This window comes from Nicotiana attenuata, unplaced genomic scaffold (assembly GCF_001879085.1).
Source record: "Nicotiana attenuata strain UT unplaced genomic scaffold, NIATTr2, whole genome shotgun sequence".
Taxonomy (NCBI): Eukaryota; Viridiplantae; Streptophyta; class Magnoliopsida; order Solanales; family Solanaceae; genus Nicotiana; species Nicotiana attenuata.
In genome coordinates this window covers 27,627-99,715 of record NW_017670550.1, presented here as the reverse complement: position 1 = coordinate 99,715, position 72,089 = coordinate 27,627, and the positions used below count along the sequence as shown (strand labels likewise).

The 72,089-nt window shown below is 38.4% G+C and overlaps 3 protein-coding genes across 3 annotated transcripts; 1 reads left to right on the top strand and 2 right to left on the bottom strand.

The window, feature by feature from the left end:
• Positions 1-14,137: 14,137 nt before the first annotated feature.
• Positions 14,138-15,868, top strand: LOC109240848 (probable indole-3-pyruvate monooxygenase YUCCA10). The gene is made up of 4 exons (XM_019407531.1): positions 14,138-14,782; positions 14,886-15,128; positions 15,236-15,361; positions 15,490-15,868. The coding sequence occupies exons 1-4, from the start codon at positions 14,162-14,164 to the stop codon at positions 15,655-15,657; spliced, it is 1,158 nt and encodes a 385-aa protein (XP_019263076.1). The 5' UTR covers positions 14,138-14,161; the 3' UTR covers positions 15,658-15,868.
• Positions 15,869-26,860: 10,992 nt separating this feature from the next.
• Positions 26,861-49,386, bottom strand: LOC109240849 (protease Do-like 2, chloroplastic). The gene is made up of 21 exons (XM_019407532.1): positions 49,059-49,386; positions 46,181-46,360; positions 45,566-45,616; positions 44,798-44,871; positions 44,453-44,516; positions 43,223-43,267; positions 41,673-41,780; positions 40,997-41,074; positions 40,099-40,165; positions 39,829-39,887; positions 39,136-39,235; positions 31,815-31,894; positions 30,456-30,512; positions 29,036-29,139; positions 28,549-28,636; positions 28,377-28,462; positions 28,230-28,254; positions 28,072-28,143; positions 27,836-27,886; positions 27,640-27,700; positions 26,861-27,554 (listed from the first exon to the last, which is right to left on the bottom strand). Exons 1-21 carry the CDS (start codon positions 49,233-49,235, stop codon positions 27,307-27,309), a joined length of 1,875 nt encoding a protein of 624 aa, XP_019263077.1. The 5' UTR covers positions 49,236-49,386; the 3' UTR covers positions 26,861-27,306.
• On the bottom strand, positions 37,281-39,129 carry LOC109240850 (60S ribosomal protein L44-like). The gene has a single exon (XM_019407533.1). It carries the CDS (start codon positions 38,323-38,325, stop codon positions 38,011-38,013), a length of 315 nt encoding a protein of 104 aa, XP_019263078.1. The 5' UTR covers positions 38,326-39,129; the 3' UTR covers positions 37,281-38,010.
• Positions 49,387-72,089: the final 22,703 nt, after the last annotated feature.

Below are 72,089 nucleotides of genomic sequence, written 5' to 3'. Positions count from 1 at the left end.
TAGTGTTGGGCCATAAAATTTCAAAGCATGGGATTGAAGTAGACAAAGCCAAGATAGAGGTGATTTCAAGGCTTCCTCCCCCCACTTCTGTCAAGGGGGTGAGGAGTTTTCTTGGGCATGCAGGGTTCTACCGACGATTTATTAAGGATTTTTCGAAGGTAATGAATCCTCTTTGCAAGTTTCTAGAGAAAGATGCTAAGTTTGTGTTTGATGAGAAATGCATGGAGGCCTTTGAACTCCTTAATCATAAGTTCACCACCACCCCGATCATTACCGCACCCAATTGGAGTTTGCCTTTTGAGCTCATGTGCGATGCAAGTGATGTTGCGGTTGGGGCTGTGTTGGGTCAAAGAGTGAACAAAATGTTTCATCCCGTGTACTATGCAGGTAAGACTATGAATGAAGATCAAAGGAACTACACGGTGCCGGAGAAGGAATTGTTGGCTATTGTGTTCGCCATGGAAAAATTTTGGCCATATCTTATGGGAGCCAAAATCATAGCGCACACCGATCATACCACCCTTAGGTATTTGATGACAAAGAAAGACTCCAAGGCAAGGTTGATGCGATGGGTGTTACTTCTTCAAGAGTTTGATTTGGAGATAGTGGACCGGAAAGGTAGTGAAAACCAAGTGGCGGATCATTTGTCCTGCTTGGAGGAGGAATGTAGGCCGTGTGATGGCCTAGAGATCAATGATACATTCCCCGATGAGTAACTACTTTCTGTGTCGATGTGTGCTATGCCATGGTTTACGGATATTGCTAATTTCTTTGTGACTGGCATCATCCCGTGTGAGCTCTCTTCTAACCAAAGGAAGAAGCTAAAACGGGATAGTTTGGACTTTTATTGGGAGCCATACTTGTTCAAGATTTGCACCGACGGAGTCATCCGGAGGTGTGTACCTGAGGAGGAGCAATTTAGCATTCTAGAGGCTTGTCATTCCTCCCCCTATGGTGGCCATCATGGAGGGGCGAGGACGGCTTCGAAAGTTCTTAGTTGTGGTTTTTATTGGCCAACCTTGTTCAAAGATGCAAGTGATCTAGTAAAAAGATATGATCAATGTCAACAAGCGGGCGGGATTTCCAAGAAAGATGAGATGCCTCTAAACACAATTCTTGAAGTTGATATCTTTGATGAATGGGGTATCGATTTTATGGGCCCTTTTGTAAGCTCGTGTGGAAACACTTACATTCTTGTAGCAGTTGATTATATGTCAAAATGGGTGGAGGCCGTGGCCTTGCCCAACAATAAAGCTAGGAGTGTGGTGGAATTTCTGAAGAAGAGCATTTTCACAAGGTTTGGTACACCTTGGGCAATTATTAGTGATGGAGGATCGCATTTTTGCAATAGAGCTTTTGATGCCTTGCTTTCCAAGTATGGTGTCAACTACAAAGTGTCTACGCCTTATCATCGTCAAGCAAGTGGCCAGGTTGAAGTGTCTAACAGGGAGATCAAGAACATTTTGTCCAAAACTGTCAATGCCAATAGGACCGATTGGTCTAAAAGTTAGATGATGCTCTATGGGCTTACCAGACCGCTTACAAGACCCCAATTAGTATGTCTCCGTACCGGTTGGTGTTTGGGAAAGCATGTCATTTACCAGTGGAGTTGGAGCATAAGGCCATGTGGGCTTTGAGGAAGCTTAATCTTGAGTAGGATGTTGCGGCCAATCTTCATGTTGAACAACTCAATGAACTTGATGAATTCCGGTTCCATGCCTACTCTAGTTCATCCTTGTATAAGGACAAGATGAAGTACCTTCATGATAAATATGCTCGTGGAAAGGAGTTCAAAGTTGGTGATTTGGTTCTCTTGTTCAATTCCCGGTTACATCTGTTTCCAGGAAAGCTTAAATCAAAATGGAGTGGACCGTTTAAAGTTGTGTTGGTGACCCCCTTTGGTGCTCTTGATTTGAAGAACAAAAATGGTGAAGTTTTTAGAGTGAATGGGCATTGTGTCAAGCATTATCTTGGGAAAATTGATGACAGCCACGTGGTGGCACCTATCCATTTCAAATGATGTGATGGTAACCCGCTTCGTGCCGCGACGTTAAATCAGGCGCTTCTTGGGAGGCAACCCATATGTTTTTCTTTTTGTTTCTTTGATTTTCTTTGTAGTATAGGATTGATTTTTAGGCTAACTGGTTATGAGATGTTGCAGGGTTGAGTTGATGCAGTGCAGGACATAATTGACAAATTGCACAGGTCTCTGAAGTTTCCAGTGCGGTCGCACTACCATTTTGTGCGGTCCGCACTGGTAAAGGGTGACAAGAATTGCTCTCTGAAGTTTGCCACCACCACCGCAGTTGATTTGGTGCGGTCCGCGGTGGACCACCGCGGTCGCGGTACATTTTGTGCGGACCGTGGTGGGTTACTGAGTTGAGCTGGAATAAAATAGCCCAGTGCGGACCGCGGTCCATTTTGTGCGGTCCGCACTGGTAGGTGAGAATGGGCCCCAAGGCTTTTTCTATAAATAGACCCTGAGGACCTCCTTTTACCTTTTTCGCAAAATTGAACCTCAGAGACTCTAAACACTGTTCATCTTTTTCTTCGATCGTAATTGCTTGTTTGCATTGCTTTGATTCGATTCATCTCACTATCTGGTACATTAATCTTCCTTTTCACTTGTTTAATTTTGTCAATTTCAGTTAATTTTTATTTTTCTTAGCTTTTATTTCTTCCCTCTCCTGTAATTTCTTGAATTGTTAGGTTAGAATACTTAGACTTTTGGTTCCTGTACACCTAGTTGGCGTAATGGACTGAGTAATCAATTAGGGACTCTAATTAGGCAAAAATTTGAACTTAAAAGCAAAATTTGGAAACCCTAGTTTAGTGCCAAATCTGGGCACCCTGTGCGGACCGCGGCCAATTCAGTGCGGTCCGCGGTGCCCCAGTGCGGCCGCAGTTGCTTTTGTGCGGACCGCACTGATGAGAATTAGAGGCTATGTTTTGGAACCCCCCCCCCCTCTCCCCACTTGTGCGGACTGCGGTCGATTCTCTGCGGTCCGCAGTGGTCCCTGTGCGGCCGTACTACAATTTTGTGCGGTCCGCACTGCGCTATTTTTGCAGCTCTCTGCAACACTGTGACTCTGTTCTGCAATTTGTTCTGCTGCAATAACTTGAACTGCCTTGATTTATACTAACAAATACATTGAATGATGTTTGCGGACAATGGTGAGACAACAAGGAAAAGGCTCAAAACAACCGGGAAAAGGAGAACCCTCCCGGGGAGGGAAGAAGAAGATGATAAAACTCACTCCCCAAGCTCGGGAAAACATAAAGAAGACCAGAAAACTAATCAAAGCTGCAGACAGAGCTGCTTCCCATTCCTCGGGGAGTGAGTACCAGCCATCAAGGGAAATTTCTTCAGACTCTGTGCCAGAATATGTTGAAGATTGGCCAGAGAGATTCAGGCTAAGAGATACCCCTCCACCATCACCCACTGCCCAAGCACCAGAGCATGTTCCCACTGAGACGCCTGAGGGCTCAGCAGCCGGCAGTGGTGAATACTCCACCTCCCCCACAGCTTCATTATCCGGGGAGAGTGCAGACAGAGTTGAGGAGGAGGTACAAGGGGATGAGGATGTAGTTGAAGGTGGTGAGCCTCAGGTGGGATGCATTGCCCGAACTAAAAAGCTCGATGTTTGGGAGGATAGGTTTGTGAGCCAGGTGGCGTACCACAAGTTTAGGGAGTGGTGGCCGGTGAGAAAGTTGATACGGAGCGGTCCAGGATACAAGGAGGATAGCTGAAGGTGGTCAGCCACAGGATGTACCAGTTCCAGAGCTTGTCCAGGTCCAGGCCCAGGTCCTAGTAGCAGCAGAGCAGACCACCGGGAACAAGTCTGAGGTTCCCGAGCACACAGAGGACCCAGGGACCACCCATGATCCTATGCAAACAGACACGGCTTAGGGAGTCTTCTATATCCTTTTTCTATATCGTTTGGTGCTTATTTAGACTAGTTGGCATTGGGGACAATGCCAACTTTCATTTGAGGGGGTGAGCCCTACATTTTGGATGATTGTATATGTTGATACATTTTTATGCTTTATTGATTTTTCATCTTTGGTCTGTATATAATTTGATATTTATTTACATTTATCGCATTTTCATCTTACTTTGGGTCTGTATATAAAGTTACATTTCATTGTATATATTCATCCCGTCTATTGTATATTCAAATCCCCTCTTGTATATATTTATTCTATTTTCCGCAAAATTTTTCGTTTTTAGCTTCTTATTTGTGATTCATAGCTTTTTGCTTTTGGAGTTTGCAATAAGCCTTTGGTTTTCTTAATGCCACGGTTCTTTCCAAAGGTGAAGTGTTGTGTGAACCTGGTGGCTCTTCCCAATGATGGATGGCGTGACAACCTTCTTAAGGGTTTGAGTCTGTTTTTCTTTTGTTTTTTTTGGTTTTTAGTAGTTAGTAGTTAAGGGTGCTTCAAGCAAAGATTCACTTGGGCCTAGCACATTTGCCTTTGATCTTATGGTCAAAAATAAATTGTTGTGTTTAGGATGGTGAAAGTTGTGACCTTGAGACTCTTGCGTTGGCCGATAATCATCAAGTAGTTTTTCGGGACCATTGTGTGCTCAAATCGTATCTAAGGTCGTTGTGGGCCCCCAACTCTATGTCTTTATCAATCCCTTAGCTTGTGTGGTGAGTAATTGAATTGCAAGTCCAAGTCCCGAGCCATTGGTCTAGAACTTGCCCTGAATGTTTGTTGAGGGGAAATCCTAGGTGAATTTTGACTTGAGATGTGATTATAGGCTCTCCTTGATCCAAATGATAGTTTTAACAATTTCATAGCCTACCAATGATAAGATCCCTAGTTAACCCTTTTGAGCCTTAGACCTTTTTCTTTCAAGAACCATGATACAAGCCTATACCCGTTCTAAAAGATACCCTATCTTGGCACCCGATCTTTCCTTTAGCACATGGCAAAAGTATAAGTTTGGGGGGGAGAGACGAGGATTGCAACAAAGTGGCAAAAAGGCACAAAAATGAAGAAAAGGAAAGGCAATGAAAAACAAAGAAAGTCAAAAAGACAAAAAGAATGATCAATGTGAAAAAGAATAAAAAGGGATTCAAGAAAATCAAAGAATGAAAGGTGTGAAAACTTGAAAAAAGGAGAAAAGATTTGAAATGCATAAGAAAGAGTGACAATGTGTCTCTCTAACCCCTTAGAAAGAAGTGAAAATGACTCAAAGAGTCAAGTGAATTGTGCCAAATGAATCAAAAGAAGTGCTTAAGGGAAGATGGAACCCACTTGAACAAACCAAAAGCCTTTATAATGACTCCACAAAAGTCCTATATGATCTTGAGTCGAATAAAGCTTACATTAGTGGATACTTACATAAGGGGCAAGCATATGGTACTTAGAGCCGGACTTGTGACCTTTCCTTGAGAGAGATGAGTGAATTTCCAATAACCTCGTTTTGTGTGCCAATATTCTAAAGGTGAGGTTTGCTTAGGGAGAGTTGAGGATGTGTGAGTTTGGGTTCCACAATGACCAAAGTAATTGAAAGAGTTCTTTGATGTGTTGAATCAACTCTTGATGCTCTTGTGTCGCACTTGATCCGTGGTTTGTCAAATGTTAAATGTTGTTAATGACTCATGTGTGTCAAGGGAAATTGTTAGTCCCAATTGATGCTAGTTGAGGTTGCTTTAGGAAAGCTGAAAATTTCTTGGATTGTCCCTTAAGGGGTGGGTCTTATTTTGTTTGCTTGAGGACAAGCAAAAGCTCAAGTTTGGGGGAGTTGATAACTAGGGATTTTGACGCATTTTATACCCCTTTGTGCTTATGCTTTGATTATAAATTCATACAAAATAGTCCAAAAAGGCTCATAAGTTGTGCTTGATTGCAGGTTTGATCAACAAAGTGACAAGATGTCAAAGAGCGGCTCAAAAGGAGTGAAACCTGCACAAGTACCAAAGACATGACAAACTCAGGAAAAATAGGCCTAGTGCGGCCACACTACACTTTGTGCGGTCCGCACTAGAGAGGTTCAGAGACTCAGCATTTCAGGCTTCGGAGAAATGCGGCCGCACTAAAATTTGTGCGGTCCGCGGTGGACCTCCGCGGCCGCACTACCACTCTTTGCGGTCCACAGAGGCAAGGTTCAGAGAGATGCCAAGTGGAAAGATTCAAGCCTGTGCGGTCCGCAGTCGACTTTGTGCGGACCGCGCTAGAAGCCTCCGCGGCCGCAGACCATTCTGTGCGGTCCGCGGAGCCTGGGTTCAGAGAGTCGAAATTTCAAGTTCAAGAGCCTAGTGCGGCCGCACACCATTTTGTGCGGTCCGCACTGACCCCGCAGGGGAAATTTTATCCAGTTTTTCCAGCTTAGTATAAATAGATTCTTTTTCAATTTTTAGGGCATCAGATTTTATCAGACTTTAGTTGCGCTCGTGAGAAGACATTTATTAGCCATTTTGGGCACTCTTACTTAGTTTTAATCGCTGAATCTTTGTATTTACATTAGTAATTAATTAATATGTCTTTCTCTTCATCTATTTCTCTGATTTTATCTTCAAGCATGAGTAGCTAGACCCATTAGCTAGGGTTTTGGCTCAACCCTAGTATGGGTAATTGATGGGTGTTGTGATTTAAGGTTAGATTGATTATGGGTGTTTGTTATTTGGGTCAATTTTATGGTTTAATTTATGAATTAGTGGTTGCAAACACTAGTTGTGCTATGTTGACCTAGGCTCTTCTTGAGAAAGAGAACCTAAGTCTCCAAAATTGACTCAACAAGGAATTGGGATGGACTCAAGAGATTTGATAGTCCCAATTAAAGGGTTAAACCTCGAGAGAGTAATTACCCGACTTGAACCCTAGTTGCTTGGGCATATATGCATACCTAATTGGTCTTGAGAGAGTCAATTGGGCAAAACCACTTTTTCTACCGAGAGGTGTAGAGTGGGTAGTATCGAGCAACGGTTATAACATATTTCCCCAATCATGTCAATCGTGCCTTAGATGCAATTACCCGTTAATTAGCCACCTAGGTGAAAGTCATTACCCTAGTGCCTTATAAACCATTAGATACAACCTGTAGCAATTTACTCTTAGTCTAATTTAGTTGCAATTATAATTTGTAGTTAGATCAGAGTAGAATATAAAGAAAAACCAAAAATGAATAGAAGACCAATTAAGAACACATACGCAATCCTAAACTAGATAGATACTCGATTCCAATCCTACCTCTCTGTGGATTCGATCCCGATCCAAAATCGGGTAAAAGCTATTGGGACCCTCTCTTGCTACTTATTAGTAGTGCGGAGTTGGCTGCGATCACACCTCATGGTAGCAGTCAAGATAATCCTGTGGGTCCTTAGAAGGTGCACAACTAAAGTGAAGTGGAAAGAGCTTAGTAAACTTGTCCAATCTCAATGAAGCCTCAGAAGACATAGTGGGCCTATCACCGGCCTGTACCGCAACAACTGGCTGAACTACCCCAATTGGCGGGGCTGCTGGACTCTGATACTGGGGAGCCATCTGCTCCGGAGTGTCAGTAGCCGGAGTCTGTGCTCCGCCCCCAGCCCGAGAGATGGCTGGTGCCACCGAAAATGTACCGGCCTGGGCCATACTCTCCATAAGTCCCACCAAATGGACTAGAGCGTCCTGAAGTACTAGAGTGGCTATGAACCCCTCCGGGACCTGAGCTAGTCCAACAGGTACAGTCTGAGCTGGAAAATCCTCATCAAAATCTACCTGACGCTCCACTGTTGGTGTTGCTGCTCGAGCTCTAGGCTGAGCTCTGCCTCTGTCTCTGCCTCGGCCTCGACCTCTGCCCTAGTAGGAGCTGCCGCTCGGGGCTCCGCCTGCGGTCCATCTGTAGATATAGTACGTGTTCTCGCCATCTGTGAGAGAACAAGAATAGAAGAGTTCAATAATCAATGATAGAATAAAATCGTACGATACAGAAGAATAGAAGTGAAATTGTTCCTAAACTTCATAACCTCTGGAAGGTAAGTACAGACGTCTCCGTACCGATCCTCCAAACTCTACTAAGCGAGCTCGTGACTCGTGAGACCTAGGCAGCCTAGGGTTGTGATAACAACTTGTCACGATCCGGAATTACCACTTTTGGGACCGTGATGGCGCCTAACGTTTCAATCGCTAGCCAAGCCAATGTTAGAGTAATTCCTAAGCCAATTTTGTTTAAACAATTCAAATAATTAAAACCAATTAAACTGAAATTAAACTAAAATGAAGTACGAAGTGGCATAATAACCAAAATATCTAAGTATAACCTCAGATCTGGAGTCACAAGTGCAGGAGCTACTAGAAGTTCTACAAATAGGGTCTGAAAAAAATACAACTGTTTCGAATGAAATGAACAGTAAATGAGGAAAGAGGAAGGGGACTTCAAGGTCTGCGGACGCCAGTAGATCTACCTCGAGTCTCCAAATGTGATACTCGTGCTGATGCACCTCACGTATAAATGGGACCAGTATCAAAATCTGCACAACCGACCCAATGTACTCCATAAGTGTCGAGCCTAACCTCGACGAGGTAGTAACGAGGCTATGACAGGACACTTACATAATTTAACCTGTACAAACATAGATATATGTGCAATATATTAACAAATAAAGATTTAATATGTACGATTGGGAGGGCAGATGCAAAAGGGGAACAAGACGCGATAACTACAACAGGAGTGACGACACAAATCAGTCAAATAAATCATCAACCAATGAACTCTCAACCTCACCATGAAACGATAAATATGACACGGCATCACCCTTCGTGCTTTAACTCTCTTCCTCACTATGTATTAATCCATAAATAAAGCAACAAACGGCACGGCATCACTCTTCGTTCTTAAACACTCTCCCTTACCATGTAGTAATGAATATAAAAAATTTGGGAGATAGATAATACAAGAATAAACCATACGTCAATAAAGGTTCCAAGATGCTAAACCTCAACTTCCAAAAATACTCAACCATCACAATTAATTTATAAATGTGGAAAGAGCGATCAAGTAAGTAATAAACTAATCTAAGCATGGATATCATAAGCAAAGAAGGCAATAAATTACAAGGAAACAAGTCTCACCAGCATGCTTTAATCCAACAACAACGCATAAGTACTTGTCACCTTACATATACGTTATACCCAAACATTTAAACACGTAGAAAATAGGCAAACAAGTCATAATCCCTCAAGTCAAGGTTAACCATGACACTTATCTCACTTCGCAACCAATTCAGAGCTTTACCGGGGTCTTTTCTCTAGAATTCGCCTGCAAATCAATCGTATCTAACCAAAGTCGATTCGATAACGTCAAATAATGCTAAGGGAATCAATTACAATACATAAAGTTAGAATTTTTACACCTTTCCCAAAAAGTCAATCCCGGGTCCGTTTGCTCAAAACTCGAGATTCGGACCAAAATTCATTTACCTAATCACCCCCGAGCCCAATTATGTAATTAGTTTCAAAATCCGACCTCAAATTGAGGTCCAAATCCCGAATTTGCAAAACAAAATCCCAATTCTTCCCAAATCCCTAGTTTTCTACCATGGAAAAACAAAGATTAAGGCTAGAAATTAATGGTGCTGTTAGAAATGGAAGAAAATGAGTTAAAGTATACTAACCTATGAATTGGTGATGAATTTTCTCTTCAAAATCGCCTCTAAGCCAAGCTCGAATGGAAAGATGGTGAAAATGGGTGAAATCCCGTCTTTGAAATATTTTAAATCACTAGCGTCAGGCCTTCTTCGCGTTCACGAAGGGCCTGCCGCGTTCGCGAAGCACAGCGGCCCAAATGGCCTTCGCATTCGCGAAATATCCCTCGCGTTCGTGATGATTTCTCCCCCCTGACCATCGCGTTCGCGAAGAACATAAGCCCAGCCTTCCCAGAGCCCCACAAAACTTCGCGTTCGCGTGTGGGTGGTCGTGTTCGCGAAGGTTAAACCCCCCAAGGCTTCGCATTCGGGACCTATTCCCCGCGTTCGTGTAAGGTAAATCCCTTCCCCAGCTCAGTTTGCTCTTCGCAATCGCGGGAGTATCTTCGCGATCGCGAAGAAGAAAGCATCAAGTGACAGCAGAAGCTAAAAAAACCAGAAATTCTAAGTCCGAAAACATCCGTAGCCTATCCGAAACTCACCCGAGCCATCGGGACTCCAAACCAAACATGCACACAAATCGAAGAACGTTATGCGAACTGGCTCGCGCGATCAAAATACCAAAATAACACCTAGAACTACGAATTGGACACCAAAACGAATGAAATTTTCAATAAAACTTAAGAACTTTCGTTGTAACAACCGAACGTCCGAATCATGTCAAATCAACTTCATTTTGCACCAAATTTTGCATACAAGTCATCAATACAGTTATGAACCTATGCCAAGCTCCGGAACCAAAATTCGAACCAGGTAGCAACAAATTCAAACATCGGTCAAACTTGAAATTTCTTTAAACTTTAAATTTTCAACAAATTGCGATAAATCAAGCTAGGAACCTCGAAATTCGGTTCAGGGCATATGCCCAAGTCCCATATCACGATACGGACCCATTGGGACTGTCAAAACACGTATCCGAGTCTGTTTGCTCAAAATATTGACCGAAGTCAACTCAAATGAGTTTTAAACCACGATTTCACATTTTAATCAATTTTTCACATAAAAGCCTTTCGGAAAAAGACACGGATTGCGCACATAAACGAGAAAGGCTAAAAGGAGCTATTTGAGATTTCAAAACACAAAATTAAGAGTTAAAGCTCTAGATGACCTATCGGGTCATCACAATAGTTCAAGTATGACTGAATAAATGCTGCCAAGTTCAGGGATTCCCAGGTATTATGCCTTTTTTTTGTTCATTTTCTTTGGTGTTATATTGCGATGATTTTATTTTTTTGTTTCCAAAGTAACTCTCATCAACTAGCACTAGTTTGAGGTGAACTAGCACTAATTTGATGTCAACCTTTAGGAATAATTCATCAAATTGGTTATCTAAAATAATAACATACTCTTTATTTAATATGATCCCGCTACACATATCGATTACATGTCAGCCATCCAGTAATCCTGATCTATTTGAAAATTGCTTGAATTGATATATTCATATATCATATTTCTGCAGGCATAAGAGTTTTTTCCTTTATGTTCGGTGAAAATCACATGTTATACTCAGTGGCTGACCTAGAGCATTGAATATGGGCTTCCGGGAATCCAGTAACTTTTGCGTATACCCTGTATTTATATTAAAAAATTCATTAAATATTTGTAAGTATTTAACTGTGAACCCAGTTAGTATTGCACATTAGTTTAAAATTATGGTAGGAATCCATAAACTTTAAATCCTGGATCCGCCTCTGATTATACTATATTCCAATAAATAGATATATGTGTTACGATTCAAGTCCACGTATACCTGATTTGGCTGTGATTTCACATCAAGAATATTTTGTTCTAAGTTCTTATTTTGAACGTGCAAGCAATGACAGACAACTAGCTACTTGAACATGTTAAAGTTATAGTATTTAAAGTATCAACAACCAGAGGCGTATCCAGGAATTTAATGCGATGGGAGCACAATATTATGTTTAATCAGTGTTCCCTAAAGGCTTTTAGCATTAAGGGTGTCAATTAATTTAAATTAATTATTTTCAAGGTATATACATATACATATACTACAGTGGTGGATTCAGGATTTTAAAGTTATGGGTGCTAACCGATACAATTTTCAAAAGAAGAGAAAAAATGAATTTAATCGTGAGTGCTCACTCTATATTTATCTACATATTTTTATAATTGCCTATGTAAATTTACTACATATGATTAAAGGTAATGGGTGCTTAAGCACCCACAAAAGCTAATGTAGATCCGCCACTGATATACTAGATTTCTGCCGAAACTTACGGGGTCCAATAGCCCCTCAACCTAAGCCATAGGTCTGCATCTGTGACAACAACTATATACTTGAATATGCTACAGTTATATTATTTAAAGTATCACATCAAATTTTGCTTCAATAAAAGATCGAACCCGAAAAAGTAATGGAAGAATATGAAAAAACAGGTATTTATTATGGGATCGACTTTTTTTGTCGATTGCATTGATTTTCAATGTAACTTTCTATTTTCACTCGGCCCTTCATGAAAATAACTAATCATCCTTTATAAGAAACTTTTTTAAAATAACGAGCTTAGGTCATCCTCTTCCTTTTTTTTAATATTTGATCCAATCTAATCCAGCCCAACACAATTCGTAGAAAGGCAAATTATAACAATTTTAGAGTACATACAAATTAAGATTCGTGACATTTTTATCACGAATTTTTTTTTCTTTTAATATAACTACCACTGGCATCCACTAAAATAATAACTTCTCCGAAAAGTTTTATATTAACTCTTTTCAAGTTAAAAGCTCTTGAGGAGAAAAGAAACGTAATTAACGATGGGAGAGCAATAAAAAACAAAAGCAATTACCAAACGTAAAAAACAAAAATAAAAAAAGTTATCTTGATTATTTCTGCTAACCCAGAGCCAGAAACCGAAAGGTTGAAAGTGTACCAGACATTGGATAGATTTTATCCTACGTAATCCAAAGTATTCCTTCTACTATAGCTAACTTGTCTCAGCTAGCTCTAATTATGCAGCCTAAAATCATTAGGGGAGAGATGTGTTTGGCTGAAAATGTTTTCATACTTATGCTTCCTTTTTAGTTTTTATGATCCAATTTTGATGAATTCGTATGGTAAATTGAACATGAATAAATACAAGTGTCTGATAATAAACTCTACAAATATATTTTCATCAAGATAGAGTCGAGAGAGAAACATAGTATTAATATTATTATACACTTCAATTAAATTAAAAATTAGGAGGTGATTGAATTATGTATTAGAATTAAATATGCATAAATGTTAATTTGGAACGAAATTATAAATTCCAAAACCAAAAGACACTTGAAAATATAAGCGCTCTTTTTCCTCTAACATGAAAAGAAAATTCCGAAGTACAAATTTTAGAATTTCTTGCCATTGTTGTAATCGAACTTGGCCAGTAATTGTTTAATAATGGCACATATAGTTTAATGCATAAAATATGTATGAACTGTTTGACTAAACTCATACTCGTGAATTAATTGAAAATTGCAACCCAACAAAAAGAATCAATAGACTTCTATCAAGTTCTGATGAGAGAACCAGAACAACTAGTAAAAATCGGGGGTTAATTCTTTTTTTTTTTTTACAACCATACTATATGATTTAATCTGAATATTCTTATGGTCAAAGTTCAATATGGTAGGCAATCAAAATCTAAAAGGGAAATTTTATGCTTTAATTACTCTTAATGGAGAAAGTAAATAATTCACTATAGCAAATATTTTCTATAACAACATTTACCGTAAGTAATATTATTTTAGGTGAGTTGTTATGCCATAAATCTTTGCAAAATTAGTTGATGTTTCAGATTACGGGTATATATCAGTCATGAGCATACAAAACATTTATTAACATTCTTTCTTTAGTAAATCAACTCAAACTAAACAACAAGAAGAAGAAGAGAATTTAACTTCTATGGATATTGATAACGTAACGATTTAAGTTATGTGTATTGACAGTTAAAAAATTTATTCCATACCATTAATTCAGCTTACCATGTAATAGCATGTTATTAGTCCATTTTCCAGATTACCATATATGATTTACTATGAATACTCACCTATTATATATTTAAATCAATTTAATAGTGTAAAAAATCTACTATATATTACCGTGCATAAAATTTAAGTTTATTTTTATGCTAATTAATTGTTCATAAAAAAAGTGAGATTAATAATCTGAAAATAAAACTACTATGTTATCTAGTGTTATAAATATATAATATGTTAAAATGATAGTGCAAAAGTATATCATACTATGAAAAATGTTTACTACTTATAAGTTTTGAGAATACAAAATCATGGTCAAACAATCAATTAGATTACGATTAACCCGTAATCCACCAAATTACGTAAGAAAACAAATAAAGGAAATGAAAAATAAAAGAAGGATTGAAGTCACCATAAATGAGTTACTCAAAAATAGAAAATATTACTCCTATCCTATTGTCAAAAGTTTGTCAGCTAGTTAACTTCCTTGTATATAAATCCATCATCTTTTCTCTCTAAATCCCAACAACAAATTTTGTTTCATTTCAGCCATGGCAACAATTGAAGAACCTAAAGTCATTATTGTTGGTGCTGGCCCTGCTGGTTTAGCCACAGCTGCATGTCTTAAAAAAAGTTCTGTCCCTTACCTTATTCTTGAAAAAGATGATTGTTATGCTTCTATGTGGAAAAAATATTCCTATGATAGACTTCACCTTCATTTGGATAAACAATTCTGTCAACTTCCTCACATTCCATTTCCCTCTTCTTCTCCTTCTTATATACCCAAAAAAGAGTTCATTCAATACTTGGATGACTATGTTTCCCATTTTAATATCTCTCCTTTGTACAAAAGAAGAGTTGAGTCTGCTTATTTTGAAGAATCCACAAGAAAATGGAATGTTAAGGTTAGAAATGGAAATTCTGGTGATGTGGAGGAGTATTTTAGCAAGTTCCTTGTGGTGGCAACTGGAGAAGCTAGTTACCCTTTTATTCCTCAGGTCCCTGGTTTGGAAAATTTTGCAGGAGAGGCCATTCATACTACTAAATACAAAAATGGAGAGAAATTTAAGGGTAAAAGTGTTTTGGTTGTTGGTTGTGGTAATTCTGGCATGGAAATTGCACTTGATCTTGCTAACCATGGAGCAAAAACTTCCATTATCGTTCGAAGCCCGGTATTAATTAATGTTTAATCTGTTATATATCGCATTAATTTTCTAAATTACAAATCCACTTAATTACTATCACTTGATGAAATGTCTTGATTTTTTAAAACAGATACACTTAATATCAAGAGAGATGGCATATTTGGGGCTAGTGATGTTATTGAAGTATAGCGTTCCATACAAGGTGGTGGACTTAATAATGGTGATATTAAGCAAGGTAAAGTATGGAGAAATAAGCAAGTATTATGGGGTGAAAAGGCCAAAAGAGGGACCCTTTGCTTCTAAACTAAAGTATGGTAAGTACCCAGTGGTTGAGGTGGGGACACATGAAAAAATCAAGTCTGGTGAAATCCAGGTACGTAATTGAGAAACACAACTCTGATCGATGCAATATGTTTCATGCAAGCTTTAAAGAAAAGCAAGAATGCAGAAAGTGATGATAAAATATGATGGTGATGACAGGTGTTACCTGCAATGACACGCATAGCTGGAGGAAATGATGTTGTGTTTGAGAATGGTAAATCTCATTCCTTTGATGTTATCGTTTTTGCTACTGGCTTCAAGAGAACTACTCACAACTGGCTTCAGGTAGTATATTTTACTTTTTGAAAACTTTTGTCTTGTCTCTTGTCTTTATTGTTATAATGGATAAAAATTTTGATTTTTTGTTGTTATCAAAGTATATTGTAAATTGGTGTGTTAATTTATATATGTAGGGAGATGATTATCTTTTGAATGAAGATGGACTTCCAAAAGCAGCATTTCCAGATCACTGGAAGGGGAAGAATGGACTCTACTGTGTGGGGCTATCTAGGAGAGGACTTTATGGGATTGCATTAGATGCCCAAAACATAGCCACACATATCAACTCTCTTCTCTCATAATTTCTTGCTCTGGACTCTTGTTGACTGGAAGGTTTTAAAGCCTCTGGAATAATTAATTTCATGTATTAGTAATTAGTATAATAATAGTATGAAGGGGTCCATCGGATGTGATTGTTGGTTAGTTAAATTAATTAAAATATGAGATGTATAGTCTCTATGTGATGTGATGAGGAACATATATATTTTTGTCTCTATACATAGATTTTCTTGGTCAGAGGTCAATATATATGAGTACTATTTTCTTTGTTTATCTCTCGTGCTTCACATTTACTACTCATGGACCCACAGTAATTTAATGGCAAAATACATAGTTTACCCATCGACCTTGTACTCAAATCCCTCTTACACACCTGTTAAATACGGAAATAATATTATACATCAAAACTTTTAAAAGTGTGTCAATTACACACCTCTTTTGCCATATGTCACGCGCGTGTATTACACATAAAAGAGGCGCGTGAAAACTAGAAAATTCATCTCCCTTTTTTAAACTATTTTCTTTCCAAATTAAAGAAAAAAATAACCCATGTCTTCTTCCCCAACCCACACTCCAACGTTCCTCCCCCCCCCCCCCCCTCGTCTTCTTCCCTAACCTCCATCCTAGTTTTGTCTACTCCCCTCATGTTTCGTCTTTCCAACCAACCCCCATGAATAAGAAGAAAAAGAAAAAGAAGAAGAAAAGATGAGCTATTGGGTCTTGTAAAAATCACCATTATTGACCTTTTGGAAAAGCTTGAAAACTTAATTGGGTCTTGTTGATTTTGGTGTTTCATGACCTAGAAAATTAATTTGAATTCATAATTATTGTTGAATAAAAACTTACTTAGGTGATTAATTTTGATAAAATTCAAAAAACACCATTAACAAGTTTGAAACTTTGGGTTTGAGCTTGAATTTGAAATTTGTATAAGGATTTGTTATGGATATTGTTAAAACTTGTTAAAAATCGGGTAAAGACTTGAATCTATAGTTAGGGAAGAAGGTGATTGTAGTGGAAGGGTTGGTGGTACTATGGTGGTGGTGGAGAAGATGAGGAGGGGGTGGGGTTTTTTCTTTTCTGTAATTTTTTCTTTGGGAAGATGAGGAGAGGAGGTGGAGTGGGGGGGGGGGGGGGGTAGAGGGGCAGAGTTTTTTTTTAGTTTTTTTTCTTTTTTCGATTTATGATACGTGTCAGATGTTGATTGGCGCGTGTAATAGCAATCTTTAAGCAGCTGTGGTCAAACACCAAAGTGGTGTGTAATTGACACACCTTTAAAAGTTTTGGTGTGTAATATGATTTCCGTCTTTAACAAGTGTGTAAGCAGAATTTGGGAACAAGGTCGATGGATAGAGTATGTATTTTACCCAACTTTAATCGATGAATCAAACTGAAAATAGATATATGCAGTGCTTTCTTGGAAAAGCAAATCTTAGAGAGCAGCAAATGACAGGTTGACTATTGTGTCCAGCATTCACTTTAAACCCAAGGCTACCCACATAGGCCAGCCTGAGCCAGCTTCATAGGGGAGATAAATTGAGTTCAAATAATTATAATAAACAGACATTTTCTATTGAAACTTTCACCTCCAATGTGAAACTAATGTTGAATATTAAGATCTTATTGACATTAAGATATTTAGAAACTAAATAACTTAGACCATTTATTTTCTCGACATTTGAATGTAAAGTTTGTCTTTATTGAAAACTAATAAATATAAAATTTAAATAAATATTAATTAATCTAATATTATATCAATAAAATATTAGAAAGCTAAGTTTATATGATGAAGGAGGTGAAGGGGCTAACGGTGGTGATGCTGACTAGCAGTAACGGCTAGTGGTTATGATGGTGGTTGATGGCGGTAATTTACTTTGTGGCTGATAATTGTGGTAGATGATGGTGATAGATAATAGTAGTGGCGACTGATGGTTGGCGACATGGCTAATTGAGATCTGGATTAAAATTCACAATTAAAAAAAAACAAATACACTCGACGACTAAAATCGAAATGATTAAAATGCAAGCCGTCATTACTTACAAAAGTTTCTTACTTAGGATTAGGGCTGTACAAAGGAAACCGACAAATCGCACCAACCCGATAATCCGAGTCAAACCGAGGAAAAAACCCGACTATCGTTTGGTTTGATTTGGTTTGGTGTTGGAAAAAAAGAGCAAACTTCATTTGTAGCCATCCAGAAAAAACTAATGACAAAAACTAGCCACAAAATAAATCATACAATTAACAGCCCAAAAACTAATTAAAAGGCTAGCCCAAGACCACTGCCACTCAAAACCCTAGCTTCCTTCTCCCTCAGCCGAAGAAGCCGCTGTCGTCCCAAATATCCATTTGTATTACTCCCATTTTGACGGGTACCATTTGAGCCTGAACCCGAACCCAAATTGGTATTTTGATTCCTTGCAAATTCATGTAACTACAAATTGAACCCATTATTAATTTATTCAAAGCTTCCAGCAAAGTCCCAAATTACAGCACGTTTGACTCCAACAGCAAACTGAATTGCCCGTTAGTCATACCAATCACTCTACTACTGTTCTTATGTTATGTCGGCTAAGGATGAAATGAAGAAAGGAATTAGGGAAATGAATTAGGCAATAAAACAAACTCACGTGAGAGGCACATGCTTAGTTGGACGGCTGAGATACATCAATGAAATAAAGGGTCTAGATTTGTTATCAACTTTCTAACGGTTTGGGCCAGCTGAAGGAGTTATAACAGAATTTGGGCCTAGCTAATTGGGCAGTTATGATCTGGTAATTTCTATTCTCCTTCTCCCAGCTCTCTTCCTCTCTAATCTCCTCATTCTCTTCTTCCTTCTCTCTAACAACCTCCATTAATTCTTCAGGTGATAGCTTGGATTCAATGGAGATTTGAAGCATTTGAGATTGGAAGCCTTATTCTTAGAGTGTCTTTTAATTCTCATTACGTTGGTACAATTGTAACATTTGAACAGTTCAATAAAATTCACCATTTCAGTCCAAATTTGTATTATCATCCATTAGTATATTACAATTGGTATCAGAGCTTCTTCCTGGCTAGTACAAAATGACAGGAGCAGAGACAAGATCTAAAGCTACAGACGAATCTCTGTAGAAATTAGAGACGCAATTTCAACAGTACATGACTACAAATGATGAAAGGTTGGATAACTTGGGGAAAAAACTAGAATTGTTAGTGGAAAAGCTGCTTCCTCCACGAGATGGACTTCTGGGTAGTGCGCCATTGGAGGATCTCTCAAATGTTGGGCCGATCACCAGGCCATGGGTGGGGGAAAACAAGGATAATCCAGGAGGAAGGAACTATGGCCATTCATCTCAATCGCGAGTGGAAATTCCTTACTTTGATGGAGTAGATCCTTGTGCATGGTTGAGGAAATGTGAAAGGTTCTTCCAGCATAACCACATCACTGATCCACAGCAAAAGCTTGAAGAGGCATTCCTTCACCTCAATGGTAAGGCTGAATCCTGGTTCTTTTCCTATCACATAAGTAAAGGAGTAGTTAGATGGTCAGATTTTACTACTGAAATTTGTAGTAGATTTGAAGGAGCATCTAATAGCAAATTAAACCTAATTGGGGAATTCAAAAAATTAGAGCAAACAGGATCAGTAGATGAGTACTTGGAGAAATTTGAAGAACTCAAGGCTTGTGTGTTAATAAGAAATCCTACTATACCAGAAGAGTTTTTCCTAGAATTCTTCATAGAAGGGTTAAAAGAAGAAATTAGGCATACAGTCAATTCAACAAGGCAGTAGAGAAAGCAAGGCATAAGAAGAACCTATTGGAAGCTGTTACTAAGGCTGGGAAAGCACAGTGGAACAAAGGATCAACTACAGGTTACTATCCCCAACCTACTAAGAGTGCAAATGGGGGTTCCAGATTTTCTAATAACAAACTATTTGAGAGTAGAAAGGCTCAAGGGTTGTGTTATAAGTGTGGAGAAAAGTACCATCAGGGGCATCAATGTAAACCTAGGCAACTGAATGCTATATCAGCTGCTACTGAGGAGGATTTAGAAGGGAACCTACAGCAAGAAGAAGGAGTGGTAATTCCAGAAGAAGAGATAGTGGATGAGGCAATAAGACTAAATGCCCTATCTGGCACTGAAGTTCCAAACACCATCAAATTGAGGGGTGAAGACAAGAAGAACTCTCTAACTATTTTGCTGGATTCAGGAAGCACACACAGTTTTTTGGATATGGAGGCAGCCAGAAAAACAGGTTGTCTTATTTCAGAAGTTGTGCCCATGAGAGTGACAGTAGCAAATGGCAACTACTTAATGAGTTTGCACATTTGCCACAAATTCAGGTGGAAAATACAAGGTGTAGAGTTTGAAGATGCAGTCAGAATAACTAGGCTGGGGGGCAATGACATGATATTAGGGGGAGATTGGATGAAAAGGCATAATCCAGTCCTACTTGACTTTGTGGAGTATAAAGTGCAAGTAACTCACAAAGGGAAGAGGGTAGAGCTTAAGGGGATCTACAATCAAACAGAGCTAAAGAGTTTGTCAACCAAAGGAGTGAGACAATTGCTTAAGAAAGGGCAGGCCATATGGTCTCATTTATTCACAATTTCAGCAGAAGAAGTGACAGAATCAAGCATAATACCTGCAGCTATTGACAAGGTGTTGAAGCAGTTTCCAGATGTCTTCCTGGAACCAACATCCTTGCCTCCAAAGAGGGCTCATGACCATTACATTCCCCTGAAATCAGATGCAAATCCTGAAGTATTAGACCCTACAGATACAGTTATTTTCAAAAAAATGAAATAGAGAAACAGGTGAGTGAAATGCTCAATAATGGGATTATACAGCCAAGCCATTCCCCATTTTCATCCACTGTTTTATTAGTCAAGAAAAAAGATGGTAGTTGGAAGTTTTGTATTGACTATAGAGCTTTAAATAGTATGACTATTAAGGACAAGTTTCTTATTCCCTTGGTTGATGATTTAATGGATGAATTATGTGGATCATGCATATACTCTAAAATAGATCTAAGGGCTGGTTATCACCAAATAAGGATGGGGGAAAAAGACATATATAAGACAGCATTTAGAACACATTTGGGACATTATGAATTTAGGGTAATGCCCTTTGGACTGACTAACGCCCCTGCCACATTTCAGTCACTTATGAACCATGTTTTTAAGGAGTATCTGAGGAAGTTTGTATTGGTGTTCTTTGATGATATTCTAGTATACAACTCTACTATGGAGGACCATGTCCTACATTTGAAGAAAGTACTGGAGATATTGAGGAAAGATCAACTTTTTGCTAAGTTGTCCAAGTGTTCTTTTGGCCAGCCCAAGGTAGAATATTTGGGGCACATAATATCAGGAGAAGGGGTAGCCACAGACCCTTCAAAGATTGAGGCTATGGCTTCTTGGCCTACTCCTAAAACTGTTAAGGCCCTTAGGGGGTTCCTGGGGTTGACAGGATACTATAGGAGGTTCATCAGGTCATATGGGATTATAAGTAGACCCCTAACTAACCTGTTGAAGAAAAATGGCTTTCACTGGGATATAGAGGCTGAGACCTCATTTCAAGCCCTTAAACAAGCCATGACCAGTGCACCTGTGCTAGCATTGGCAGATTTCAACAAGCCTTTCATAATTGAGACTGATGCTTGCTCTAAAGGGATGGGGGCAGTCTTAATGCAAAAAGGCAGGCCTATTGCTTATTTCAGTAAAGCCTTAGCTCCTAGACACTTGGGTCTATCTACATATGAGAAGGAATTCATGGCTGTACTATCAGCTGTAGATAAATGGAGACATTATCTCCAAGGAGGCCATTTTATAATAAGAACAAACCATCACAGTTTGAAGTATCTGCTAGAGCAAAGAGTTACCATTGCTCTGCAACAGAAGGGTCTTACCAAATTATTGGGACTTGACTATGAGGTCCAATATAAAAAGGGTGCTAAAAATAGGGTGGCTGATGCACTATCCAGGAGACAGGAGGAAGAATCAACATTATTTGCCTTATCTTCTACTGAACCTACTTGGATGAGTGAGGTGGTGCATAGTTATGAGCATGACCCTGATGCTCACAAGTTGATAACTGAATTGATAACCAATACCAACAGCAGTTCCAATCATACCTTACTGCAGGGAATTTTGAGGTATGACCAGAAGATCTACATTGGCAAGGGGACAGATCTAAGAACTAAGATTTTTGAAGCACTACACCAATCCCCCTTGGGAGGACACTCTGGGCAGCAGGGCACTTACAAAAGGAAGAGGATGATTTTCTATTGGCCTAATATGAAGAATGATGTCTATAAATGGGTATCAGAATGTGATACTTGCCAAAGGGTGAAGACTGAAAACATACATACACCTGGCCTATTACAGCCATTACCAATTCCTGAATTACCATGTTAAAGACATAGCCATGGATTTTGTGGAGGGGTTACCTTCATCAGGTCACAGAAATGCTATACTAGTGGTGGTGGATAGGCTTACCAAGTATGGACATTTCCTAGCTCTCAGACATCCATTCACAGCACAAGATGTGGCTGACCTGTTTTTGAGAGACATTTACAAGCTACATGGGTTGCCTAAGACAATTATTTCTGATAGGGACAGTGTGTTCACTAGTCAATTTTGGCAGAGGTTGTTCAAGTCCATGGGAGTCAAGCTGAATATGTCCACTTCTTACCATCCTCAAACAGATGGACAGACAGAGAGGCTAAATAGATGTTTGGAAGCTTACCTAAGGGCTATGGTGTTTACTAATCCTAAGCAGTGGGTTAAGTGGCTGCCCTTGGCAGAATGGTGGTACAACACCAACCATCACAGTTCCTTAAAGACTACCCCTTTTCAGGCACTGTATGGGTTTGCACCACCTCAGATTCCACTGGGGTCACTACCCCAACCAGCTCAGTCACAGGCAGGCACTTGGATAGCACAAAGACAGCAAATGTTGCAGATTCTTAAGGACAACCTCATTCAAGCCCAAGCAAGAATGAATTTTTATGCAGATAAGAACAGATTTGACAGGATTTTAGAGGTGGGCGATTGGGTTTACCTAAAGCTTCAACCTTACAGGCAAGCCTCAGTAGCAGTAAGAAAGAACCTTAAGCTAAGTGCTAAATTTTATGGTCCCTACAAGGTTCTACAAAGAATAGGGTCAGTAGCTTACCGATTGGAGTTGCCGCTAGGATCTCAGATCCACCCTGTGTTCCACGTTTCTCAGCTGAAAAAGCGCGTAGGTCCTGACATCATTCCACAGCCACAACCTCCGATCTGTGATGAGGATGGTTGTATCTTAGTCCAACCAGTAGCAATCTTGCAAAGGAAGATGGTGAAGGTGAATAATGGAGTGGGGGTCAAGGTTTTGGTTCAGTGGGCTAATTTGAGGGCTAAGGATGCAACTTGGGAAGATTGGGGGTATATCAGAAGTAGATTCCCAGAGTTTGTGGCTAATCTCTGACCTTGAGGACAAGGTCATTGTTTTCATCGGAGGGGTATTATTATGTCGGCTAAGGATGAAATGAAGAAAGGAATTAGGGAAATGAATTAGGCAATAAAACAAACTCACGTGAGAGACACATGCTTATTTGGACGGCTGAGATACATCAATGAAATAAAGGGTCTAGATTTGTTATCAACTTTCTAACGGTTGGGCCAGCTGAAGGAGTTATAACAGAATTTGGGCCTATCTAATTGGGCAGTTATGATCTGGTAATTTCTATTCTCCTTCTCCTAGCTCTCTTCCTCTCTAATCTCCTCATTCTTTTCTTCCTTCTCTCTAACAACCTCCATTAATTCTTCAGGTGATAGCTTGGATTCAATGGAGATTTGAAGCATTTGAGATTAGAAGCCTTATTCTTAGAGTGTCTTTTAATTCTCATTACGTTGGTACAATTGTAACATTTGAACAGTTCAATAAAATTCACCATTTCAGTCCAAATTTGTAATATCATCCATTAGTATATTACATCTTATCAAAGCTGGAATTGCAGGTATACCAAACGGCTCTGGTTTTGGGTTTGTTATCTGATCAGGTTTAGAAGATGAAACTGAAGACGTCGTTGAGGAGGAAATTTTCTTATTGGATGAAGAAGAACTTTTTTTGTTCTTATGAGAACCGCCGCCAACTGGAATATTCCTAATAGTACCACCTTTGGTCCAATGCTTACGACAACTCTTACAAAAGTGACGTGGCTGAGAAAGATTATAATTATTGTAATAACAGAATTTTGTGTTTGGTGAATCACATCTTGGACATTTCAAGTGTTCTTGCTCTAGAAATTGTGGCTTTATTTGTGTATAAATTGATGGATCTTGTATATTTAATTTTCTCTTTAGCCTATAAAAATTCGTCTTTTTGAAATAAACCAAGTAAATTAGAAGTATTGGAACCAAAAATTTGGTTCTTAGTAGTATTGAAACAAAAATTTGTATGTGATATTCTGTTGCCAACAGGTGCAAGATAGTACCAGTATATGCAGAAGTGGACAGGATTCTGAGGCTAGAAGGAAAGTTGATTGTGCGGGACAATGCTGAAACTATACTTGAAATAGAGAATATGGCTAGGTCTGCAAAATGGAAAGTGAAGATGTCTTACTCAAAGGATGGTGAAGGATTGTTATTTGTTCAAAAATCATTTTGGCGTCCAAAACAAGAACATATAATCAAGTCAGTCATTGCATCGGCATAGAAGATAAATTTCAACAATTGGATAAGCCTATGATGTTTTTGATATAGTTTAGTTCACTACCAGTATATTATTGGAGAATATCATTCCAATATAGTGAGTATTCAAAGAAAAATCATTCCGATGTAGTGATCAATACTGTATGTTTGATTTATTGTTTTATCTACTCAGGTCTATTACAGGTCTCTAGCTTCCTTATATCTAAAAAAAATTGTATAGTGAATATATACAAAAATAGACTGTCATTATAAAAAATAAACTAAATAGACTATCATTATACAAAATATAAGCTTGCTTTAGTAGTGAATTAGTAGTATTGAATCAAAAATTATACAAAAATAGACTGTGACTATACAATTTATATACAATAGACTGTCACTATACAAAATAGACTTTCACTATACAAAATATATACTAAATAGACTGTCACCATATAAAATATATACAAAATAGACTGTCACTATACAAAAAATATACAAAATAGACTGTCACTATACAAAATATATACAAATAGACTGTCACTATACAAAAAATATACAAAATAGACTGTCACTATACAAAAAATATACAAAACAGATATAACTATACAAAATAGATGTAACTATACAAAATATATACAAAAAAGACTGTCACTATACAAAAATACACGATACACTCCAAATACATAGTGTGCACACATTACACATACAAAATTGTATATAATTTATATACACTATGTTTACATATTAGAAAATACACATTATATACAATTTTGATATATTGTTCAGACAGATTATACATTCACGATACAAAATACATTTGGGGTACACAAATATATACACTTTAGATACACAAGTACACTCGAGATAGGCTCAATATACACCAAGGATACACTGTCGAACTTAGGATACAATATTTATACATTGCAAAAAAAGGTTGCTCTATCGTGCCAGGCAGGGGTCGTACCTATGACCTTCAGCTTAGGAAACAGGTGCTCTATCCAGTGAGCTACAAGCGCTTATGTTGTCATAATCATTCCTTTCGGCTACTATATGCAATACTTTTGGGCCAAAGGGCCATTTTTTGTAAGTAGGACAAAACATGGTTAAAATATCATGGTATAGCCAGTTTTCACACTGGTCAATGAAAAATAGCCAGCGTTTATCAAGTCAAATAACCACTATTTTGCTGCAACAGGGACCGGTCCAGTATAATATACGGGAGTTCTGGTGCATTTGTGTACGAACTCCAGCATATTATGCTGGACTGGTATACTTTGCTAACTCCTGTAAAATTTGCGGGAGACTGGAGCACCAGTGCTCCAAACTCCAGTATATTATATTGGACAATTATACTTGCTGGAACTCCCGTAAAATTTGCGGGAGTTCCAGCATAATTATGCTTGAACTCCCGTAAAATTTGCGGGAGTTCCAGCATAGTTATCCTGGAACTCCCGTAAAATTTACGAGAGTTCAAGCATACTTATGCTGGAACTCCCGTAAAATTTGCGGGCGTATTTTTTCGGATTTTGAACAGTGTTTTCGCTCAGATTTAAAGTGGCTAAATTTCGATGACTTTTGAAACTTGGCTATTTTTCAACGACCAGTGGTAAATCTGGCTATTTTTGAATTTCTCCCCAAAACATGGGCTATTAAAATTTTGAGGGGCTATAGAGGGTGGTTTTCTCAAAAAAAAATCCGACTATAATTGGTTTGGTTTGATTTTAACTAAAGAAAATCAAACCGAAACCAAACCAACCCGACATTACATATATAGAAATTTTAGATATATTTAATATCTCAATATACTTATTGTGATGTAATTTATAAATATTTCTTAAAAAAATTCATAATTTTATCTTTTAAGGTATTATTTCAAGGTTGGACTTAGAACTTTTGAATGATCCAATAAATTTTATAGCTATTAATATTAGTAAATTAAATAATACTAACAAAAGCCCAAACCAAGATTAAATCAATACTAATGCTAACAAAAGACATTCAATTCAATATTACGAACGGGAATGTATTGAATATTTATTTTTTATTTTTCAATAATTTAGATAAAAATGCATAACCTATTTTTATTTTTCTTTAGCGTTTAGTCATATAATTAATACTCCCTTATTAGTCTATTTATTTTAGCATGACTTAGTACTTTTAGATTATGTTTATTTTTATTATGGCTTTTTAATTAGCAATATTTATATTACATAATTTTATTATCTTTATTGTTAAATATTTTAGGATAATGCCATGACACATCTCATATTTTGTATTATTTTCTTGAAAAATACTTTATATAGTTGTATCTTACTAGGGTTAAAGAAATATTTAGAGCATACGTTATATGTTTTGTTCTACGAAGATTTTACCGGGAAAAAAATCCGAAAAAACCTGAATAACCCGAAAATCCGAGATTGAAAAACCCGAGATTTATTGGTTTGGTCTGGTCTTTAGATTTAATAACCCGAAACAATTGGTTTGGTTTGGTAATTGTAAAATCCAAACCAACCCTACCTATGTACACCCTTACTTAGGATGATAGTTTATGTAAATAGAACTATTTGCGAAACATAGTCTTTTATTAATTGTTGTCAAAATTGAATCGTGTCAATTACAAAACATAAAAATAAATAAAGAGAAGCATGTTCCCTAAAGGGAGACTACATACCCGTGAAACAAAAAAAAAAAAGCACTCAAAAATGCTCCATGCCTAATCTATAGTACAACATTTCCACCCACAAACTAATTTCAACTGGAGGACATTTTTTGCTGCTCCCTCCATTTGTACTGGAAAATGATTATCCACTTTTTTGGCCAATCTTGCAATAGCTTTGACAAAAAGGACAGCACTAAAGCCCTACTATACAGATTCTTCATGGACAAAATATTGCTTGGTCATCTGTGTGAAGTATCAAGGAACAAATAACTGTCAAAGTAAACCATCTTAGAGATGATATCTAAAGAAGGCTCCAGGTGAGAAGCTAAACTGAACTTTATAGGTCATGATCAAGACCAAAGAAGCCCCTCGTAGCCGAATTCAGAATTAGAAACTGGACTATCACCAAACTCGTGTTGATCGGTTGCTTCATCTGGTCTGATGGAATCAATATATGGTTCCAAGAGATCGGATGATCTTTCAGCTGGAATTCCGTAGTCTTTAAGAATACTAGCTGATGCAGATACGGCTGCTTCCCTTTCCAAAACAACCAGAAAGTTGTCCTCAAACTCGAGCACTAGATATTTATCCTTGCAAGCTGCATGAATAAACATATATGACCATTCATAACTGCTCGGGTTAGAGTAACAGAAGCTAAAATGATTATCTGTACCAACACTTACAATCCACTAGATGAGCCAAATGGTGAATGTTCTTAATTCGAGTGCCATTCAACTTCAAGATCTGCCAAGAAATTGCTATTTGAGATTTTATTCAAGCAATATAAATGACTAAAAATGGAACTTTGATGTACAAACCAATTATTCTTCATGATTAAACTTGGGAAGGATTATGAAATCAAAGTGGAAAATAACTTGCCTGCTCATTGCTTATATCCTCGTACCCGATATTCACTTCATTCGCCAAGACCTGTAAGTAAAATAACGATTACCAACATAGCATTCCTTACTTAGATTTAACCCGTCAGCATCATAAAAGAGGTGGCACTGACTCGGGGCTGGGTGTGTTCAAACTTTCAAGTCCAATACAAAAAACAGCAAGTGGCTCAGGGTTGCAGATTGATTGTCAAAGACTGAAATTTTCTCTTTATATACCTGTGATAGTACAACAATCTGTTCTCCTTCGAACTTTGCCAAAGAGTATCGAGCCTTTGTCAATAGTTTTAGCTGACAAAATTCATAGAAACCAGTTAATTTCAACCATAGTAGAATGTTTGTAATCTTGTGAGCAATCACCCATTTGTGAGACTCACCCCTATGCTATCTTCACATTCTTCCCTGGCAAACAAAGATGAACAAATTGCTTTCAGTCCAAGAATTGGTGCACCAGAATCTACTCGACGAGATAACAGAATGCTAGCCCCATTAAGAAAATACAAGGATATCTTTAGTAATCTTACCCTATTAAGGGTTCGGATAGTGGTGTAAACACCAAGCCGGCAACTATTAGGTATGAAGGCTGACCGCATTCTATGTGATAAGGAACCTTCAGAAGAGAGCAACTGATTTAAATCAATTATACAGAGATTAAATGATGGTGTCAACAAAGAAACAAAGGGCCAGCGAACATACCAAATGCACACGTGGCTTCAAAACTGCTTGAACTTTCATGAATTCCCCAGCTCTAATAATACCAAGCTCGGCTACATCACCAGTGAACCTGAAGAGGACAAAACCTTTGTGTAACATATAAACAGGCATATGTGCAAACTTTACAATAAGGGGGGTAATATGACTAGGGAGCATGAGGACCTTCATATTTGATGCTAAGGATCGTGGATCAAGTCATCAATGAAATAGAATAATTTACCAGTTAACCCTGATTGTAGTATAAGACGATAATGACCCCACTAGCCAAAGAAAAATCAAAAGAAGAATTTTGATGCAGAAAACATCAAAGTAGTTTCTTGCAAATTTGGCATTACCACTCAAGAAGCAGCTCCAAAGTTAGTAGTTATTCAAACTGAAAATGAAGTGACTAATTTTTGTCAACATTGTATTGCTTTTGGGATTATGCTTAAATGCAAATCTAATTTCTCTGGAAGTAACTAAGCTTTACTTTTGACTGATGAGATAGCGAAATGCAATGCGTGCACTTGATCGAAATGGCACTGTCCCTTCACACCCGATACGGACACCATCAAAGCTAACAATCACGTCTCCCTGAAAAAGATGAACCAAGTATTATCCAACCTCGTGACATTACCATAATAACATCCTAATGATAATGGAAAAACTAACCCTGCCAAAGAGACAGGCATACCCATGCGAAATAGGTCAACTAACTAAAAATGATCAAAGATACTCTACACTCTTCTTTTCCAAGTCATTAGGAGTTTATGAATAAAGCTACCCTATATTGTAGCGGAGAGACAATCTCCCACATATTCTAAAACTTTCTACTCATTCATCTAAGTGATTCTCTACATTGTATTAAGATTTAGCATGGAGAAACTTCTCTTTTTTAGCGTCTTAGAATTCCCGACTAAGTCTAGGCCGGGCATCTTCAAATCATATCTGTCCTCTTTGAAATCTCGTACCAATATCCCAACACAGTAGACAGGTAATAGTTAATAGAATTCACAAAATTCACTCCTGCAACTGTCCAAACCCTTCAGGGGCTATTTCGATACCTATCCTCACATCTCTTGTGACCATACAATTACTAAGAGAAGGAAGTTAGGTAGCAAAATTACTATTCTTGGTCTAGTGCAATCTAATTGTGGTTCATGAAAAAGAATTACTGACCATCTAATTAGACTATTCAAGAGATTTCAGCAAATAAAAAGCTTGTGTAGGAGAGAGTTGATGCTCAATAGTCTAGACTCTCATGAAAGCACTAGACCCAAATCCAGTTCCTTTTGGTCTCTTAAGACTTGCCAATTTGTTCATAGCGTCAGGGTAAACCTTTGTACAATAGCCGTCTCAGTAGAATTTATCATGCTCTTGATAAGTTGACAAGATTTGAAGAAATCAGATCTAAACATGGAAACTCATCTCAGAAAAGGTTGAAATTTTATATACTGATGCCTATTATAACCGACTCTCCAAAATAATGGGCACAACAAGATAAGTTTTTCATGGTGTTCTTTCTCTCTAACTTAGATCCGCCTATGAAACACTCGTCACCAGATCCTTAGTTGTGATATGATTCACAGATTCGTACAGTAAACAATATCGGCTGATTCAGCCTTAGCCTCGTAGACCTCATAATTGGTTTGAGGCTTTTATTATAAGCTATTACTTTCAGCGAGCTTCTCATGAAATACAATTCCATTTTACGCTTCTCAGCTACGCACTAATTCTGACTCCCATTAAAAAAAATCTTATTTTCATGGTCCTGCCAACCCATTAAGGGTTGACATTAACAAGTAAAACAGAATGCACGAGTACGCTCAAATGTCATAGAACATAATCATGCATAACAGCAAAATCTCTAGAAGTCAAAAGGTTCATGAACGGTTACAAATTGATGGTACCTCTTTCAAGACATTGCTAACATCAGAAGTAGGTTCAACTTTCCGCACGAGTACGCCCTGCAAATCAATTACCAATCATGTATTGAACAAGGATATCTAGAGATTAGTGATTAACCTTTCCATACAGATACTATCAGCAAACACTATACTTGAATGCCTCGAGCACATTATTGCCCCAGGCATCTTCAATTGACAAATGCAAAATAGGTTTGCTTTCTGATGAGGCATAAATTAGAAATATCTAAGTTGATAAAAGCGCTCAGTTGACAGGTTATGTCACTTAATTACATGATTGGCCGAATTGAAGGGGTACACACAATTAGAGACTTGAATGCTCATAACAGATCCTTCAACAAGATCCAGCAATGTCGCAGAAGAGGATATCATTGATGTTACTCAATAAGGGAATTTCCACTCTAAACAGATCATTTATGTGTTAAAAGATGTCAGCCTGGAGCCTTTACCTCAATCCCTACCCAGATGAACTCACTTTTCCCAAGATAGAAACCAAATGACACTTATTCTATTTTCTTTAACTCACTTTTCACATGTTTTAAATGATAACTTCTTTTTGGATGCAAAGGTAAGGAATTTTCTTTATGAGTACCACAAGAAACTATTCAAACATCTAGATTAAACATAAGATATTTTCCACTTTTCCATAAAGACATCTATTTTTTCTCTCTAGCCAGGTGTTCAAAAAATGCAACTAGCTACTGCATTCCAGTAGAGACTGCTTCCCTTATCTGATGACTGACTGTACCAACTGATTACTTCATGCTAAATGATTCCTGGCATGACCCATTGATTCCAAAGATATCAATAAACATAGACCAAATCTGCTTGGTATAATTACAATGGAACAGTAATTGGAGATGGCAGTGTTTTTAACTGATAACTGGCTCTGTATAATTGGAGATAGCAGTGTCTTATTTAAATGTCCACCTTTTCTCTCATATTTAAGGCCTTAAACAAAGATTCTGTCCTGATTTTCTGAATTCTCCACAACAAGCCCCTTTCTCTCTCTGTAGAACTTTAGCCACTGGATCCTTCCCCTTCTCTCACACTATTCATGTTGTTGTAGTACCCATTCTCTCTCTAGCAGTAACAAAGTTGTTTGAAGACTTCTACAGCGCTACTGGGAAACAAGAACAAACAAACAGCTAACTTAAAAAGAAAAAAGGGGTTTCATTTTGGTTCAAATATGGAAATTCGATCTCTCCTCTCTTCCCCTCCCCCACAAATAGACAATGACCAATAAAAGAATTAGTAAGGAACTCCACAAAGAAAGATATCTGTTATAAAGTGCTTATTCAACTCCATAAGGACTTCTTCATATATCTAGCTACAAAACCAAACCTCATTCGAAGGCACTTTCAAGCAGGCACGAAGTGCTGGACTCTCCAATTTTTGCAACAATACTCCAAGGCAAGGAAAACCTGAAATCGCAATACTGTTAGATAAGCTGTTGAAAACCTACAGGAACAAAAGAAGCCTTCAAATCAAATCATATAGAGCATTGGTAGTTCTGTAACGCATAAAGGATGGGACCAAGGAATTTCGCACACAACTAATTGCCAAATTACTATGCAGTATCTTGTAAGAGCATCTCATCTAAAAGCTTAAGCTGTTTGAGAGAGCACACTTTAATTTACTTAATTATATCGCCAACATGCCCCCTCACGTGGAGGCCTGATTTCTTTTTATGGGCCAAGCACGTGGAAATTCTTTTTGACAGTGGGTGGCGGTGAGACTAGAAACCAAGACCCCTGTCTGCTCTAATACTATGTTGAAGTGTGTAACCATCTCATCTAAAGTTTAAGTTGTTAGAGAGAGCACACGCTTAAATACTTAATTATGTCTTCAACATTGATAAATGAATTTCATCTTAATTGAGATAAAAAATAGGCACCACATGAACAAATGAGTGGTTTACAGTCAACAAAAAAAAATCGACAAATTAGTAACTAAAATTGAATGGACCAATAAATTTTTGAAAGTTACAGGTTAAAACTTCAACCTATGTTTAACATAATTACTAAAATAGCCATGCAATTAGAAGGAACCATTAGAACTAGCAATGATAAAGTAATACTAGAGCCTATATTGCTTTTGGGGCTTACACTATACATGATAGACCAATTTACTTTTATGCTTAAGGATTAAGGGCAAAAAACATAATAAAGGAAACCATTTTTGAATAAGGATGCATTGGGAAACGATAATGCCCCCACTTGCCCTCATGCCCTCCCACCTCTTCTCTCTAGGAATTGATTCTCACTGTGACCCTTTATCTATCACGTTATTTTGAATACTTCTTCAGGGCGTTCTACTACGAAAATTATCCACCTTATTAGGAGGCTGGTGGAGCAGTACAGGGATGGGAAGAAGGATCTTCATATGGTGTTTATTGATCTGGAGAAAGCGTATGATAAGGTTACTAGAGAGGTTCTATGGAGATGCTTGGAGGCAAAAGGTGTGTCGGTTGCTTACATTAGGGTGATTAAGGACATGTATGATGGAGCTAAGACTCGGGTTAGGCCAGTGGGAGGCGACTCGGAGCATTTTCCGGTTGTCATGGGGCTACACCAAGGATTTGCACTCAGACCATTCCTATTTGCCCTGGTGATGGATGCTCTGACACGCCATATTCAAGGGGAGGTGCCATGGTGTATGTTATTTGCTAACGACATTGTTCTGATTAATGAGACGCGAGACGGCGTCAACGAGCGGTTGGAGGCTTGGAGACATGCCCTAAGGGTTTCACGTTGAGCAGGACTAAGACGGAATACCTAGAGTGCAAGTTCAGCGTTGAGCCGACGTAACGGGATTGGACGTTAGGCTTGGATCACAAGTCATCCCCAAGAGGAGCAGTTTCAACTTTCAAGTACCTTGGGTCGTTTATACAGAGGGATGGGGAGATCGGTAAGGATGTCACTCACCGTATAGGGGTGGGGTGGATGAAGTGGAGGTTAGCGTCTGGAGTTCTGTGTGACAAGAAAGTGTCACCGATACTCAAAGGTAAGTTTTATAGAGCGGTGGTTAGGCCGGCTATGTTGTATGGTGTGAGTGTTGGCCAGTTCGGAACTCACATATCCAAAAGATGAATGTAGCAGAAATGAGGATGTTGAGGTGGATATGCGGGCACACTAAGATGGATAAGATTAGGAATGAAGATATTCGAGAGAAGGTGGGCGTGGCCCTCATGGATGACAAGCTGCGGGAAGCTAGGCTCAGATGGTTCGGGCACGTTCAGAGGAGAAGCTCAGATGCCCCGGTAAGGAGGTGCGAACGGCTGGCTTTGGTGGGCGCGAGGAGAGGTAGAGGGCGGCCTAAGAAGTATTGGGGAGAGGTGATCAAGAAGGACATGACGAGGCTTCAGATTACCGAGTACATGGCCGTAAATAGGAAGTTGTGGAGGTCGAGCATTAGGGTGGTAGGTTAGGAGGTAGTTACGCATATTCCTACGGCGCGCCAGAGTGAGGCTAGTCTGTTAGGATTTTGTTTTAGACTGCTAGTGGTTAATGTTGACTTCACATTACTCTTTCGTTCCTCTTAGTTGTAAGACTCCTCAAATATATAAAAGTTTCAAGACACGCTAAATATAGAATTTAATTATTAATTTTTTTTATCTCAAATTATACTTCTATTACGGATTTAAACCCTTATGATTGATTTTGAGTTACTTCTCTATTTATAAAGAATTGGATATACGATTAGGGGATTTATTAATAATTTTTAATATTATTAATTATTAAAAAGTGGATAACATTAACTATTAGTTAAGTCAAAAAAAAATTACCCTAAAGCCCATAAAAGGGCTGTTGTAAACAAAGGCTTAAAGCGTTATACAAACAAAAAAAAACAATTAAGCAAAAGAGAGTCACGTGATTCAAGCTAAAAGGTTTGAAGGGAACAAAGAAAGGGCTTATGCCTTAGAGATCAGAAAACAAAGAAACAGACGCACGGAATTACGAGAGGCGGCAGAAATTTCACGAAAAATTATAGGGTTCTTCACAACCCACTTGTTCCTGAACTCATGTATATAAAATTCTCTATTTGTCAATTATCCTACAGTAGTAACAGGTAAAATTGAAAAGTTAATTCCCTTCTTCCTCTATATCAACAATAAATTCGATGTTTAGGTGTGAAACTTTAAAATTAATTAAAATGCACTGGTTGTTGTAGAATCAATTATTTGACGGGTATAAATTGGACTGGGGTCTACGTATTGGCTCGAGAAGTTTTGAGATGAGTTGATATAACCCTTTACTAAAGTGGTCTAACTCACAAAAGCACGCATACAAGGTGTTTGATGAATTGCTTAAAAGAGTTTATATTTACTTAATTGGAGCGAGTGAATACCTATTAACTTAGAATTGTTCTAGCAAAAGTTTAGATGATTTATTATGATATATGTGCATAAATTTTCAGATGTTTGTGTTATTCTTATATGTTATTTTCATGTTGAAAATTTATGAAGAAGCAAGAATCTTTAGAAATACTTTTAGATGTTTATTTCATTCTTATGCCATGTTTTACATTTAAGGATACCAGCATGAGCATGTGCATGATGTTCCAAAAAGAAAAGCTTTAGACTGTGAAAAGTCACAAGAAGAAGTAGAAAGAAAAAAGGGAGTATCCCTTATTCTGAAAAGGGGTCATCGTCCAGGCCGAGGGTCCTGACCAAGGCGTTGACTTCCTGAAACTACTTGTGCCAAAGTAGGGAGCACACGAGCCGAGGGTCTCGTTGCTGAGAAATTACTTAGCCATGCTAAGGTATGATACATGAGCGCTGAGAACCATGAAGCGAGTGGCACCTCGTGGATTGGGCCTATTCGATCAGGTTGGAATCGAACCCGTGCCGATCACACGGTGACTGAGACAGAATTAAGTCAGGATAGTTGGAACTCTCAAAGTATAAAGTGAAGTATTTTTTTTTATAAGAAATAAAAAGAAAAGAATTTTTTTAAGAATATTCATAAACTGCTATTATGCAATTATTTTAGAATTGTTCTTATAAGCTTTATGTTTTACATGCATTTAGGATCTTTGCTCGTAATGTATATGTTATTAAAGTTTCGTCCCCTGTCGTTGAGACTCACTGAGTACAATGGATGGTACTGACGTTCTCTTTTGGGAACCTACGTTGGTCTGTGGTACAACGTAGGAACCGGTTTTGCAGGCGAGCAGACTACGAGTTAGGACTTCCTTCTCTTCCAGTGCTATTGGTGAGCTCTGCTTTTGTTCGTGGAGTATTCCTTAGAGTCATTTTTATTTAGCTATTTCTTTGTTTACTTAGAGAACTGGCCAGAAAATCTCATGTCCTGAGCAATGCGTCAGTTTATCAGTAGAGGCTTCATAGACACAGTCGGTAGGTTAAGATTCAGATGTTTTTTTATAATAACTTAGCAGTATTTCATTGGTTACTACAAATAAAGTTTTGAAGTTGGCTTGTTTTAGATATTTAAATTATTTAAAGGTATTTGGTTGCAGTACTGCCTTGTGGCATATAAAATTTGAAGTTATAATAGATTTGATAAGCGCAGATGGTTTGCTCGGTCATGTTTAGTGATCGGGTGCCGGTCCCAGCTTGTTCAGAAAATGGGTCGTGACATTAGTGTCAGGCTTTATCTACTGGTTATTGTTTTGCTTTTCGTCTATGTTCTTGTGAAGCTGTTATTTCTTTCTAAGTATATTGATGGTACTGATATACTGATATACTGTCTCTTTTCGTCTTCTTCAGCCGAGGGTCTATCGAAAACAGCCTCTCCACCCATCGGGGTAGGGGTAAGGTCTGCGTACAAACTACCCACCCCAGACCCCACTAGTGAGATTTCACTTGGTTGTTTTGTTGTTATTTTTGAGTATTTCCTCTGTTCCGTAAATGACGAAAGCGTTTGGAGTAGGAGGTTCAAATCATATGATTTTCGGGTGCATTGGAACAAAAAAAAACTATCTTTTTACTCCTCTGTCCCATTTTGTGGCATTGTTTGACTGACCACGGAGTTTAAAACAGAAAGACTTTTGAAACTTGTGGTCTAAAACCAGTCATAAACATGTGTAGCTATAAATCATCTCATTAAGGGTAAAATGAGAATTTTAAATTTAAATTATCTCTAAATATAGAAAGGTATGATTTTTCTGTGACAGGCTAAAAAGAAAAGTTTGCCACATATATTGAGACTGAGGGAGTAGAAGAAAATTGAAACACTAAGAAACTAGATGAAGAAGAATTATGAATCGCAACCAATTATAACTATAAAAATTTAAAAATATAGAACATCTTAGTAAAAGAAAAAAACTTTTTGCTTGCGCAAACTGTAATACTGCCAACTTTTAATATTCCTGAGCAAAAAATTCTCACAAACACACCCTTATTATCTTGCAGAATCAAAGAAGCATCAGCACTTTCTGCCAGAAGCGTCCATGGCGCAGAAGTGAAATGCTTTGGTCCTCTCTTTTGCAACCTACCCATTATGACAGGCTGACAATATGCAGAAAGATTCTAGATACTCACATAAGAGTAGAGCAGCTGCAGTAGCAACCGGCAAGTTGGTTAAGTTTAAAAATAAATTTCTGTTCAAAGTTTAGAACTGGGCTTTTTTATAACATACAACAACAACAACCCGGTAAAATCCAACAAGTGGGGTCTGGGGAAGGTAGAGTGTGCGCAGACCTTACCCCTACCCCGGAGGGGTAGAGAGGCTGTTTCTGAAAGACCCTCAGCTCTAGAAAACAAAAATAAACAACATGCAACTCAAAATTGTTAAGGGGCATCACTCAACCTCAAAATGTAGTTGAAGAAGTGACAACTGCCCAAGATCAATAAGGAGACAACATATTCTCTCAACCAATATAGGACACTATAACACCCACACCTCCCTTCTCGTCACTCTCAAGACTAGACATCTAGAGCGTGAACATCATAACATGGGAGCCCACAACTAAGTAAACCAAGAATATGGATAGATCTGGCTCCATTACCATACCAAGAAAATGGGCCTTGGCCCTAATTCAATCCCAAAAGCTAGCTCATGCGGTAAGAAATACCAAGACCTTAAGAAGACAACAAACCATTCCCCCAACTCTTTGCTTGTCCAAATTGCAATATTGTTATATAAAAAGGGATGCGTGGAATACCAACTGTTGAAATTCTTAAGCGAAAACCCTCATAAACCTACCCTTGCTTATCTTGCAGAACGAAGAAGCATCAGCACTTGCTGCCAGAGAAACGTCTGTGGCTCAGAACTGAAATGCTTTGGTACTCTCATTTGCAACCTGCCCATTATGACAGACTGACAATAGGCACAAAGATACTTGATTCTCACATAAGAGTAGAGCAGCAGCTGCTGCAACCGACAAGTTTGATTAAGTTTCAAACTAAACTTCTATTTTTGTTTTTTGAAAGACAAGGAAATTCGAACTTTAAATCATTGGAAAACAGAATTCCCGACACAGATATTAATGGTCAAGGATCTTAAACTACATTGCAACTGGAAAAGCAATTCCAATATGTCAGAACAGAAGAAGGCCATCTGCTTGAATTTTCCACTTAAAAGAGAGAAGTTCCCTTTGCCTTCTTATCTCCACAAATCTTAAAGGGCTTACACCGCTTGATTGGGTGCTGGGATACATGTTTGCACACTTGGCATTGCAACCTTAGCACAATCTTCTTGGTAGTTTTAGCCTTCTTGTGGAAGACAGGTTTTGTCTGTCCACCATAACCTGATTGCTTGCGATCATAATGTCTCTTCCCTTGAGCAGCTAAGCTATCTTTTCCTTTCTTGTATTGAGTAACTTTATGCAGGGTGTGCTTCTTGCACTCCTCCGATTTGCAGTAAGTCTTCTTAGTTTTTGGTTTCACCATTGTGAGAGCTGATGGGGTTTGTTACAGGAAGCACCTTTTGGTCTAACGGCGTCCACAGAACCTTTTTAAAACTGGGATTTTCTGTTCAAGTTTAGAACGGGGATTTTCTGTAACATGCAACTCAAAAGTGTTACATTTGGTGTAACCCAACCCAATATGTAGCTCATATGGTGGAACCGCCCCAGATCATATAAAGAGACAACACATTCTCTCAACCAATATGGGACACTATAACACCACCCTCATCCCTCCCCCCGGGCACTCTCAGGGCTACACATCTGGAGCATGAAAAAATACAACATGGGCATCAACGCTTCAGTAAACCAAGATTATGGATAGGTCTGGATCCAATACCTTATAAAATGGACCTTGGGCCTAATTCAACCCCAAAGGCTAGCTCATGTGGTGAGAAATGCCCAAGACCTTAAGGAGATAATAACTCATCCCCTAAAGCAATATAGAACACTTCAACAAAGAGTATTTTAAAAACAAAACAACAGGTATAGTCAACATTTGCAGGTTCTGAATAGGTTATCTTCTTTCCAAAATTAATTGAATTTTAGACATTTGGGTTGGATGCTTGTAAAATCCTAATTTCACAGGATTTAAACCCAAGTGTGTCCAATTGAAGGTTCTTTCCTTGTGATTCACCCAGTGGCCAATAGGTGTCATTTGGAAAATCGAAATTCTTGCATACCGGAAAATAAGATATTGGAACCAGACAGTGTTTGCAGAGGCCTGGATATTTAGGTAGTTTCCCAACATAGAATACCTTAAATTCACATATTTTCACAAAAGAGGGAGACTCACCACTGTACTTCCCGTTCCTTTCATAGTCTTCCAAAAAATGAGACACTACAGTAGTTGGGATGACATAACCAATATTTTCAGTCTCATCTGACCTGTAAACCTAAAAGACTTTTCTTGTCAAAACATATATCTGAAAAGAAAGCACAAACTTTAAAAAGAACTTTTCAGAGGAAAACATGAAGGCAGAGTCATCAGTTTGTCATAGTTGAAGAAACCAGCATGATGATAACCATGTTTTGACGGGGAAATGCACAAGGAAAATGATTCGCCCACTGATCAAAGGGCAGAACATATTGCTGTTTAGATTCAGGAAATTTGAACTTGTAAAGCAGAAAATATATCAAGAAAAGCTTCAAATAAGCAAAATGTATAAAAAGTAATTTGTGATATTATTGATGAGGCATATGGCTTCGGAGGCAATTACCAATTCCCAATGGTAGTAGTTTTATGGTCTGTCTTGAAGCAAGGTCTCAGACTAGTTCAAACATGCATTTCCGAACCAATGATGATAACAGTAGCGGTAGAATGAAGAACTAGCGCAATTAAGTAGTTAGAAACCATTTGAAACTTGAAGAGCAAACGCTGCATCCCAATTCATAAAGACATTATCTTTTATAGACCAAATGGTAATCCAGAAGAAGCCATAATTTAGTAACCTGACAATACCAATATCAGACTCAGACAAGAAACTACCTGAAATGCCACCCCTATGCACTCTCCATCGTCATTGAATGCAGGGCCGCCACTATTACCTAAAACAGTTGCTATTAGTAGCAGAAACTACAGTACAGAGAGAAAGCACAAGCCATGATCCTCGTACAAGCACATGTACGAAGTCATAACAAAAAGTTAGATTCTCTTTTCTTTTTTGTTCTTTTCTATAAAACAAGTTAGATTAATAAGAGAAATTTATTGGGCATTCTTTTATATATCAAGAGTCTCATCATCAATGTCCATATTTACCAGGATTTATTGCTGCGTCTATTTGAATGCCCAGCAGCTCAGATGATCCATGAGCATATGACGTGACCTAATGATGAAGACCAATATATGAGTTAGCACCAGTATTCAACATTTAGGAGAACAAAATAGTATAATGTGTTTTTTATCACGAGGAGTAAAAGGGAAGATCAACTTATTTTTTAAAAATTTCCCCCATTTCAGTATTAACTAAGAAATAAGGAAGCTGTTAACTTTTTTTGGTGATAAGTAAAACACCAGAGCCACTGTAAGCGTGATAAACTTTAACTGTAACAATAACCATTAAAAAGTGGGCAATAGTAAGAAGAAAACAGCGTAAAAGTAAAAGAAAATTCAAAAGAGAAAAAAAACAATTATCACAAAGAAGAATGGATATTCGCCATAGTGCCTAGCTTCCATCAAGATGCTAAATTGCTGGAGGTCATTGATGGAATGTCATTTTGCCCACTGTCCAGGTAATGTAATAGAGATGTTCCGCAAATTTTTGTTTAGGATGACGAACCTGATCTATAGTAAACGAACTGCCTTACAGCATAGGTTCTAATTTGGAAGTAGAAGCAACAAGAATCATGGTATCTCTTTATTGCTTCAATACCATGTCAGTAATAAGCATTTGTGAAATTCATGTATTATCTATGGAGGTTCCTAAGTAAATATTTCACGGTTCTTCTAACTGTAGAAAACTGTTACTCTTCAATATCAATGTGATAAGAGAAAGAGCAATCATAACATGTTAATCCAAATGGTGTGACCAGAAAATGATAATGAGCAGCACTGGCGAATGGAGCAATACGGACTTTTAATGACGATGAAGTTACTGCCTGGTAGCATAGATAAATTGATGAAACATTAAACTGAAATCCAAACAACATAAACAGACCTCAATTCTTGATACCACCCCTTTGGTCACAGAAATAGTATCTCCTCCAAGTGGATAACCTACAACAGTTACAGCATCCTGCAAGTCAGAAATAACTTCCAGCTTAAGAATTATACCTATGTAAAATGCAACAGAACTGGACAGATTTGAATTTGGGTATTAAATAAGAAGTCAAGATTTCATCCGAACTTCAATTGAAAATGGCAATTTCAGAAGAAGAAAATGGTTCAGCAAACTTCAAATGATAAAGTAATATATCCATATGGCTACTAGAGGTTTTCACTCTCTGTGAGCCACAAATTAGCTATTCCCAAAAATTAAGCAAGTTTTTTGAGCAAAGATTTCCCAAATTTCATGTAGATTTACTATTATTACTCCTCACAGAATAATTAAATCCAAATAAAAGCTAAGCATCAACTGTTATTTCTTCAATTGAAGCCAAACATTATACCAAACTGCTGGCATAAATAAGACATACCAGTACCACTAATATCAGAAACAATCTCAACCTTATTATAGAGTATCGGCAAATCCAAGATATATTACTCCAAAATCAAGTATGATTGGAAAACATTGTATATGACAAAATTAACATAAATGAGAAAGCAAATATTCCAAAAATACATGCATATATTTGGCACCAGAACTTATCTGTACTGAGGAATGTGAGACGCACCTGCAGATGAGGCAAGTGTCCAAAGCGGAGGGGCTCAGCTCCTTCCCAGAAGTCCTTACTTTCCACAGATAGCAAGGCTATATCACACTCCACTCCTCTAGCTAGAACCTGCATTTAACAGATGATGAAACTAAACGTCAAAAACCAATGACATTTTAGCTTGACACCACTTTCTGGTAAAGAGCCTTTTGACACCACTTTTCACCTAAGAATACTTATCTTTCCGATAGATCAGGCCTAAATGTAATCATCTCTCACTCAGCTTCTGGTTTTCAGCATAAAATAAGAAATTTTGTTAAAAATATTCCAGGAACCAAAAATCAATTATGTTATAGCACTTTCGACACTGACTCTCATCTATAAAAACCAACTTTTCAAACAATCAGGCCCCTATACTCACCTAGCCTATGATTCTCAACATCAAAAAGGAGATCTTATTAAAGAATAGCATCCCTTTGTTCAATTTATAGTCTAACATTTAGCAGGCATCACTAAATGCATCGTCTTAAAGTATTTGCTGGTTGTCAAGACTCCAGATTCAATTTATTATTTCGCCTTACAAAAGAAAAGAAAAAAAGTGAAGCGGTCTATTTAGTTTACCTATCAATTGTTTAAAATCGGAAACTTTTCAGGAGCTCCCAGTGTGGATGGTATTTGCATACGCACATATGCAGAGAGACAGAATAAGAACAGTCGAAATAATGAGTGAAACCACAGATAACTAGAGGACTGTAGTTCTTGTCTTCTTTAAACAAGAAATCGCAAAGATCAAACCGGAACTTCCGAGGAATAGTTAGCATACCCTCTTTTACTGGATTTGGTGAAGTCATCGTCTTTCAGTTACACCTAATAGGCACAGACTCAACTCAGACACCTTGACCACACCATAATGTGTACACTCAAATAATACACAAGTTTAGCCTGTACCTAAACCGCATTGAAAAGAGTAAAACGTATCTATTTGATACCTATTTTTGGGTCCAGTATGACTAAGTTAAAGAATAAAACTGTGTCTTTATTGTGTCAGATTATAAATACACCAAACCCTGGAAATGCACCACTTCATCTAGGCGTTGATAAAAATAAAAATCAATTGCTTTTGAAGCTAATTTCTTAATTGAAGCTCCACAATTATTTGAGCGAAAAAAAAAAGAAGCTAATTTCTTATTCTCTAGTAACATCTTACTTTAAATAAGCATAAAATTTCCATCTTATAGATTGAGTCATAATACCAAATGCGATTACTGCTCTTTGAAGGAATTAGCTGAAAGCTCCAAACTTATGTTCCAACAGACATATAACATGCATTATCAACTAACTACTAACCCAAGGAGCCCGTGGTAAACCTGCTAAGTGGGTTGTGTCACATTTCCTCTTACCAGATCCCAGATAGAAAGTTTTGGTTTAGATCAGCAAGCAGTTGGGCTGGGTAAATATCTATGTCTACCTCACCCAAGTTTGCATCCTTAAGACTTCTACCCCATAAAAAAAGATTTACAAGAAGACTCCCAGGTAATATAGGCATTGACAAATCACCGTGGAAAGCATACCTTGGCAACATACTTGGTGTCATCTCCCCTTTTTTTCACTTTAACCTGCCACCAAAAAGATACTTCATCTAAAAGTGCATTTTTTATATGCATATATTAGAAAGTTTAATAAAGATGTGGGTAAAAAAACCTTCTATACTTGCAAGAGGTCTCCACCATTTATGACTAGCAAGTCAGAAGCCATGTATACACTAGAGAATAGTGATGAAAATAGTAGGGCTTAGAAATGGACCTTGATGACATGGATGGAGTAAATTGCAAAAAGGGATGGATTTTCACGTGGTGATGTGGATTAGGAGGGATATTTTTTCCCTGGGTTAGATAACCCAAACGTGACCTCTTTAAGTTTTTTTAAAGCCAAATTACAATTCTCTAAGACTTTGCACAGTGCCATCCAAATCGTTTAGAATTTCTCTTTGCCATTGAGTTTAGAGATTATTGCCCTTTGCTATGCCAATCATTTTCCTGGCGGAAAGAAAGTCATCCACATCAGGAGACATGAGCCTCTATTTTTTATGTCAAGTTGTTTCTCATTTGAGTAGTCCCAACACCCCTATCGCTGTAATTAGAGGGAGAAGTGCATGGAAATTTTCATTACCATGCATTTAGATTTCCTTTCCAGCAAGTTTTTGACAAAAAAATGTTGCCCGGGATGAAAAGCTGCAACAAAGTTTTAAAAACTAGAAAAGAAGTGTGACTATAAAATTCGTGGAAGGCACAGTGCAAAGCCTAAAAAGTAAAGAAGACAAATCGTGGAGTTACTTTTTCACTTCTACATCTTCTGCACGCTTTTTTTTTTATAACAAATCAAAAGTTTTCTTCCTTCACGGATTCACCTTTAACAGAAAAAAGAAATAAAGTGCATGTTAACCTTTTTCCAAAAATGCAGTCTAATCCTAAAGTCAAGCCTTGATCTGTGGACCGTGGTTATGGATGACCTAGATTTTCCCTCCTCTCAGAAAAAGAAATATTATATCCAACACAAACCACACTACAGGGTTTACATAACAAAACAGAATTACCATTATGATTTACTGGTCATGATATACAATTCACATGTCACCATTTGCTCTAGTTTAAGGGCTTTCTATTATTTCATGAAAAATGTATTCTAGAAAAATTCATAGCAGGCTAATAAAAAATTCATATTCTAATAAAAGCAGATAGACACATGGAAGAGTCAGTTAATAGGAAGATTGTCAGTATAGCAAAGTAAAACTGCAAAAATACCTGGGTATGATGTTCAACACAATGTGCATTTGTCAAGAGTTTCCCATCACCAATCATGAAAGCACTGAACAGATCAAACAACAGTCAGAATCGTAGACACTCCCATCCCCCGTCCTAAAAGATGTAACACACACACACACACACACACACATAACATTGAATTATCGTACAGAACAACAATTCCTCATAAGTAATTACACATTATGGAACAACTTCATTCCATGTCTCCTAATGAGAATCAAAAGCCATTAAGCCCAATCGAGAATAACTTTTTACAGGAAATTTTCTTTTTCTCACAACTTTTAACGGAAATAATAAATTTGAGCAAAAGTTGGAAATGCATGCCTTCCTGTACTTGCAAATTGTCTTTGTTTCTGCCAAGGGAGGGAATAATCTGGAGCGGTGTGTGTACAGTAAACCTACAGATAAGCATAATGGAAAAGGAAAAAGTTAGTGCATTACATTTTAAATTTACCATGCATTCCGGGAAATGATTAAAAATCCAACTGCAGATATATGTGAAACGACTATTCATACTGTTAATATACCTACTGATGCTAAAAAAGAAAATTGATTGTCATTCATTGTTTATGGAGGTCTATGTCATTTTATGTCATTCATCTTAATATTAGGGTATTTTAGACCCTAATATTAAAATATTGAAATCAACTTATGTCAAATGGAAGCGCCAACGAAGCATACAAAAAATGCACCAACAGTTTTTCTTGAGGCTAGCATACAATATTTAAGATCAGACTATGTGGTTTTTATTTGTATATAACAATATATGGCTTAAGACATCAGATAATCGGGAATTTAGTCTCAACTCTAAACACAGCAGTGAAGAGATCATTAAGCAAGGATGAGCTGAGATCAATTTGCTACAGGTTTAGTAGTAAGGGTCAGTATAGAATGTTGGTAGGAGCCAAAGGATAATACTTGGTAGGAGCTAAAGGTTCAACCCTCCACAAGTAATTATCGTAGAAAGAGAAAGTACAGATACAAATTCAGTCAAACAATCAGCAAATTAAAAAGAAATCTCGAGCTTCAAAGATGAGGCCTCCAAACGAAATGAGCATAATAAAAATATTGCCATGTTAACCACATATTTACCTTCACAACAGCATTCAGAAAAGTTGCATCTTCAATGATACCAGTTTCTACCTGGAAAGAAAGCAACTTGGATAGTGGGGTGTAGAACAGAAAGACTACATGAAACTTCGTTTAGGGACATGATAAAGAAGAAAGGACTTATAAGCACCAAACTAAATAATTCAATGAGTAAAACCATTAAGGATCAAATAAACAGGTGAATGGAAGCTAATATGGAGATAACACAGAAGTATCAAAGTACACACGAACTTTGATTGTCCATGAAAACAGCCTTATATCTAGAAAAACCAATCTCGAGAATATTGCTGTTGTTTTCAAGCACAGCAAAAAACAGTAAAAAGGTGACACAAACATAGTAAAGTAGAAGAAAATGCATATTGCATCCCAACAAGGCTAATTAATGACTCTTATGGACAGATCAAGAACATCACTGTGTGATAAAAACTATGGCAGAACCAAGATATGTGAAAAATAATAAGGCTTTTCAGGTTCTCAACTCACCCTCCCTCAGTGACCCAGCTTTTTGCCTTCTAATTTATAGGTCTCATGAATGAGAAAGAAAGAAAGTCACCTCGACAGCACAAACAGAGGAAGTAATATTACTGTCTTTCATACCTGCTGCTCCTTTGACTCAAATACAGCTCCCTTTCCTGCTCCTTTCCTCTGCTGACCAGATGATTTAAATGCAGTTGATTGAGATCGCCCTGCTTCGTTTTTACTACTTCTACCATTTTTATTTGCCAATAGCCTTTCTTCTTTTGATCTCCATGGGAAGTTCTGCTTACCAACTGCTTTCTGAATCCATCCTTTGCTTGTTAAATAAAATCTTTACTGATGAACAAAAAGAAAAATACCTTTTTTCTAAATTAGGACAAAGTAACATGACAAGCGCACGGCCATGAGTACTGAAAACACGAACTCATAAGAGCAATTCAGGCTATATGAATCATCAAACTTACGTGGAATTCAAGCACGAGCTATCACCAACAAAAGCTTTTGCTGCGTGTTTCCTTCACCAAAACTTTCTTTCACTAATTCATTAGTTATATCTTTTTCATCAAGTGACAACAGAACAAACAACAAAAAAATTGAATTCCAACTTCTCTAAAAGAGTGTTATAGGAAGTTGCCAAAAGCAGAAGACATAGTACCCTTTGAAGAATACAAGAGAGCTAAGAGGGAAGTTAAGAAGGCTATTAGTAAAGCCCGAGGGGAAGCTCTAGATGGCTTGTTCCAAAAGTTATGGACACAAGAAGAGGAGAAAGAAATGTTTAAACTAGGACGACTGAGAGAGAAGAAGAGTAAGGATTTAAACCAGGTGAAGTATATTAAAGACGATTTTCAACAAGTGTTGACACGAGATAACGAGATCAAGGAGAGATGGAGAGGCTTTTGATCAATTGTTCAACTCGGACCAAGAGAATAACATTTTAGACCTCTATATGTCTGTGTACGATAGAAACTTTAGCTACACTCGTAGAATTGAGACCATAGAGGTAAAGAATACCGCGAAAAATATAAGGATTAGAAAATCTTGTCGTTCAGATAGTATCTCTATAAAGATTTGGAAGTGTCTTGGAGAGGTTGGAATAGAATGGCTCACCAAGCTGTTCGATGCTATATAAAGAAGTGGTAGGATGCCTGATGAGTGGAGGAAAAGTAACTTGATTCCAATTCACAAGAACAAAAGAGACATTCAAAGTTGTGGAAACTATCATGGTATTAAACTCATGAATCATACGATGAAACTCTGGGAAAGAGTGATAGATCATAGATTAGAAACACGAGAAGAGTGACAGAGAACCAGTTTGGATTTATGTCCGGTAGATCGATAACAGAGGCATATTTTTGTTAAGGCGATTGATGGAAACATGTTGCAAAAGGAAGAAAGATCTACATATGGTATTCATTGACCTAGAGAAAGCAAATGATAGAGTACCATGAAAGGTCTTTTGGTGGGTGATGGAGAGGAAAGGAATTCATATTAAGTATATAAATGCCATAAAAGACATGTATGAAGGAATCATCACTAGTGAGAAAACAGTAGGAGATACAGAGGAGTTACTTATAATAGTGGGTTTACAATAGGGATTGGCATTGAGCCGCAACTTGTTTATCCTAACTATTGATGAGCTAACCAACACAATACAAGATGATGTCTCATGATGTATGTTATTTGCTGATGATGTTGCATTAATTGATGAAATTAGCGAGGGTGTCAACCAAAAGCTTGAAGTATCACCGGCAATCCTTGTTCATAATGGTTGCGGAGTTCTCTCCAAACTACTGGTCAAGAGTTCAAGGCTGGTAAACGATCTAAAAAAAGACTAAATACATGTAATGTAAGATTAGTCAGCATCAGAAGAGCGAAGTTGAGGTGAGACTAGATCGGATTTCGATGCCAAAATGCAAATAATTTAGATATCTAGGATCGTTGTTTCAAGAAAATGAAATGGTAGATGAAGATGCTACTCATATGATTAAAATCGAAAGGATGAAACGCGAAAGTGCTACAAGGATATTATGTGATAAAAGGATGCCTACCAAAGTGAGAGGTAAGTTCTATAAAACAACTTTAAGACCTGCAAAGTTATATGGAGTGAATGTTGCGCTGCTAACAACAGAGAAGCGAATACTAAGATGGATGTGCGATATAAGATTAAGTGACTACATATGCAATAAGGATAAATGAGAGAAGATCGCTTAAGATGGGTTGACCATGTCTCGCATCGACCTACAGATGCACGTGTCCGTGGGTGTGAAACTATAGTGAGGGAAGGAGTTAAAAAAGAACATGGTAGACCTAAAATCACATGAAAGAAAGTTGTCTCAAAAGACCTACAAATCCTTTGAATCAGTGCAGACTTAAAGATAGAGTATAACGAAAGATAAAGATCCATACAGGTGATATCTACTAGTTGCGAATAGGTTTTAGACTTGTTAGAGAATTTCTACTTTATTTTATTTGGTATGATGATGATATGAGTTGATCTAAAGGAATAAGTGAGGACTCTATAGCCAACCCCAACTTGTTCGGAACTGAGACATAGTTGTTGTTGTTGCAACTTCTCTAATTGTCTTCTATCTCTTTATCAGCTATGTTCCTTTACATCTTGGATAACGGAAATCATACATGAACATATTTGTATCATATCCTTTTCTTATATCTTTCTAGCATCCACTGCCAAGAAAAGACATAGCAATACGAGCATTCATGTGTCAAAGGCATTTTAACAAACATAATAAAAACCAGTAAACCCAAAACTCGAATTTCCCTTCATTGGTCATTTTTGCACTTAGCTCAAGAGGTGCAATACTTATTCAAGACTTATACTAATCAGAAAATTGTTAAATCCCAAACCAATATGTAGGCATTTTCTAAAAAAAAACAGCTCAGAAACGCAATAAAAAGACACTTTTTATTAAAATTAGAGAATAAAGCAAATGCTTAACTGGAAAGTAGTAAAGACAAGAAATTGGGCTTGGTAATGTACCTCTGAGGTGGAATTCTTGAGACCCTTCTTTTGAAATTGATTTTGATGTACAGCTTTAGGAATAAATAAAGAAGAAGAAGAAGAAAAAGGTCTTATGGGTGTTGAGAAGCGGTAGGACGTTAGAGAGTATAGTGAAGTGCCGACAGAGAACCAGCAGGTTGCAGCTGCAGCTGCCATATTTATGTACTAACAAAATGTAGCAAATGCAATGGAGAGGACTAATTTGCTATAGTGTTATAGAAAGGAACGCGGCCTGTTTTCCTTATCCACAAAATCGTCCTGCTAAGGTAAATATTCACGGCTTTTTGGGTTTTGGCGCCTCCTCTTGTGCCTGCGGTACCCCTACTTCTTATTCAACAAATCAATTAGCTACTTAAATAATAGGTATAGTGTTACGAAAGTAATAATATAAAATAAGAAAATAGACAAGAATGCAGGGAGCAAGAGAGAAAGATTCTTATTTTTTCCATATATTCAAGTGTGTACAATGTAATGTCCAACCCTCTATTTATAGGATGACATTGAGGTGTACAAAGGGATATCATAAATATGGTATTAACTATTGAGATCATGGGGAAGAACATGGAGGAAGTTATAGAGTTATGGGAGTTACAACCATAATGGTGAAGAATAGTGGGAAGTTAATGGAGAAGAGTAGTGGGAGTAACTTCTTTAGGAGTTATAGACATCCACTACAAAATATAATATTTCACAACATTCCCCCTGGATGTCTATAGATAATGTGTCTCGTTAAAACCTTACTAAGAAAAAACCCCGTGGGAAAAAATCTTAGTGAAGAAAAAAGAGTACACATATATTGTAATACGCATTACTTGCTGCCTCATTAAAAACCTTGCCAGGAAAATCCAGTAGGATAAAACCTTAGCTAAGGGAAAAAGAGTACAGCGCGTATTTGCCTCCCCTGATGAAAATATCACTTATTCTTCGGAGACCACGAATTCCAAGCTTGTATAACAACTTCTCTAATATTGAGATCCGCAATGCCTGTGAAGAAGTTTGTCAAATTATCACTTGAGCAAATTTGTTGAAGAACTTTGGTGAATGTGCTTTATTTTGTCTCATTCGATAGTCCTTCTTTCAATTGAGCTATACATGCAGTATCATCTTCAATGTGATTGGAACCTTGTTGAATATCACAATATGGCATTACTCTCATATACAAATAGATTGTTTCAAAAACGAATTTCAGAAAATGCCTGCATTTCCATAACCAACAAAACCTTGACAATAATTGTTAGAATCAACAAATCTATATCAAAGATTCCTTTTGCAATATAACACTAATTGTATTTCAATATACATAGGAGTAAAAGTATAGCTCGCTAAAATATTGTTATACTTATGGTTCTAGCAAGATACATTAGTGCACCAGTTGCAACAGACACAAAAATAAATCATGCACACCATGATTACTCTAGTCCACATAAGGATCTGCTGAAACTTTATATTTCAGAACAATTTAAATCTTCAAGGATTTTCATTATACACGTATCAAGTTTTTCATGTACTGTCAAATTAAAACCTAAAAAGGATTTCATCCACCATAGGAGAACTTATCTCCATATAAAATGCAAGAATATTTATGAAAATCTTGTGCTATAAGTCGTCTTTATGTCTATCGACTTGACTTTTCATTTCACTTTCAGGTGTTGGGACTATCCGTCTTCAAATTTTTAGGTGAAGTCAATTTTCATTGCGTATTTTTCATTTGGCCAATCATTTATCTGTTCAAATTTCATGACACATTTGAGCTCAAGATCCTCGTCAATATTAATAATATTGAACGCTACATTATATCAACAATATCGTCGACGATAATTTTACATCGGTTCCATCATCACTCAATAAAGACATTACTTATCGAGATCTCATTATTTTCACATACCTGAGCCTCTCCCATGAGGTCTTATGAAGTGTTATGTCATGGTGCTCTTATATAGCACTTGCCTCTTTATTATGACCATCTTGAACATTTGCTCCTCTTCTTCTTCAAGGAGTTTTATCTTTGGAACCGATTAGTCTATTACGCTTCATGCGTTCCATAGACTATGTCCATCATGGACTTTATTCTATTTGGAGCATTAGTAGCTGAAATATGACATTTAGTTTGGGTCAGCAAATGCGCATGAATATTTTGCAAATGAATTATCTTGTATGAGGATCTAAGCGTACTCATAATAATTCATTCCATGTATTACTTTTTTCAGCTGCTCATTTTCTCCCCCTAATGTTGGGATCACCAACACATATCCCCAACCATCTATGGGGACCAATCTTTGTGCATTGTGGTGGCACAATTAAATCATATAGTACATCCATATTTCTAGATGAAAATATTTGGTTCCTGACCCTGAACCAATTGTGATGGGGAGAATTTATCATAACTTGTTGGCTAGATGCGTACAAGTGTTGTTGTATATTAAATAATATACTTCATACAAAATTTCTATTTGGAGTTTTGTTCTCATAACCAATGGTTTAGCTATAATTGGAGGCATAAAATTTTTACTAAACCAACTTGGATTTAAACCAGCATTATCATCACAATTTACATTCTGGAATTGTGCTCTAATAATTTGAGCAAGCAACCTTGCAAAAGCCAAATTGCAAGTTGATAACCAACGCACATGTGACCATACAATATGCATCTTTTTAAATCATATAATAGTAAACGGTCCACATGGCAGGTGATTGGGCCCATACATATATATCACCTTTTATTCATTCCAGATATCAAGGGATTCAATCCCAACCGTAACTGGTATATCATGAGAATAAAACGGCACAAGAGAATTTTTGAAGAATCTTCTATTTCTTCAATATATGCCAATATAAATTCTCAATTAATTTTCGCATCAATAAACCAGGATGGCCAACCGGTCATGCCAACTAATATTTTTTCCAGTAAGCCTCTTGTTAACTTGTGGCATGTGATTCCATCATCATGCTTATACATGTGTAGTACAAATAGAAGAAAAATCGAATAACCTTTTATATTTACCCGTTATGATTATAGTAATATGAAGATAATCGATCTTCCTTTCATTTATTGTCTCAATATGCCAACCACTTTGGCTAATACATTTGAAACTCAAAAAGTTTCTTTTGAGACTTACTACCACCAATGCCATGAATAATTTTATTTATTCGGATAGTAACAAATTCGCTCTTCTGGAGCTCTCAATAATTTTTGCACTACAAGATCTTTTATACCATCTTAAAATCCTTTAAAACATCTTAGCTCAGTTTAAACCCTTTTGAAAATAACTCTTTCAACAGTTGCGCAAATGAATGCAGAACAACTAGTGCAGATAAGCACAGAAATCCGCCCCTCGGGCACAAATACACAATAAAGCAAGTAAATGACAGGCAAATAAGAAAGATAAGCACATAAGGTTCGCCCCTCGGGCACAATATCAACAAATCCGCCCCTTGGGACACATCTCAGAATAGTACCATCCCCTCGGGCAACCACATAGAAAAGTATCAGCCTCTCGGGCAATCACATCGAACAATACCAGCCCCTCGGGCTATATCTCACATCACACTGGGTACCCGTGCTCATTGGGGGTGTGCAGACTCCTGGAGTGGCCCCTTACGGCCCAACCGCAATATCAAGTCATCTCGTGGCATTATAAACAGGTCCTCGACCTCATATCAATATCAAGCCACCTCGTGGCGTACAATCTCATACCCTCGGCCTCATAATCAATATCAGTGTATCACCGCTGCGGCATGCAACCCGACCCAAAAGATATCCTCACAACATAGGCCCTCGGCCTTACTCAGTCAAAAATCACATAAGCCTCTCGGGCAACAGTAAAACAGTGTTTCTCAGCCCAAAACATCATTTAATTATCATTTGAGTATAAAACTGAGTGAACATGGCTGAGTTTTGAAAACAGTGGAAAATAACATGACTGAGTTCAAGTATAAAGTCAAAACAGTGAGGAAATATCAACAAAAATCCCCGAAGGGTTCAAATAGTCGGCACGAAGCCCAAATATGGCATGCAGCCCAAATAATGATGATAACAAATAGATTTCAGTCAAATACGCGGTAAAATCATCAATCGGGACGGACCAAGTCCGACTCCCCAATAGTGTACGACCCCACGCTCGTCATCAAGCGTGTGCCTCACCTCAATATAGCACTACGATGTGCATTCTGGGGTTTCAAACCTTCAGAACATCATTTACAATCATTACTCACCTCGATCCGGTCCAAACTCTAGCCCGCGATGCCTTGCCCGCACGAATCGACCTCCGGATGCTTCAAATCTAGCCACAATCAGTACATAATTATTAAAACATGCTAAGGGAGCGAAGCCCACTCAAAAATATCCAATTTAACATCAAAATCCCGAAATTGCTCAAACCTGGCCCCCGGGCCCATGTCTCGAAACCCGGTAAAATTAACATCAATGAGATTCTCATCCTCTCACGAGTTCATACATATCAAATTTACCAAAAATCTGACCTCATATGGTCACTCAAACTCTAAAAATTCACTCTCCAATTTCAAGCCCTAATTTCCAAACTCTTCCTCTAATTTCCCACAAATTTTCATGATTAAACAATGAAATAATCACCATAAACACAAGGTGTAGAGCCCAAGTATCTTACCTCTGTGGATACACTTGATCCCCTCTTGAAATCACAGCTTGGAGCTCCAAAGTCGCACCAAAATGGAGAACAAATGACTGAAAATCGCGAAGGGGCATTTTTATACATTCTGCCCAGCATTTCCGCACCTGCGATCCCATAAGCGCATCTGCGCCCCCTCTTCTGCGGAAAAATATCCGCTTCTGCGGATTTCACTAATGACGCCAAGCCCCGCATCTGCGGTCAACCCATCGCACCTGCGGTACCGCATTTGCAGTCAAATTGTCGCTTCTGGGGCTTTCACTCAGAATCCACAAATCGCACACGTAGCCGCACCTGCGCCATCGCAGGTGTGGTCAACCAACCGCTTTTGCGGATCCTGAACTTCTCTTCCTTAACCGCTTCTGTGACTAAAACTCCTCTTATGCGGCGCCGCATCTGTGGTCCCCAATCCGCAGATGCGAAAATACCAGAAGCAGCAATATCAGTTGCTACAAAAAAATTCCAACTTCTCCGTTAACCATCCGCCCGAGTCCCCCGGGACCTCAACCAAAGGCTCCAACATATCCAAATGCCTTATACAAACTTGTTCCAAACATCAAAACACTTCAAACAACATCAAATCAACTAAAACACCTCGGATTCAAGCCTAAGTTTCTAAAATCTTCCGAATTTCGCTTTTGATCAAAAACCCAACCATATCGCGTCCGAATGACCTGAAACTTTGCACACACATCCCAAATGACACAACGGAACTACTTCCACTTCCGAAATTTCATTCTGACCTCTATATCAAAATCTCACCTATCAACCGGAAAACGTAGAAATCTTAATTTCGCCAATTCAAGCCTAAACCTTCCACGGACTTTCAAAATGCATTACGATCACGCTCCTAAGTCCCAAATCACCTAACAGAGCTAACCAAATCATAAAATTTCCGATCCGAGATCATATACAAACAAGTCAAATATTGGTCAAACCTTTCAAATTTCAAGCTTCAAACTGGGAACTGTTTCTTCCAAATTTATTCCGATTACCCTGAAAACCAAAACCAACGATTTACATAAGTCATAATACACCACACGGGGCAAGTCATGCCCAAGAACTGGCGAGAAAAGCTCTAACGACCGGTCGGGTCGTTACATCCTCCCCCACTTAAACATATGTTCGTCCTCGAATGTGCCCAGAGTTGTTCCAAAAGCCAACCAGTTGCTGAATAACTTTACCATGCACATACCCGGGGGTGATCCCAAGTCACCCTATCTCATATAGGTCCGATAACACATAGAAACTGAAATTTCACAATCCAATCTAGCCCATAAACCATAGAACCACATTTCCACTTCTAAAATCCCCAATGCGATTAGAATCTCACATTTATACTGCGAATAAGCCCGAACAAGATGTAACAACCCATACTTGCAATCTCAGGTGCAATTTCATGGTATACCACATAACCCAAACACTGGTAGCGATAACTTCTAATCACCGCAGCTGCACATAACAACCGAATATCGATAGAAAAACTCTTATCACTAAAGTCTCATTCCAACACTTCCATATGCTGCCAATGATAGATAAAACACGCAGTAAGCCATAACCGTTTCTTAGATCAACCATTCATGAAGCCTCTTCTCCTTTGGCAAAAACTATAGCAAATTTTTGAGCCAACCCTCGATTTTTACCCTTCTAAAGTGCTAAAATTGAATCTGTTCGTATTCATTAATGATCCCAACGATCTCATCTAATCAAACACAACCACTCTAGTGACATGACACCTCAATGCAGACTAAAGCCGTAACTTGCGCAATCCACGCACCAATAAGAAACAATCCGAACATACTCAACTCCTGATAATGACTCAAATGAAAGAGCTCCACCTCAAGCTCACCGGTACCACCACAACACAAGGCTGAGAACCTGTCTCACATCGTAGAAATAGAACACACGAATCTAACCCACAAGGTCATATCTTCACATAACTTCGCTGCAATGCGCGATCCTATCCAAATACTGCTCCACATGAAACACCTCAAGTCACTCTGCTCGAAATTGACGACCACGCGCAAATGATGTCTAGAACCAAAGCAAATCATCATCCCCGCGGGGAAGCAAACAACATACACCACACAGCCGAAAGGACATAACCGATACGCCATCTGCCGAGCAATATCCAATACTCTTCTCGCTCGACTTCCACTATGACACCTCAACAGAACCGCACCATATGTGCCTATAACCCACAAGTCACAACACCTCGCAACACAGAAAGATAACTCATAGACCTCCCCAGATTACTAATAAGCTCAATAACAATCGAATCAACACATCCCTCAATAATGCCATCCGGAGCCAACCAAGCCGACTCAAATTAGAACACACATCCACATTGGCCTGCCAACGAACTCCTTATCGAGAAAATCCTGAAGCTGCTCCTTCAACTCCTTTAACTCTGCCAGTGCCATACGATACGGTGCCCGGCTTCAAATCAACACCGAAATCAACTACCTTGCCCAGTCACATGCCCGGCCACAAGAAACACATTCGAAAAGTCCCTCACCACCGGAACTGAATCAATATGAGGAGCCTCTGCACTGACATCCATCACAAGAGCCCAAATAAGAAAGACAATCCTTCCCAGTCGTCCGCTGGTCTTCGCAATATGAAACCATTCAATCAAGAACATGATCCGTCGAGCCTCGCCACTCAATCCGTAGCGTTCCCGGCATAGCCAACAGCGCCGCCTTAGCACAATAGTCCAGAATAACACAACACGGAGACAACCAGTCTGCACCCAACATCACATCCAAAATCTGACATACCAAGCTGCAAAAGATCCCCTCGAGTCTCCAGACCCCGATAGTCACTACACAGTATTGATACATACGACCCGACATCACAACATAACCTGAATATGAGAACTTCCAGTCTCCAACTCCATACAGCACACGAATCACCATACCTGACCCCAGTTCCGCCGTCCGAATACATACCACATCTCTAATACCCAATCATCCCACAAGAGATACTCTAACATTCTTCTGTGCCTCCAAGCAAACTCGGTATCAGCAGTCGATCTACAAGAAAGTGCCGCAATACTACCGAAGTACCATCAACTTAATCACATTACCTTTTTCTGAAACATATACCCTCGTCAAATAACCTCCAATTAGCAATACCATTTTCTTAATCATCTGAGGATCATTTCCCTAATCATCTGAAGCTCATTTCTCTAATTATCTGAAGCTACCCGCTGCCTAAGAGTTTCATGACCTTCTTTTCAGAACTGAACCGTAACCTTGCACATGCAATCTCAATCCTCCACAACATACCGCATATACCATACCATCCCAGGATAACGTGAGAACTTCATATCTCTTCCGAGCCACAAGCAACTATGTACTCAACCAACCAAGAACTTTCCATTGAGCCCAATCTAGAAGAAGATCACTATGCATCCCCTGCTCCCCATGCTCATAGAAAATATACATCTCTCACCGGTAGAAACCGTCAAGGACTCTCCGAATTTCCATATGCATAAAGCTAAACCGTCAGGACTGAATCCTTCTAACTCGACCGAGCTACGTAGGTCACTAAACCCAAGAGAATTGCCGTGAAACACCTGTAGAACCCATTACCTCGTAAACACCCAAAGAACTAATCATATCCTTACCATACCGATCTAGCCTACTACCAAGCTATCCCATCTATCCGAGCTCCCTTCTGATTTACCTTTAATTGATACTCCTTCTTGCTATAACATCACATTTCCTCAACCCAAACTTACCACACGAGACCCAAGCATAATACCACCCGGCCTAAGGCTCACAACCAGCTGAATACTCTTTCAAATGTTCCCAAAAGCACCACATTCAGAATACCTACCCTGAAAAGACTTCCTGCGAATCTGAGGACATTACTTTCCTATTACTGATGTATAGAATCCCATAACTGATATAGAAATGACTCAAATCTTGACACCCTCCAACTGCAAAACCTCAGTTTCTAGCCAAATTATACACCTAAAATTTCCAATTGTTACATGCAATACCCAGAACGCATTAGAACCATTCTCTATAGTCATCCACTCTACCCAAACTGCAATTAGCCCGATCAAAAGAACCGAACAACCTGCACCTCATTGGCACTTTTGACACTGCAGCATATAACCTTACCTTGATGCTACCAAGCCACTCACTTTCCTATGCACTGAGCATTCTTTATCAACAACAAATCAAGACATTCCGTGATTCTCAAACACCTATGAAGCATGATATTACCTTACCTTAGTCGAAATTTTTTCCTTTACTCGAGCCATCCTCGGGCTCAAGCTCCGCAACCCATAACTGATTCACCAGCACGCCTCAAACTGGAACCAACATAGCACATAACCGTGCAATTAGCTAATCAATAACAAACTCCCCCACTTGGCTCGAAGCTATAGATCAAAACACACACAATAACCCATAATGCATATACTTAATTGTTGCCATAATACCACAGTGAGATTAACTCAATCCTTCATAAGCTCGTGGAACACAGACCATCTGGTACTTCATATCTTCTGCAACTCTCGCATTTACTCACGTAACAACTAAACCCATTCTCTTAAGCAGCTCAAATTCAAATTGCAACACACATATTTCACTTGTAATTGAGATCTTCTAACCGACAACATAAGGATCACACAACCTCAGAACACTTTGCAGGAGATAACTCACCTGCTTCGCCTTAAACTAACATTTGTATATATACCTTCCACCGTCATAACCATTATGCAGTCACTTAGTCCTCCTGAGTCTGAACTCATACCATAACATGAAATTTACTTCACTCCCAACTAGGAAACATGAAAAGATTCATCACACGCCCATAACTCGGGGCTAAAACTCGAATCAAGACGGAAATCAAGCACCTAATAGTTCTTCTATCCTCCAGCGGACCCTTCTTGTTGCTTCCAAATCATACGAATACATCTCCCAGTCACATCACCCTCATCACGTAACTATCCAGTCATTACTCCCCTTAATAGGGACACAACAGAACATATAGATCCAGAAACATGTGCTCACACAATCAGCACCTCGGTGCTCAAGCTATAGGCAAACAAATCCGGCCTCGAGTCCTCTAGACTGGCCCATCATCAGCACATAGAGATCACATCTCGCCCCTCAATTAGGGAATCACAAGCCATCGATGCACATCTGATACTGAGCGCTTATATGCGCATACGAACCCGTTGAAGGAATTTCAAGAGTTACTTTTCAAGCTGAATAAAGGATGCACGATAAGAATTTCAAGAATGTGAAGTTTTTCCTAAAGGTTCTGCAGCCTCTCGAGGACAAATACAGACGTCTCCGTACCGATCCGCGAGACTCTACTAAACATGCTCATAACTCGTGAGACCTATGTAACCTAGGCTCTGATACCAACTTGTCACGACCCTAAACCCAGACCCGGTCGTGATGGCGCCTCTCGTGAAGACAAGGCCAGCCAACACATTTCCAATTCGAAGTTAAACAGCTAAGTAGCAATACAACAGGCTAAAACAAGATTTAATAACGCTAAACAACGGATAATATCATAACAATGCGAAAGTACAACCCAAATACAGCCTAAACCGGGGTGTCGCTAGTCATGAGCGTCTACTAAGTCTAAATACAACTGACAAGGTCTGAATTGTACTCACTACTGTCTAATAAAATGAAGAGAGAGAAAGCAGTGCTGCGAACGCCGGCAGCTACCTTGCTAACTCCACTGACAACTGCCACCAAGCTCAGAAAATACCCGAATCTGCACACAAGGTGCAGGGAGTAAAATGAGTACTGCCAACTCAGTGAGTAATAATCATAAATAAAGACTGAGTGGTAAGAAATCACGAAAAGAGCATCAACATGCTGTATAGAAGCAGTTTCAAAACCAGTAAGAAAGCAATGAAGCTGTAAAATCCTTTAAAACATCTTAGCTCAGTTTAAACCCTTTCGAAAATAACTCTTTCAACAGTTGCGCAAATGAATGCAGAACAACTAGTGCAGATAAGCACAGAAATCCGCCCCTCGGGCACAAATACACAATAAAGCAAGTAAATGACAGGCAAATAAGAAAGATAAGCACATAAGGTTCCCCCCTCGGGCACAATATCAACAAATCCGCCCCTCGGGCCACATCTCAGAATAGTACCAGCCCCTCGGGCAATCACATCGAACAATACCAGCCCCTCGGGCTATATCTCACATCACACAGGGTACCCGCGCTCACTAGGGGTGTGCAAACTCCTGGAGGGGCCCCTTACGGCCCAAGCGCAATATCAAGCCATCTCGTGGCATCATAAACAGGTCCTCGACCTCATATCAATATCAAGCCACCTCGTGGAGTACAATCTTATACCCTCGACCTCATAATCAGTATCAGTGTATCACCGTTGCGGCGTGCAACCCGACCCAAAAGATATCCTCACAACACAGGCCCTCGGCCTTACTCAGTCAAAAATCACATAAGCCTCTCGGGCAATAGTAAAACAGTGTTTCTCAGCCTAAAACATCATTTAATTATCATTTGAGTATTAAAAAACAGTGAACATGGTTGAGTTTTGAAAACAGTGGAAAATAACATGACTGAGTTCAAGTATAAAGTCAAAACAGTGAGAAAATATCAACGAAAATCCCCGAAGGGTTCAAATAGTCGGCACGAACCCCAAATATGGCATGCAGCCCAAATAATGATGATAACAAATAGATTTCAGTCAAATACGCTGTAAAATCATCAATCGGGACAGACCAAGTCACAGTCCCCAATAGTGCACGACCCCACGCTCGTCATCAAGCATGTGCCTCACCTCAATTTAGCACTACGATGTGCAATCCAGGGTTTCAAACCCTCAGAACATCATTTACAATCATTGCTCACCTCGATCCGGTCCAAACTCTAGCCCGCGATGCCTTGCCCGCACGAATCGACCTCCGGATGCTTCAAATATAGCCACAATCAGTACATAATCATTAAAACATGCTAAAGGAGCGAAGCGCACTCAAAAATATCCAATTTAACATCAAAATCCCGAAATTGCTCAAACCTGGCCCCCGGGCCCATGTCTCGAAACCCGGTAAAATTAACATCAATGAGATTCTCATCCTCTCACGAGTTCATACATATCAAATTTACCAAAATCTGACCTCATATGGTCACTCAAACTCTAAAAATTCACTCTCCAATTTCAAGCCCTAATTTCCAAACTCTTCCTCTAATTTCCCACAAATTTTCATGATTAAACAATGAAATAATCACCATAAACACAAAGTGTAGAGCCCAAGTATCATACCTCTGTGGATACACTTGATCCCCTCTTGAAATCACAGCTTGGAGCTCCAAAATCGCGCCAAAATGGTTGAACAAATGACTAAAAATCGCGAAGGGGCATTTTTATACATTCTGCCCAACATTTCCGCACCTGCGATCCCATAAGTGCATCTGCGCCCCCGCTTCTACCGAAAAACATCCGCTTCTGCGGATTTTACTAATGACGCCAAGCCCCGTATCTGCGGTCAACCCACCGCACCTGCGGTACCACATTTGCGGTCAAATTGCCGCTTCTGCGGCTTTCACTCAAAATCCACAAATCGCATCTGCGACCACGTAGCCGCACCTGCGCCATCGCAGGTGCGGTCAACCAACCGCATCTGCGGCTCCTGAACTTCTCTTCCTTATCCGCTCCTGCGACTAAAACTCCGCTTATGCGGCTCCGCATCTGCAGTCCCCAAACCGCAGATGCGAAAATACCAGAAGCAGCAATATCAGCTGCTACAAAAAAATTCCAACTTCTCCGTTAACCATCCGAAATCACCCCGAGGCCCCCGGGACCTCAACCAAAGGCTCCAACATATCCCAATGCCTTATACAAACTTGTTCCAATCATCAAAACACTTCAAACAACATCAAATCAACTAAAACACCTCGGATTCAAGCCTAAGTTTCTAAAATCATCCGAGTTTCGCTTTTGATCAAAAACCCAACCAAATCACGTCCGAATGACCTGAAACTTTGCACACACATCCAAAATGACACAATGGAACTACTTCCACTTCCGGAATTTCATTCCGACCTCTATATCAAAATCTCACCTATCAACCGGAAAACGCCGAAATCTTAGTTTCGCCAATTCAATCCTAAACCTTCCACGGACTTCCAAAATGCATTCTGATCACGCTCCTAAGTCCCAAATCACCTAACAGAGCTAACCAAATCATAAAATTTCCGATCCGAGATCATATACAAACAAGTCAAATATTGGTCAAACCTTTCAAATTTCAAGCTTCAAACTGGGAGCTGTTTATTTCAAATTAATTCCGATTACCCTGAAAACCAAAACCAATGATTTACATAAGTCATAATACACCACATGGGGCAAGTCATGCCCGAGAACTGGCGAGCAAAGTGCAAAAGCTCTAACGAACGGTCGGGTCGTACATCTCCTTTTTATAATTACCATAATGATGACTATTATTATTTTGTTCTTTGGCACGCCCACGTTCATTAGTCAACCACTTGTCTTCATTTAGATTTATTATGCATTCACTTCAAGAATGGAGCAAATAAAGTGGGACAAGCTTCATGCTTTCTCATGAAAAATACATTATTTTTCATTAGTCATCATTATGTCATCAATATGGTGCATTGGGGCTCAAACCAACGCCTTACCCATATAAAGACATATTAGGCCAAATTGCAATGGAGCAAAATCCAATATCTTATCATCATGGTGCACCAGGACTCGAACCTGATGTCTTACCCTATGGTGCGGTGGGACATGAACCCACCGTCTTACTCTCAACCAATATATAATATGCCAAATCAAAAGAAACAACTCCTATATAGAAGAGCATATCAGTGGTGTAATTATATCAAAATATTTATTAGGAGGCTATACACCTGAAATAAAATTAGTACTGGCTACTGAGTGATATGCTCAAATATTTTGCACACTAAAAGAAACCTATAAAATTAGTTAGTGAAAGAATAAATACAACCACATATCATAAGTGTGAAGCACAAGTACTTAATTACCAGATGAACCAATACGCTAGATTTGACGAGATGACATTAGCTCAAATAAAAAACGAATTACATGTGCATTGCATTCTGATCGCTGTCTGAAATAAGTTTGGTGAAATAAAGCAATCCAGTACTTTCTACAGAGAAACCACCCAAACAATGAAAGCTATAGTTTTTATGTTAAATAGGTGCTTAACTTAACAAAACCTTCAAGACAAGATCAACCTATCTAATGTATATACAAAATTACAGAAAACACATTTAAATTCATACGAGGATATCATCATTTAAGCGACAACCTAACACACTTTTATGAATTATCAAGCATGATTTTGTAGTAAAAATAGCTAGCCAGTCAACTGAGATTATCCAATTGGAAAGTATTAATTCTAGCAAAATTACTTGGTATGTTGACCTTTTAATTTTCATTATGTATCACCAAGTAGCTAAAACGGAAGTTAAAGATGAGAATATGACAGAAGGATCATATCAAATTGTAAACCATAATTATAATTATAATTTATACTAGATGTACATACCTCTTCTGCCTTATTTATTAGAAATGCGCATACCTTGTTCGTACGCTTATAATGATCAGTAGAGGGCTTCTTACTGTTTGATGGCCATATAACTGTGGTATAAGAATAGTCCCAAAACATGAAAGCTATTGACCTCTATATCACACTAACAGAAGTTAAGACCTCAACAAAGTTAAGTTTACAATTCTGTTCTCTCTCGTAGGAAGTGTAGTTAAATAGCGAATCGTGCTGATAACGTGTTACGAAACTTAGCTTAAAGTAATAATATAAAACAAGAAAATAGACAAGAATGTAGGGAGCAAGAGAGAAGCGAATCTTATTTTTTCCATATATTCAAGTGTGTACAATGGGATGTCCAAACTTTCTATTTATAGGATGACATTGAGGTATAAAAAGGGATATCATAAACATGGTATTAACTATTGAGATCATGGGGAAGATCATGGAGAAGGTTATAGAGTTATGGGAGTTACAACCATAATGGTGAAGCATAGTGGGAGGTTAATGGAGAAGAGTAGTGGGATTAACTTCTTTAGGAGTTACAGACATCCACTACAAAATATAATATTTCACGACATTTAGTACTTAGTTCCAAAACTACTTATATTTTGAAAAGTCTCAAAAGTACTTTTTAAAAAAAGTACTTTTGAAAAATTACAATTTGTGTTTGGTCAGTTCATTTAAGAAGTACTTTAATAAGCAAATTGTGTTTGGACAATCTTTTCAAAAAGTACTTTTGAGTGTCGAATTACAAAAAAGGACAGTACATATTCAATTTACAAGTAGTATATTATTTAAAAGAGACAAATGAATTTAAATATTTATTATTAAAAAAATAATTAATTTTTCTTTTTATTTAATTACAATATAAAATATAAAGTAAAAATATATATTAAAGATTTTAATCAATATAATAGTTATCCAAAGCAACAATATTAGGTATATGATATTACTTATTGTTTACCTTGATGATTTAGATATATCAAAATATAATCATTCAGTATAAATTTAGAATCTACTTCATTAATTCTATATATTAAAAAAAGATCTATTTATGATGGAGAGACTATTTTAAAGAAAAATATGAGAAGGAGAAAAAAAATACAATAGAAATAAAATAAATAAAGAGAAAGGGATGGTAGAAACAAAACTAAAAAAAAAGAATAAATTTGAAAGATAATTTGAAAAATTTAAATTTTATAGTAAGGATACTTTTGTCTTAAAAAAATTAATTTTCTGCTTCTGCTTCTACTTTTTGGAAGAAGCTAAAATTTGTAGCTTCTTCCCAAAAGCAGAAAAACTACTTCTGCTGCTGCTCAAAAGCACTTCTCCATCTTGGCCAAACACATCAAATGTCACGACCCCAATTTCTCTCCGTAGGATATCGTGACGGTACCTAGTCTCTAAGACTAGGTAATACTAACACTTACTAAATAAACAAAAGAATTCGACCATCAAATGGAAAATACGAGATAAAAATCTTATACAAATTATAATTTCCAAAATCGGTAGTACAAGCCATAAGCTCTACTGAGTTTGCTAGACAATCCATAAATGCAATTGTTTAGAATGGAATTAAACAGTACAATAAAAATATCGGAAGGTGACTCCGAGGCCTGCGAACGCGACGGTAGGTTTACCTTGAGTCTCCACAGCTCGACCAGCCAGCTAATAATCAACAACAACCGTGGCACCTAGATCTGCATAAAAAAGTGCAGAAGCGTAGTATGAGTACACTACAACAGTACCTAGTAAGTATCAAGATTAACCTCGGTGGAGTAGTGAAGAGGGACGGTCAAGACACCTACCGGACTAAAAAACTTGAACAAGTGTGAAGGTGAACTAACAGAGGAAACAATATTAATATAAAGCTAAGAAGGATAAGAAACACAGATTAATACTTGCAATGATACACTAATAACAATAACATTTAACAAGAAACAGTCAGGTGATAATGCTGTAGAGTAAGTTGTACACAGTCTAAGTCCGGGAAAATCAAATAAAGGGAAAACCAGCAACAACTCTATAAGAACAACCACTTTCACGCCAGATCTGTTCAAGCATTTCCAATAGGTACCGAACCTCACAATCACAGCTCACGGGTCCCAGTTCATGAACCATAATCACTTGGCATCTTGTGCCCATATTTCCATTCATAGCCTACAAACGACTCACGTACCGAGTGAACAACTCTCACTAAGAAGGCAAGTAGACGAGAATACATGTAATGGTCATTAACATTAGGATTCATCTTCTTAAACTGATATGGGTGATTAATCTACGCGTATGATTGTGCAAGTGTTCTACCATGATCCAGGTCAACAAAAAAGAGCAAGGACAATGAATGGCACATAAGAAACGATCACCACGAAATATACAGTGTAAATAAGACGGCAATGAAGTTTGAAGCAGCGACCAACACAACAAGATTAGCTACATAGAATTGAGCAAATAATGCAACACGGAGAAGAACAATTAATAGTATGCTAAGGAAAACAACAATCAAAGACAAGTGCACAGAAAAGGGGAAATGACAACAACAACACTCCCGAGGTACCGCCTCGTAGTCTCAAATCGTAAAATGAATCACAACTTTCCTTATATCACCCATGTATATCAATAATCACAACGGCACGGCAAAAACTTCGTGCAACAATAACAATCGCACGACAGAAACCTAGTGCCACAATGACAACTGCACGGCAGAAACCTCGTGCCACAATAACAACCGCACGGCAGAAACCTCATACCATAATAACAACCGCACGGCAGAAATATCGTGCCATAATAACAACCGCACGGCAGAAATCTCGTGTCACAATAACAACAGCACGGCAGAACCCTTGTGCCACAATAACAACAGTGAATACAATAGCAACAACGACAATAACACAAGAATACGACAAATAAATCAAATCAGGAACTCCAGAACACAAAGAGACGAAAGAACGATCTCACAAGGAAAGACACAACAAGAAATAATGGTATAACATAGCATTAGCTCAACAAGAAAGAGACATTGTGTAGCAATGATTCCACATAAGTAAAATTCAACGATAAGAGGGACAATGTGAATCAATGACTTCAATTAAGGGCAAGTCAACAATGATAAGGTATAACATAGCATTAGCTCATTTTATGCTTTACATTTGTTATGTGACTTGCCGGGGTAGTTGGTTTGGGTCCGGAGAGGTTTCGAAAGGAATTGAGACACTTAGTCTCAAGGTTGAAAGCTTAAGTTGAAATGGTTGACCAGATGTTGACTTGTGTGTAAAAGACTCCGGAATGGAGTTTTGATGGTTCTGTTAGCTCCGTTAGGTGATGTTAGACTTAAGGGCGTGTCCGGATAGTGATTTGGAGGTCATTAGTTGAATTAGGCTTGAAATGACGAAAGTTGGAAATTTGGGAAGTTTGACCGAGAGTGGACTTTGTGGTTACTGGGCTCGGATTGGGGTTCCAGGAGTTAGAGTAGGTTCGTGGTGTCATTTTTGACTTGTGTGCAAAATTTCAGGTCAATCGGACGTGAATTGATAGGTTTCTGCATCGAATGTGGAAGCTAGAAGTTCAAAAGTTCATTAGGCTTGAATTGATGCGTGATTCGTGGTTTTAGCGTTGTTTGATGTAATTTGAAGGCTCGACTAAGTTCGTATGATGGCTTAGGACTTGTTGGTAGGTTTGGTTGAGGTCCCGGGGGCCTCGGGTGGATTTCGGATGGTTAACGGATTGGAATTTGGACTTGGAAGATGGCTGAAGCTGCAGATTTTTGGTGTCTGGTTTCCTTCTTCGCATTCGCGATGAGAGTCCCGTGTTCGCAAAGGGATCTGGAGGCAGTGGAAGATTTGTTCTTCGCATTCGCGAAGTCGGAGCCGCGTTCGCAAAGGTCTGGGTAGATGGTGCATCGCGAATGCGAGAAGGGGGTCGCGTTTGCGAAGAAGAGGGGAGCGGACTGGGACCCCATGCATTTGGTCAACGCATTCATGGAAGGGTGATCGCATTCGCGAAGCTTGGGGTCATCAAGGCATCGCGTTCGCGAGTGGTACCTCACATTCGCATAGAAGACTTTTGGGCGGCAGATTGATTTGTGCTACGCGAACACGAGAAGAGGGTCGCGTTCGCGAAGAAGGGTCACCTGGGCAGACTTAAATATTTAAAAACGAGGGTTTAAGTTCATAACACAAATTTGATTTTGGAATCTCGGTGAGAGGCGATTATTGGAGAGATTTTCAAGTGGGTAATTGGGGTAAGTGATTCTTACTTAGTTTTGGTTAAATTCCATGTTTATGTCTTTGATTTCATCATTTAATTAGTGATTTGGGTGAAACATTAGGGGGAAATGGAGGAAAGTTCTTAGGCCGAATTTTGAGGATTTGATTGAGATTTTGGTATCGGATTTGAGTAATTTTGGTATAGGTGGACTTGTGGTTGAATGGGTGTTTGGATTTTGTGACTTTAACCCGATTCCGAGACGTGGGCCCGGGGGCCGGCTGTTGAGTTGACATTTTGACTTTTGATTAATAGCTTAGTATTTCTTATGGAATTGATTCCTTTAGCTCATGTAGATTGTATCGAACTATTTATGGCTAGATTCGAGGCATTTGGAGGTCGTTTCGCGAGGCAAGGGCTTGTCGGAGTAGGGATTTTCACAACACTTCTAGACTTGGTTTTGAGGGTATGAAACCCCGAATTTCGTGGTATATGGTTGGTGTTGAGGTGACGCATGTGCTATGTGACGGGCATGTAGGCATGCACTGTAAGAATTGTGACTTAGTCGATTCCATGGAACGGAATAGTTGTTAAATTTTGCCGCTACCCGTATTTTCACCATGCGTTATAGCTATTGAGCAGTCACTCATATTAGAAACCCTGCTTAGGCTATGTGTTGGTAGTATAGGGACCCACAATGGTCGTTCTTTGATGTTAATTTAATTGCTTAATCTATAAGTTTGTACTCAGTCACAGTTATTACTTGTATATTATGTCTCAGTCTCTGTTGTTTACTTGGCACACCATATCATCATTGTTTGGGCTGATTATCCTGATTCTAGTGAGCCCGAGAGACTGGAGAGATTATGGACTGAGTAAGGCTGAGGGTCTATTGTGAGTGGTATTTATGTGACCGGGCTGCACGCCGCAGTAGGTTTTATTGATTCATGCCAAGACTTGGCTTATTATAGTGCTTGGGCTAGATCGACCCCTCCAAAATCTGCATATCCACAGTGGGCGCAATGCTAGTAGTCATTTACATATGGGTTGGATCTGGTTTGGTTTATTTGCATTCGGGCTGGACCTGCCCTGGCCTGGATATGCCCTGTTATGTGCTAAGTTTTGTTGTAAGTTCTTGTTGAAAGCATGTCCAAATTCCTGCACCTTCACTTGATTATGAATTTCTGAGATATCACTGTCATATTTTTCTGTAACTTTCTATACTGTTAAATATTGAACGTGGACTGTAATAATTGGAATCATCACTACTTTTAGTCCAAAGGTTGGATTTGTTACTTATTGAGTTGGTTGTACTCACGCTATACCCTGTACCTTGTGTGCAGATCCAGGTGCTTCTGGTCACCACGGTTGTTGATTTATAGAGTGCAGACCTTCGGAGATTATCGAGGTAGCTGCTTGGCGTACGCAGACCTTGACTCTCCTCCCTTATCTTTCAGTTTATGATTCAGTTTTACTTTCTAGACAGTATACTAGACATTGTCTTTATGTAGATGCTCATGTACTCAATGACACCCCAATTTTGGGAAGGATTTATGTATTAAGTTATGATTTTCCTATTCTGTTTCTAAAAGATTTTCCTTTAATTGAGCTACTTTTAGTATCTTTCAAAGATTTAAAGTGTTGGAAATGTTTAAGTAGTCGGCTTGCCTAATACCATGATAGGCGTCATCACGACGGGTTGGTTTTAGGTCGTGACAAGTTGGTATCAAATCCTAGGTTACATAGGTCTAACGAGTCATGAGCAGGTTTAGTAGAGTCTTGCGGATCAGTACAGAGACACCTGTACTTATCTTGAGAGGCTGCCGAAACCTTAGGAAACTTCACATTCTTGTATTCTTGTCGTGCAGATTTGTTTATTCCGGGAACTAAACTTCTATTATTCTATCCTCTCACAAATGATGAAGACACGTGTTACCGGGCAGGATGGACAACCACCAATACCACCGGCCAGGGCCACAAGAGGCCAAGGTCGTGGTAGGGGCCGCGGTAGGGGCAGAGGTGCAGCTAGAGCAACCTGCAGATCCACTAGTTGCCCCAGCTCAGGAGCAGTGTCCATATGTAGTAGAGCCAGTGGGGCCAGCTCAGGCACCAGCTGTGCCCATTTTGATTCCAGCCCTTCAGGAGGCTTCGGCTTAGATTTTGACTGTGTGCACCAGCCTTGCTCAGGCGGTTTCTGTTCAAACCGCAGAAGCCACTACTCCCGCCACCTGTACTCCTAAGTAGGTGTTGCAAGGACTTCAGACGCTGGGGGTAATGCTAGCCCAGCCGGTTGCAGCTGCTGAGGCCCAAGTGGGTGTGAGCACGTGATTTTTGCCTCGCTCAAATATTCCTATAGAATTCTTAAAATTAGAATTTTTCTTTTATTATTTGAATTTTTAGGAGTTAATTGCATGATTTTGTGTTTTGTTTGCATTTTATGTGCATTCTTGTAGTTGTTATAAAATGAAAGAAAATTACAAAATAGCATAGTAGCATCCAATTCTAGCATGTTTTTTTAGTAAATTGATATTGCAAAAAATAAAGAAATACCAAAAATGTGTCTTTTGCATTTTTTATTTTTGTTTTAGGAATTGGTTAATTTAGAAATTAATTAGTACAATTTTTTTAAGCAATCCACTAGGCAGGTGCCTAGGGCTAGTTTTATTAATACTAAAAAAAAGAAAAAAGAACCACATAGGACGAGTACAAATAAGGGGGACAATAGCACTAGTTGTGTTGCCTCTATGCCTTGGCCATATAATCACTCCTCTGCGCCTCACAATGCTCATATGGCAGCCTCATGTAGAGGAATCATGGTGTAGCTGCCGGCAAAGTCTCACGAGGGCATATAATCTCATGGCCATTTGGATATCTTTCCAAAGGCATAGGACCAGTGCAACACAGACTAGGCTAAACCTTACCTTACTAATCCTATTGAGGCAAATAGAAAAAGCCTCACCTACTAGCAAGCATGTAAAAAGAAGGAACTAGCTAAAACTAAATATTCTATGATCATCACAGAGTTTATAACATACTCTGTGATGATATTACATAGAACTATACTAATGTGATGATAGAATAAAAAGNATCCAATTCTAGCATGTTTTTTAGTAAATTGATATTGCAAAAAATAAGAAATACCAAAAATGTGTCTTTTGCATTTTTTATTTTTGTTTTAGGAATTGGTTAATTTAGAAATTAATTAGTACAATTGTAGAGTTGCTTTGGGGTCTTTTATTTTTTTATTTAACAAAATTCAGAAAATAATAAATAAACAAAAAAAATCAAAAGAAAAGGAATTAAAAGAAGATAATGGGTCTTCATTTTTGGGCCAAATCCGGGTGAAATCAAGCCCAAAACCCCTCAACCCATTTCAGATCAGTCCAGCCCAAACCCAATCTACCCGGTCCAGTTACCCTATAACAAAACGACGCCGTTTTTGACTCAAATCAATCTCAACCGTCTAGGTTTTTTAATCTGACGGTTGAGAAGTCCCCATCACTTAATATAAATATGTCCAAACAACCCCTACCCTCTCAGGACCCCCCTACCCTTTGTCTTTCTGAAATCTCACCGGAAATCTTAGTTCCGCCGTCCCCCGCCTTAAGCCGCCAGCCGGAAATCGCCTCCGCCGACGGCGATTGTCCAAATGCTCCCAAATTTTCACCACTGCCTCCCCTTCACCTCCCCTTTCCAAATCCGACCCCCGTTTCCTTCAAATCACACCCAAACGCGTCGAATAAGAAAAACCCTAGCGCCGTCTCCACCGTGTCCGGCGCCGTCGCCTCAAAACCCCACCAAACTTACACTCAGACTCGCCTCACCCTCCTCTTTCCAAATTCACAACCAGTAATCTTCAAACCTTACCCAAAACCCTCAAATTTCAAATCGAAAGTTGGCCTGGAACCCTAATTTTTTTTTAAGACTGAGGGAATACTGATTTATGGACTATAATAGTCCCTAATCATGTGTTTTCTCATGAAAACACATGATTAGGGATGGTTGTAGTCCGATTAAGTCCAAGAAAACCTGCCAGTGTTCGAGTCCAAGTCGAAATTTCGAGGTATTTCATTTTTTCACCTTCTTCTCTGTTTTTCTTTAATTCATGATTGTTATTTTTCATTCTTCTATTTTTACTCAGAATTTCTTTTCATTTTTATTTTTGTGTTTGAGTTAGGGTTTTGATTTAGGGTTCTGATTTTACAGCCATATAGTTTAATTTTGTTATTAGTAATTTGATTGTTTGTTTGATTTTAATCGTATGATTCCATGATGGTTACTGTTTTTATATTTTTATTTTGTTTTGTTGTTAGTTTACTGTTTCATTAGTTTAATAATAAATTTTGTCTTAGAGCACATATTGATCAGAATTAATTCAAAGTTCAAAGTTAGGTTTAGTGGTCAATTTTAGAGGTTTCTATTAGTTTATTTGGATATAGCTGAATTAGGATTCTTTGAGTTTAACTATAGTTGAATTTTAACTAGTGTAAAAGGGACTAGGGTTTAGTTAGTATAAGATAGTAATTTCAGATTAAATGAAAGGTAGTATATGCATTCCTAAGTAGAGAATAATGCTGTAGTTGACACTAGAACACCCTAGAATCTTCTAAAATAGG

Excerpts from the sequence above, each read along its gene's own strand:
- LOC109240848 (XM_019407531.1), top strand. The coding sequence starts at position 14,162 with ATGGCAACAATTGAAGAACCTAAAGTCATTATTGTTGGTGCTGGCCCT. Across the intron at positions 14,783-14,885 it reads CCATTATCGTTCGAAGCCCG|ATACACTTAATATCAAGAGA; the intron begins GTATTAATTAAT and ends TTTTTAAAACAG. Across the intron at positions 15,362-15,489 it reads CTACTCACAACTGGCTTCAG|GGAGATGATTATCTTTTGAA; the intron begins GTAGTATATTTT and ends TTATATATGTAG.
- LOC109240850 (XM_019407533.1), bottom strand. The coding sequence starts at position 38,325 with ATGGTGAAACCAAAAACTAAGAAGACTTACTGCAAATCGGAGGAGTGC.
- LOC109240849 (XM_019407532.1), bottom strand. The coding sequence starts at position 49,235 with ATGGCAGCTGCAGCTGCAACCTGCTGGTTCTCTGTCGGCACTTCACTA. Across the intron at positions 41,075-41,672 it reads GACACTTGCCTCATCTGCAG|GATGCTGTAACTGTTGTAGG; the intron begins GTGCGTCTCACA and ends TCTGACTTGCAG. Across the intron at positions 40,166-40,996 it reads GGGTGGTATCAAGAATTGAG|GTCACGTCATATGCTCATGG; the intron begins GTCTGTTTATGT and ends CTTCATCATTAG.